General features: G+C 43.1%; 3 protein-coding genes across 4 annotated transcripts in view; 2 read left to right on the forward strand and 1 right to left on the reverse strand.

The window, feature by feature from the left end:
• The first annotated feature begins 12,246 nt into the window (after window positions 1–12,246).
• Window positions 12,247–47,232, forward strand: klf7a (Kruppel like factor 7a). The gene is made up of 4 exons (XM_079667850.1): window positions 12,247–12,578; window positions 31,916–32,555; window positions 39,358–39,481; window positions 43,445–47,232. Exons 1-4 carry the CDS (start codon window positions 12,399–12,401, stop codon window positions 43,494–43,496), a joined length of 996 nt encoding a protein of 331 aa, XP_079523976.1. The 5' UTR covers window positions 12,247–12,398; the 3' UTR covers window positions 43,497–47,232.
• Window positions 47,233–54,930: 7,698 nt separating this feature from the next.
• On the reverse strand, window positions 54,931–65,321 carry LOC307032377 (receptor activity-modifying protein 1-like). The gene is made up of 3 exons (XM_079670296.1): window positions 65,014–65,321; window positions 59,415–59,553; window positions 54,931–56,885 (listed from the first exon to the last, which is right to left on the reverse strand). Exons 1-3 carry the CDS (start codon window positions 65,066–65,068, stop codon window positions 56,630–56,632), a joined length of 450 nt encoding a protein of 149 aa, XP_079526422.1. The 5' UTR covers window positions 65,069–65,321; the 3' UTR covers window positions 54,931–56,629.
• Window positions 61,933–72,089, forward strand: part of LOC307032375 (receptor tyrosine-protein kinase erbB-4) — a 237,893-nt gene continuing 227,736 nt past the window's right edge. The window contains exons 1-3 of one of the 2 annotated variants that reach the window (XM_079670293.1): window positions 61,933–62,253; window positions 67,719–67,828; window positions 68,211–68,354. In XM_079670293.1, coding sequence (XP_079526419.1) covers window positions 68,291–68,354 — 64 coding nt within the window. In that variant the 5' untranslated portion in view covers window positions 61,933–62,253; window positions 67,719–67,828; window positions 68,211–68,290. Of the gene's footprint in view, window positions 62,254–67,718; window positions 67,829–68,003; window positions 68,116–68,210; window positions 68,355–72,089 lie in introns of those variants that run through there. The other variant, XM_079670292.1, reaches the window with a different exon arrangement.

Consider the following 72,089-nt stretch of genomic DNA (forward strand, 5'->3'; position numbering starts at 1 on the left):
TCGGTAGGAGCATGCTCAGATGAATACATGTTTGCCACCGCGCACACACACACACACACACACTCACAAGCCCAAAGAGAAGCTATTACTACCAGGGATGGGCTATTACTCTCTGTCCAGTATGTCAGCATGGGTGTGTGTGTGTGTGTGTGTGTGTGTGTGTGTGTGTGTGTGTGTGTGTGTGTGTGTGTGTGTGTGTGTGTGTGTGTGTGTGTGTGTGTGTGTGTGTGTGTGTGTGTGTGTGTGTGTGGTTGTCAGCCATAATGTATCCAGTCCCAGGGGGGTCTGAGTACAGTACGACCCTCCTAAATAATTACCACAGCTCTTTATATAAGAACAGGGGAAGGCAATAAAGAGACCTGCGATATTGCATTGTGCATACTACACCGTGTAAAGAGTTTAAGGAGGAGTGCTTGGAAATATGCCAGCTGGTCATTTCATAGACATGCAATGAAAACATTTTGGCAATTTTGAGAGCGGCTGCTGCTTTATCATACACTCAGTCTGTCATTAGATGAATATGTGAGGCTCTTATTCCCCAAATGTAAAGTAAAAGTTGATTCCATTTTCTCATTAGTTAAGTTACATGAGTGTGTGCTGTTTTAAGCTTTATGTTTTATATTATAAATGTAAGTCAACATGAAGCCCAAGTGGAAATTAAAACAGTTCATTAGCATGTATGCAATTTGTATAAATTAAGGGTTTCAATCCAAATTATACAAATACCATGCTAACGTTACAGCTAACGTGTTAAAGAAAAGTCAACTAAAGATGTTAAATGAAAATGAATAAACTGAAAACGTTATTCATCCCATATGGATGCCTATATATTAGATTAAAACAAAGTACTAGCCAGCACGTTCACGTGACAGCAAAATATAAGGCAATATTGTTTATGTGAAGACTGTTATTACTGGGCATCCTGTCCTTAATGCCCTTCATTAATATTCATTTCCACAACTTAAAAGACTCACTCTGAGTCTTTAACGACAACAATACTAATAATAAGTACAGTGATAAAAAGTATAATAATAACAAGTGTCCCGTGGAGGCATGCACAATGAACAATAATAAATGTTGAAATGATATGCTGCTTAATTTGATCTAACTTTAGCATGTATTGGATGCTCGTATACATGCGACCACAACAGCTAAAATGAAACAATCATTGTTTTGTTTCCCTCCAGAGGGGCATCTCCCCCAAAGAGGTCACAAGGGCTGTTCCTCCAGCAACTTTGGCCCGGTCTTGTGCAGATGAGGTCATTTATGTTATTTTGTACACTCACTCTTTTCCTAGTCCGACATGTCAACATCTCTCTTAACTTCAACAATTGCAGAGGTTTAATAAACCAGAATAACGAAAAGCGTTGGACACTAAATGAATTCATCCTCAAATCCGAGCCTCTCCTCTCACCTGATGATGGTCTTAAGGAAAATTCACATTTTGAAAGAACATGAATCTGCCTTTAAGGAATAACTGTACTTTTATAGGCTACTTAAAAACATTGACATGAACAGGATGTCTTAGTAACTTCTAATCATTGTTATAACTGCATTTGAATAACTATATTTCAAAGTGGACTGTAGTTTGGAGCAGCATGTTTTCATTCAGTTTTTATTCCACTCTGAAAGAACCGAATGATTGCTACAACCAACTTCAACATTTGAATTTTCTGACAAAATTGTTCAGCTGTCATCTACTCATCTTTCCCAATCTCCCCACAAGCGTGTCAATCTTCATCCTTTCTGTCATTCAGAACGGGGGATATTAAATATAACTGCTTCAAATCACGTTTTATGGTAATTACCTGCTTCTTTTTCACATAAAAGACAAGCGTTATATTTCATTTCTAACAAGTAAAATAAAGTTTTTTCAGGAGTGTGTGGATGTTTTTCAAGAAAACCCATCCTAAAATATGATTTAAACACATTTCTCTAAGCCCGGTCCCCAGGCCGCTTTAGGAAGAGGGATACGTGCCTGCCGACATGGCACATAGGCCGGCGTCTGCTGCCTCCGATTCCCCCCCCCCACCACTCATAATCTGCGTAAGTCATCCTTGATTAACCCCTCCTGAATGACTCTAATTAGAGCCAATTAGCCCGGGCAGAATGATACGCTCTCCTACAGATGAACGCAGTGGAGAGGTGGAAGGATGGATGGAGCGGGGTCGAAGTGGAGGTGTGGAGAGCCGGGGACGTGCAGCATGAGTGAGGGATGGAGGGGCTCGGGGCGTGGAAGAGAGCCGAGATGTGGTGGGAGGCGGGATGGTTGAGAGAGAAATAATGAGGAGATGAAAGAGGGGAAGGGTGGCAGGATCTGAAGAAGCCATGGCTGCTGGATGGCTATCCATGCAGTCAAGCAGTCATCAAAAACTTAGGGGCGGGATGTGTTGGAACTTTCTAATGGGAACAACAAAAGATGCAGTTGAGCTGCTTTGTGGGCCTTGTAACATGTATTTCACTTTACAAGTACAACTTATATGACTTTGTATACCTAAAAGGAAAATATAATACAATTTCAGCTGCAAAAGATAATCAAAAACATCCATAGAGCAATGGAAATAGCCTTGATTCCAAATCTGTCCCTTTTAAACAAGTCGTAGGTCTTTCTGTACGGTTGTGATGTCACAACAATATAACATATTGGTAGAAAGTGCCACTTCAGTTATTCCCTGCTACCATGGTGAGACGACTAAAATGCACATTAGTCGCAATAACCCAGAAACGCTGACCAATCGGTGCAGGCTTGGCTTTTCGGATCTTTAAAATAATTGTGACTACTTTGGGAGAAAACGAGAATCTGTCTCTTTAAATGATAAACATCCATCCCCTAGCACAGACTACTTTTTCTTGTTTTTAATTAGTGTTTTTTGCCATCTCCGTACCTTTAACCTCCTCTTGCGTCCATCCCGTCTGCCAGGCAGCCCAGGTTGCTCGGAGGCCTACCCCCCATGGTACTGGTGCCAGCCCCCGCCCTCCGCCCCCCCGTTATCAACCAGCAGCAGGGGTGGAGAGGCCAGACTGAAGAGCCCACTCAGCCTGCCCAGTGATTGCCTCAGTCTATCATCAGCCAGAAGATTTCTATTATTGCAGATGGATGATTGGTCTGGCTAGCTGCCGGCCTGGCAAAGCAAGCTCATTTTAGAGCGTTCTGAAGTGCGAGCGCCACTGTACTGAGGCAAACGGGAGGGGGACAACAAATCGAAAAAAAAGGGGGATTCGTTGTTGAAATAATGGAGCAGAAATGGTCGTAATGACAAGGCACGCTGAGGCCGGAAGCATTATGCACAGAGGACGAGGTTGTTAATGTGGACTGCCTGTATTTCCGACAGCAATTTAACCGCTAATGGGGAGCGCTTTTCTGCTAAACAAATAGACGCCCCGCTCTTAGAACAAGGAGTTTGTTTACTGTTTGCACGCCGATGCCGGATCAACCCAAAACACCATGGCGGATTCATTGCGTCTGTGTAAGCGTCATGCTTTCCTCATCACTCAGTGACAGAGATGGGATGAAGGCTGCTTTCACGAAATCAGTTTATGCATTCGAAAGAAGCCTTGACCTGCTTTAAAAAAAATTCAATAAATTTGGACTCTGTGTGTGTGTGTCTTCCTTTTCTTCCCTCCTCTGCAAAGATGTTGTCGGAGCAGTAAAAACCCTCTCTTTGCTTCATCGAACAAAAGACCCAGTGTGTTTAAAGCACAGGGTTACCATCATATGACTGTCATATGGCTTTCGCTCCTTTAATGTTGTTCTTCTGCAGCAAATCAAATTACCGCCACACATTTCATCTATGAATATGGGCTATTTAAAGAACTTCATGGTGTAACTTCGCAGCATTGGCTTTACTTTGCCGCCTGACCCGAGGTCAGTCTGCTCGGTTGTCGAAGCTCCGGACTCTGCGACCTGCGACTCGAATCGATAGTCTTAAGGGAATTTACAGTATCTGACTACATGGCCTCTGCACTTGGGGGATTGGAGAAGTACAGAGGAAATGCAACCCTACATGTTTTTTATACAGTATTGATCCTCGCATCTAGAGCTTTAAAATGGTGTATTACAAAACAGAGGTAAATGTACGATGCTCTTCTATTACCGGTACTCCTGATGTAAAAAGCCCCTTCCTTTACAGGCAGCATATGGATGGGCTAAACACTACCATATAAGCAGTATGGGAGCAAAAACTGTTTTTTCATGCCAAAACTTTTTTTAAATCTTGGTCTATTTTGCTTTCATAACTTGTCTTCTTTTACACTGAAAGAACATCCAAAAAACACAATTAGGTACTTATAAAACACCTGAACAGTTGAAGCAAAATCTGTTAAACACCTGAACAGTTGAAACAGCATCCCTAATATTCATCTGGCTGCTATTTAAAAATTATTTTAAAAATATTGTATGTATTTAACTATATATCCTATTTCAATAACTTGCATATAGACTCTTATTGCACTATTTGACTATTTCACTTTTTTAAAACTATTTTTCTTTTTGTATTACTTTTTAATATTTACTTGCACTATATTTTTTCTGTTTATCTGTGTTTTGTGTTGCTCTGTTGGAGAAGCCTGTGACACAAGATTTTCACCGGCGTGACTACTCAGAAAGATTGTGGAGACATCTATCAATTATAATCAAACTGATTTACCTGTATTATCTTGCAACATGTATGGAATGCATGTAGGCAAAAATGTGTTTGTTAGATTCGCCAAACTTTCCAGTTCATTTGAAACCTGATTTTTAGAACATTCACATCTGAAATCATTGTGAAATAAATGTGTTATGGCTGTTGTGTGAGTGATACAAAGAGGTTTCCCTAATTCCCTCAGAAGAAACACTTTAATATGTCAGAATTCTGAACCTGTCTTCATCCAGTGTACCGATTTCTGTCCAGAAGCATTAACAAATCAATGACTAAGATTTCAGAAAATTCTGCTTCGTTTTTTAACACAATTCCGGACATGTATGATCTTCTTTGAGCGGAGCTACTTTACTCTTTGCTCCCTTTCCCTCTCCCTGACTTTCTTTTCCTCTCATCTATTCGCATAGCAGAGGCTCTTTGAACCTGGAACGCGTCGGTGGCTCTGCGGCTGTCACCTGCTAGTGTCACCGGCGAAGATGTGAAGCTGCTTTCCCCTGAAACGCCGTCACAGGGCCACGACTCAATCATTGCATTTAAGCAAAACAAAGAGCGACAGCAGCAACTGCGAACGAGCCCAGAGAGAGAGAGAGGAGCGGCGGCGCTTTCGTCTGCAAATCATTTTGCTAACACCTTTGAAGTGGTGACACAGCTCTGGAAAATGTAACGACGAGCCCCCGATTCACGGGATGAAAGTGGAGTCGGCTTTTTGTCAACTTTTGACCTCCATACGGGCGGGGTCACTCGGGGTTCGGGCCAGCTGCTGCTCCAGATGCTGCTGCGCTGTTTGATAAACGACAGTGAGAGTTCTCTCCTGCGTTTATCGAGTTGAGCTGAGAAAAGGAATCGGAAATGAACTGAACTGAAAGAGAACTGAATCACAGAAATCCATTTACCCGGGAATGAGTTGTTTGTTTCTTCTGGGTCGCGGGGGTTAGCTACAGGGCAGCAACCAGGCAAGGTTTGTCTTGCTTAAGGACACTTAACAGAGAGGATTATGGGTATACAGACCCATCTCGTGCATGAAAGAGACTGTTATCCTCAGTGTGACCTTACTACAGGACTTTGGTATCCATCTCTATAATTAAAAAGACATAAATATTTGAAATGTGTTCCTTAAAAACACTTGACCTTACCTAATCTGAGGTGACCCCTCCCTGGTTGACCTCTCACAGCTGTCAGTATTGGTCACTATAGACTGCTGCTCATGTGAAGTAGGCCTTATTGAATTGAGAGAGGTTAAGACATGCAAAGCGCTAAGCTGCAGATCTTTGGCAGATGTTATCAACCAATCAGCAACCACCTTAAAAAGACAACCCCCTTTCCTTTTTTGGAATAATGCTAATAAAGGTTCCTGTTCTTAGCAACTTAACCACTACTTAGCAGGAAATAATCCATATTGCGTGACTTAACATCTGCTAGGAACTCACTGCCCAACAGTGCCATCATTTAGAATAATTTTAAATAATGTTGGGATCAATTGGAGACTAGACCCTTCCACTTGGGTTAAAAAAAAAAGGAAGGCAAATTTAGAAAGTAGTTTAAATATGATCATTTTCCTTTAACATACAATCATTTTAACATGTCCCATTTGGCATTGCTGCATGTAAATACATCACAAATTAGCCTTTTATTTTAACTTTATGAATGATAACATTGTAGTATAACAGTTTGTTGAAGTATAGCTAAGACAGTCACTGATTCATGCTCACCTTGGCTGAAAATCAACTCTATTTAGCAGCACTGGTTCAGTTTAGGGCTATTGGCAGGACCTGGACGCAGACTGCTGTGCTTGAGCTGATTCTGGGGCGCCGGGCATAAATAGGCTTCAGTAGTTCTATTCTTGTATCTCGGTATTGCATTTAGGTGACTTTCACGTAATCTACATTTCCGAATGTAGCTTTTCTGACATGCAAATAGGCCAACACACTGTGCATTACCAGCAGCAGGATAGGGACATCACATAAATCATCACACGTCCTCACCGACAAGAGTACACTTAGCGTTTGCATTGATTCCCCGTGATCATTGTTTTCCAACGCTCCAGCCTCCTCATTGAATTCAGCTCGGAACCTGTGAATCTAGTGCTCGCTAAGCCCTTACACTGATCGCTGATGCGGTGGGCGTGCTGTCAATATTGGCCCATTCGCTGTGAGTGAGCAAATCTCCCCTTGACATGGCCAGCCATGCGAGTAATAGCTAGGATTAAGATAGGAAGGTACACACATGAATATACAAAACGCAGTATGGCGCGGGCGGATCTGAGGTGGCAGCCGGGGGAAATTACAGAGGCCTCAGATGTGCGGCGTGCATAGAAACAAGATTGACTGGGAGCTCGGACATGAAAAGACTCATTCATCGCCGGTGACCCTGATGACGAATGATGCTTTCACGTTCAGAGCCATTACAAATATATCAAGGTAATTTGGAGCGTTGTACAGATCGGTGAGAACAAAGGATAGAAAATCATATATGTTTCTGTGACTCAGTGCACCTGCGACTGCTTGATTCAGATAATGTAAATGTCATCTTTTGCTGCAAACAAGGTCAGACGCCTGGCTATAGCTGCCGTTGCCATAGCTCCCTGTAGAACAAGTGTGTTATTCCTGACCTCACTACTCTTGTTTATGCTAAGTCACCACTTGAAGCATACATTCTTCCAAAGGTGGAATAGACATGCACAGATATGCAGACACCAACAGATGAAGTCAAGACTGATTAGCGCATTTAGCTTGTCCCAATCAGAGTGGGTTTCACAGTGTGCTAATTCAAGCGGACTAATACCAAAGTTAATTTGCTAAGGGGTGTGTTCTAAGGGGCTTTCGTTTCAAGACTATGAATCGCGGACTTTGAAGAATTGCTTTTGAAGTTGTTTCACTTTGATAAGACCCTGATCTAGTGTGCGCACAAATCTCGTCTCCTCAAGTTTATCTCAACAGACTTTTTTAAATGTCACTAGTCTCTGGTACTTTATTTGGATTTTTTCGTATCTGTAAAGCACATATCAGACTTCTGCAGAAGAAGAGCTCATCCACGTCAGTCCATTCCAAAGATTCCTGGTCAGGAAGCCATTAATTGTGAATTTTGGGTAGCTTTTCTGAGATTGGGTTGGATGATGTTGCAATAACATAAGTGCCCAACCACAATGTCTTGTGCCATTAGTGGCTCCATTTCGCTCATCCTACCTTATCATTTTGTCTGTCATGGACTTTAAAACGTGAATGAATCCGCTCACTAATTGGTAGCCTGACACGAGGCATTGTCCTTTGCCATAATGTGACAAGCTCTTACAAAACGTTCCTTTCATTGGCGTTCAAGAGAGGGCCGAGGAACAGACAGAGACGCGACTAAATGGAACAGCGGATCATCGTGCACATTTTCAGCCGACACTGATGTGACGTTACCTAACAGGCAGGAGGGGAGATAGAGGGGTGAGTGGGGGTGGGGGGAGACTCTGGGAAAACTGACAGGGATTAGGCCCTATTTGTTTCACTTTTTGCCTGCTCCTCCCTGCCTTGTTGCAGGAAAGAGAGTGTGCAAATGGGTATTTCCGTCTCCCACTCACCGTCGCCTAATTGGCACTTAACAGCTGCCCCTCATGGCCTCCTCGCTGGCTGTGTTTCCGCTCGTTCTTCCCAGCGTAGGAAGCAGCAGCACCGCATCAAACATCACCCAGCTGAGAGGGCACTTTCCCCTGCCCCCTTTACTCTCTTCCCCCCCCCCCCCCCCCTTCCACATTCCCTTCCACATTCCCTTCCCTTGCAGCTATCTCGTGCGGGAAGCAGTTCGCACCCCAGACAGCCCCAAGCGCTCATTATCGCTTTTTCTCAGTCGGCCTGTCGCTCTGAAATCCACCCCTCGTCGCCCACCTCCACCTCAACCTCCATATTTCTCCCCCTTCCCCCTGGCTCTTACCCCCCGATGGAAGAGCAGCGTGAGGCATGAAGACGTCAGGGTATTGAAGATGTTCAGCATCCGGGCTCCGAGCCAAAAGGCACGGTGCATACGGCAGACATATGGCCACGCTTTTCTAAATCTTATCTTTGTTTAACCAGACCCATCAATCACAAGGAAATTCACTTTTCCTCGCTGATGGCCGGGCAAAAGCCAGGCTCGAGGACAGATGTTGGAGGAACATTTGAATATCCGTATTTCCTCTAAGCATAAAGGTTATCATAACACTCTGCCGGAGCCATTTGAACTGGAAGAAAGTGCACCGGAACTGTTATGTTGAAACACATCGGAAACACATATTACGCCAAATGAGGCAAAGTGAAGTAAAGCAAAGCCCTGACACTTAAGATCCCTGTGTTGCAGGAACACAATGGATAGACAGGCGAGCTGGGGATTGTCTTGCTGCGAACATCCGGTGCTATTTCCAATGTTTATTGACTTTTTCTACTTTAACTGTGTTAGAATAAAACAGCCTCGGAAACAAGTTTTGGTTTATGTTTTGACGTCACGTCCAGCAAACGTTCCAAAAAAAGCTCAGGAAAGTTACTTTAAAGTGAACATTTCCGATAGAATGCCGTTATGAAGTTTTAACCCTGCCAATGTCAGCTAGCCATATTAGCATTCCCACATGGGGGACGGCTGTGCGTTGGAATAGAAATGGGCTGGTTCAGTAAGCAGGGGGAGTGGAGGTCCCATTCGTCTTGTCCTGTTTAAATACACTGGTTAACTCCTGCCAACAGGGAAGCCATTCAGCAAAAGGCCAAGGGCATCTGTCATGTGTTCAGCACATTGATATTGTCCCCTTCCATCTCCCTCTCTCTTCCCCTCTTTCTCCCTATCATTTCCCCCTCTCTTTGTTTATCTCACCACCACTACTCCTCTCCGTCTGCCTCTCCCCCCTACTACCTCCCCTCCTCTTTTGATGAAGGGAGTGAATATGCAGGGAACTGACATGATTAGCAGCCTCATATCCCCATGATGGATGGCGCCTGCTCCATTATTAATATAGTAAAAGCACCAACTGCCAGGTAAGAGCAATGTCAGCATCCACAATATAACGCTGTGTGCCCACGGATAATGGTGAGCACTTATTTTTTATCTATGATATGCATGGGCTTAGGCCGAGGAAGACGGAAAAGCAGGAGGAGGAGGAAGAGGAGGCGGGGTACACAGCTGAAAACGAGGCTTTCAGTTTGGGTAATTCCCAGTGATGGCTGCATGGGTGGTACACAGCAGCAAAACAAACAATTCAATAAATATCTGTCTTTCTTTCAATGCACGAACTTGCTTCAAACAAGTGCAGTCCTAAAGATCAGATCGAATAAAAAGGAAGACTCATTTCAATGGAAAAGTAAAGTACCCATAACGTTGCTACATATAAATCAAGTCAGCTCATATTGTCCGTAATAACATGCACAGTTGTATAGGTATGCTTTATAGTTGATTTTGTATCTCTTATAGGATTATTCGGATAGATGGAGTATAATTTATAGTTTTAGTTTGACATGTGTAACCCTGCCACAGACATAAAAACTGTCAGTTACAATTGTAGGCTCTTAAGTTTTATTATACACATGAAGAAGATATTACAGCCTCATATGTTGAGGATTTTACTACTCTGCGAGACTTTTTAAACGGCTAGACACAAATTCCATTGAGGGTTTAGAGATTGTACTGGGGTTATTTGGAATCTTTATCTTGGGTTTAACGACCCTGTTTTCCATCAATTATGCTTTAGTTTGAATGCTTTAAGTACTTTGCATTGCAGCCGTGTGTTATCGAGTATTAATAACCTTTGAAATGTCAAAATTGACCAATCAGAATCAAGTATTCGACTAAGCCGTGTCATTTATATTGATAATGCTCATTTATTCAACTAATAACATTAAAGAAGTGTGCCCTGGTGTTTTGTAATGATGTTAACATGGTGCTTGGATAACTCAGTTCAGTATTGCTAACAAAGATTGACTCACTTTTATTGTTAAATCTATTTGTTTGAACTGTTTTTGTGGCTTGGCTAGTCCGAAGAGCCACATAAAATATGCACTAAAATAACAGGATTTATCTGTTTAATATTTTACACTCCAGTCAGCCGTGTGGAAATCGGCTAAACAGGACAAAGAAGTGCCAGACACTCTTTTTGTTGTTTTATAGTCAGCTGACCGACCTCAACCCCTTGTCTGTCATGTGTTTTCAATCTGTCTAACTGTAAGCTTTTCATTCCTGAGTACAGCACAGGAAAATGGGGATAAATGGAGCACTAAAAGAGGGAAATGGTATTCGAGGAACTAGAAATATAAGGGGCAGACGTGAGGAGCAAGAGGAAAGTGAAAAAAGGGTGAATGAGAGGAAGGAGAAGGAAAGAGAGATGGAGTGAGTTGTGTCAAATGGATAAATGTCAGCGGGAGCTCCATCGTGCGTCTGAGCTCGGCTCCCCCTCCCAAAATGCCATGTGTAAATCGTGTAGCCGGGGCCCTCGGCCAGCCTTCCCCTAGTACTGTAATGAGATTACAGACCTCTGCAACACTGTGTGTGTGTGTGTGTGTGTGTGTGTGTGTGTGTGTGTGTGTGTGTGTGTGTGTGTGTGTGTGTGTGTGTGTGTGTGTGTGTGTGTGTGTGTGTGTGTGTGTGTGTGTGTGTGTGTGTGTGTGTGTGTGTGTGTGTGTGCGAGTGTGTGTGTGACACAGAGAAAATACTATTGAGCCTGCGTGGAAGTGAACCATTTTCTAAAGGCTTACACGGCGGCGAGCGAATAAGCGGCATTACTCGCACCACCAAACAAGACGTATCGAGGAAGATTTGGCTACTTATCTATCATTCCTCACACACACACACACACACACACACACACACACACACACACACACACACACACACACACACACACACACACACACACACACACACACACACACACACACACACACACACACACACACACTCGGGGGTATTTGTTTCCCCTCTTCTTTAACTTGCGCTGCTTAAAAGAAGTGCAGATGCTGATTCACTTTATAAATGTGTGTGAGTATGATAAGACATTTTATTTGACCTTTAACCTCTGTGTGGAGGTTTCTTTTGTAATATAGTGCTAATATGATTAAAAATATAAAATAAACACCCATAATCCTAATTAAAGGTACAAACAATATTTAATAAAACACTCCACAGAAACACAGCAACTGCATATTATAGGAGATTAAAATATTGTTAAGCTTACTCATTATTTAAGCGTTTAGCCCCTATACAGCGATATGTCATCTACATTCTAACGCATCTTATTTGAATAACTGTTTACACCATATAGCACCCTATTAACACGGTGTCCAGCTCCTGTTAGTGAGCACATGATGTTTACTCCACGGCTTCTCTTCTCAGACTAGCCTTTTAGACCTTCTTCCAAATCTAATATACCCATCCATAAATAGCTCACCTATCGAGCACATACTCGGCTTGAGTGACGTGGCAACGTAGCCAATCCTGCTCGCTAAATCTGCCTAACCCCGCCTCTCCTCGCTCCACCGCGGCTCAAACAACTCCTCCACCTCCCATTCGCCTTAAATGGACACGCAGGGGAGTTGATTGACAAACTAAACGACGCCCCTTCGTTTACCAAGCCCCTCCCCTTGCCCTGGCTCCCTATCAGTGTCTAGTTTGGCAACACGGATACGCATGGAGCCTCCATCACCCCCTGTCTCTTTTACGCACCGAGTCCGATGATGCGCGCAGGTACAGGGACCCTAACCGCCACGTTTCCAGCGACACTCACCGATGAATCTCCTCTTACATGGACTAATATGAAAGAAGTGGATGCAGAGGTCTGACAAAGCCGAGAAAGGAGGCACGTTTCTTGTGGAGCATTCTGGTTTTCCATCCCCGAGCGTCAGCATGGATGTCTTAGCGAACCACAGTATCTTTCAGGAACTTCAGATCGTGCACGACACCGGCTACTTCTCCGCCATGCCTTCGCTGGAGGAGAACTGGCAGCAGGTAGGTGTCAACTTTCGATCCCTAGCCGGTGTGCACCATCTCCATCACGGGGCTCACTGACATGCGCTCGAGATGCAACTTTTCCACCTAAAAGCAGCGTGCATGTGTGAGATGAAATGTCCCCATCACTCATATGTGATCATTATCCCAGAGATGGAAAAGTAGATAAGATGCGAGCGCACCCCGGCGCGTAATAAAGCTGTCAAATGTGATTTGGGAAGATGAAGACCCGAATGCCATATTAGGGACTGAATTGGTCGTGAATAATACATCTGCATCCCTAAGATTACTGAGTTGTAAACCCCCCCTTTGCATGGAGGGAGAAGTCCCCTCACTTATTCATTATAGATAACCTAACATGTCTGGCTTTGAAGCATATTTAAATGCAGTGGTGGCCAAAACGTGTGAAGGCAGCGCAGCCAAAATAATAACTGTCACTGGCATGTACGGGTGCACATTTTTTTTTAAAACCCATCTCATACTCACACTTCCTCCATCCAAGTTCAGAGGGGTGAATTTGGAGAGATAAGCACGCGGCCACATGGTGATAGATGCGTGGGGAGGCGCACCGGCACTTCGCAAGGCCATTATTGCCCTCAAACTCCACACTTTTGTGTTAAAGTCAGCCCAAAATTCCATCGTGGGAAGTTTATTATCATACCTAACTGTGTATTCATACAATATAAGTCTTAAAAATGTAATTTATACTCATATATAGGCTTTCTTTTTGCATTTTCTTGCGAAAAAATCGTAAAGATCTGCACTTTCTCAAAAGTAATCTACATTTTTCAGCTTTATCTTTAATCGTTTACAATATTAATGAATTACATGCTTAAATATGAGCACCTCCTTTCATTTATAACAATAAATGTCACATCTAAGTCATAATAATGGCCATGCATCATCAGTATGCCCACCTGCATTGCTGCTACTGCTGCTGGTGATGATGCTTTCCATGCTGCACTTGACTGACCGAGCAAAAGAAAAAAAATCATTGCATGGAAATTCGATGCCTGTATTGTTCATGCAATAGGAGCTGGAGCTTTTCCCCACTTCTCTGCTCCACGCGTATGAGGAAGGGAGGGAGGGGGGAGTGACAGGGGGGAGAAGGAGAGAGAGAAACCGGTGCGTGACCGCGGATCCATTCGTTGTGGCCAAGCAGCCTAATTGGCATCCTACTGTTAGCATCTTTTTATAACAAGTCTCCAACTCCCAGCTACACTGTCAGTGGATTCTGAATTGTATGGGGCCATGTGTGCAGTCCTCTCCCTGTTTCTCACCCACAGCCTGCATATCAAAAAATCGATCCCTAATGCAAATGGAAGAGAGACAGCTGCGTGTGTAGGCAGGGGAAGCTGTGAGGACTGGAAATGTCTCTCCCTGGCCATTTCTGCAGCTTATGCTCCCCTCAGACAACGTCCATTTTGTAATTTGGCAAGTTTTGCAGTCATTATCTGTAGAAAATGTAATTTAATATTTTTAATCTATCATTCATCTACTCCTTTTTAGAAGCTGTGGTCTGCTTTCATCGTGTTTGGTCAAAAAGGTCACTTTAACACGTGATATCGGAGATAAACTCTTCTCTTGAACATGGATTCAGTGTGGGATTGACTTTAAAATGTCACAGCTTGATAGCATCTATAATCCTGCATTACATTTCTCTCACCTTTAGCCACTTTTGCTACCTAAATGTGCCGATTTTAAAGCATAAATATGTATTTCCATCATGATCCTGATTCAAAGTATAACACAATTAAAGAAAACACACAAAAAAGGGGGGGAATGTGTCTTTCCTAGAGGTTAAATAACAGTTTCTCTCCGATTTGCAGCCTTTGACTCAAACCCCTTGTGCCTCGATAGGAATAATTGGGGTAAATATCAAAGTTTTTGGGAAAACAACCCATATTTGGGCTAAGAAGATTGCACAGTGTCCTTGTGAGCATGAGGATTACGACTCGCCCCACACTTTGAAACCCCCTCTCCCCCGCGCAGCAGAGAGATGTTCTTGGCAGAGCGGTCCCTGCGTTCATTGTCGCCACACGAAGATGCCAGCGAGCCCTCCTGAATACATGAATTATGAGTTGTGGCTAGCCTTAAAAGCTCCACGCGACTGGAGCAATCCCCCTCTGTATTTCAGGCACAATTTAGAATTTGATGCTTTTATGGCGCCTGATGCTGAGATAGGAGGCCGTTGTAGTCAGACCCTAAATGGCTCCCTGAGATGCGATGGCAAGAATGATGACTGTGTCCCCTGTTGGTGTCTGTGAGGCATGATTCAGGCACTTATAGGGGGATGGGGAGCAGAAAGAAACAAGGAAAGTGTTTTGGAGGTCTGCAGATGGTACATTTGAGGCTGCTATTTGTTCCATTATTGAACCAAATAGAGCCAAACTCGACTGTGCTGTCTCGCTTCCAAATCCCAGTACAGTCAGTTGCTCAGAGTTGGAACAAACAGAAGGGCTGAGCTGGATTTGGAACAAGCATAACCTTATACGTGGAACTAGAGAAAAGTGTTATGCATCTTCGTAGGGACAGAAATTGCTGTTTATGTCGGCTTCCTTTAACGTCCTCTGTAACGTTCAGGTGCTGAAAATATGAACGACAAAAACATCTTGATTGACATCTCATCCAAAGCACTTGACCCTGATGGATAGGACGTAACGGGACACTGCAAATGGCTGTCTGTCATTGACCCCAGGACACACTCCATACTCCTCCAACACATATATTATCCCTGAGGGGCTCGACACACACATGTAGACTGATTGCGTGATGCCTACCTAAGCGAAAACTCTGTCTGTACGTCGCCGCACGGTGCACTATGGGCTTCCATACTGACTGCACGTGGCTTTTCCAAATGTGGAAGGAGCGGGACCTCCATATGCAAGCTCACATGCATCCACTCTGGCTCACAACACGCACTTTTCCCAGGCAGGCCGCTCCAGCCTCAGCGTCTGGGGGTGGCGAAAAAACGTAGAGGTGGAGGAAGTTGCAGAGCACGCACATTCTCCCCGCTGCAGGGTTTCGCATTTCACAGACCGGTGGGCTCGAAAACCCCCCCCAGGAGCGCACTCTGGGAGACAGTCGGAGAAGAAGAAGAAGAGAGGAGTCCTTAGGAAACAGGGGGGGGGGAAAGAAGTAGGGATGGGGGAAGAATTTAGTAAAGAAGGCCCAGAGACATGACCCATGTCCCGGACTCTAGAGAGATCAGAAAGGAGATAGAATGTGCATTGAAACATTAAACATCCATATGCATCCATACACTGCCGTGTGCACATCTGCGTACATGCACGCCGGCCCGTATGTGTCTCAGTGTGTTATGTAATCCTCAGTAGACCACAGCTGCTTTCTCACACACAGCAAGCATGCCGGGGAGCGCAGCCAAGCGGCCCCCTCCATCCTGTCTGCGTCTTCCTCCATCCATTCTCCCCCCCCCCCCTCTTATAGAATAAGCAGTGTATGGATTTTTGGAATCTCTGCAGGGCTGTTGTGTAAACTTCTGCATTTCTTTCCCAGTCACACTCCAACTCACTTTATTGTTTGGCAGAGCATTAGCTATAGGAATTAGCGAGTTCTGATTCATGTATTTCCTGTCCATGTAGGAAGCTAAAGTTAACCAACCAGCTAAAAAAAACACCCCCCCCCCCCCCTCTGTCTTCTCCGTGACCTTTTACTCGCTGCTGTTTGATGTAATTTTATGCAAATTCAAATTAAATCAATCCTGTAACGGGCACAGTTCAGTATTCTGCAGGGCAGGAGGAGGAAGGACAAACTGGGATTTAATCAGATTTGTCTCAAAAGAGCTCCTGGTGGTGTCTTCAGTCTGTGCCTCTGGCTTTATTAAAAATGTCAACTGGAAGTATGAGATTTCCCGAAATCAAGTTTGGACGCTCTCCAAAGAAGAAGCGTAGTTAATTCCCTTTTAGTTTAACTGACATGTGGTTTAGTTTGTGTTATTCACATGAGGCCTGTATTCATTTACAGACATCCCTCCCAGCATTCCATCCAACCTCGTGACGCTCAATATGAAATTGATTTCTCACAGCGTTGTTTTTGCTCGCATCTCTGTCAGAAGATCTCGAGGATGGACACCGCGTACCGTACAATCTATTTGACATGGCTGGGACATGAAAGGGCGCCTTTGTAGCATCTCTGCTGGACGCCTGTGAGTGTTCCCAGGCACAAGGTTATTACTTTATGCATCGATTCTGAGAGAAGATCAGTCTGCCCGTTGGAATAGAGGCTGTAATAAAAGCAGCTATGAGTTCATCTAATTGGTATAAACAAATAAATGAGCTAGAACGGCAAAAAAGCAATTTGGCTCCTGAGCAGCAGCCGTTATGCTAACAAGACAGGGCTGGCTGTTTTCTAGGAAGTGTAGACGCTCAGTATAAGCTTGCATGTATTCACAACATCCTCTTATCTGTGCTAAATGCATGCATCCTTAGAATTCTTCTGCAGGATTCTCCGTGCATCGCCTCACACAGGTTTGTTGTGTAATGGGATGTGCGAGCGACCCCCTGACCCAGTAACATCCATCCTGCAATAAAGCGCTTACTGAACTCTGCCACCTCTGTCTCATCACTCAGGCGTCTGAGAGGCCATTGCCGTTGACGGGTGCCTTCCATTATTTTATGGGCGTTGATGAAAAGGTTGGAAGCGCTGATGAAAGAGAGGACGCGTTCATTTGTCTGATGCTCTGGTGACTGGCATCAGAGGGAGAGGAGGTGGTGTAGATGGAGGAAAGGGAAGAAGAAGAAGAAAAAAAGGCAGTGGTGTTGAACAAGCACATCTTTATGTATGGCTTCCGTCCGCAAAACGCTCTGCCACCCCAGGTTTGATTAACAGTGAGAAGAGGAGCCAGTCATTTTTTTCGCCTCACACCAGCACACATGGCTTGGCAATGACTTTCACATCATTTGAGGCGAAATCGGGAAGCCGTTACAGCACCTTACAGTGATCCGACATGCTTCGCTGCTGCCATCCGGCTTGCCATCCACAGGCAGAGAAGAGAAAGGAAGAGAAGTCTCAGGCGCTTGTTTTATGCTCTGAAACCACTAGCAACTCTTTCTCTCTTCTTTTTTTCTTTATCTCATGACTCTCTCTGCTCTGTGTCTCTTCCTTAAATGCTGAGAAGTCACAGCTGCCTTGTTTGATTTGCCCTGCTCTAACCCCTATTTAAAGTCTTCTTCTTCTGCCAAAAAGTTGGAGAGTTATGCAATCCAAATTTGGCAGAATGCTGAATAATTGCTCGTTCAAACAGCGCGTGTCATAAATAAGGGCATCAGTTCATGAAAGATATTCTAAGAAGAGCCATACTGATATCAGCTCTGCATGATACTCATTTTCAGAATATGCTATGTATGCTGAGACTGTGGCAAACTGCTTTGACTTTTGATCAGGTAAAAAATAGTTTTAGAGAGGCCCTTTTGTGCCTTTTTGGGTTTCCATTTCCTGTGGTGTGTTCTATAGGTTTTCAACTATAAACGCTGGTGATTTACAGAGTGCCAATTCAGAATCTCAACATTTCTTTATTGGCTTTTTTAAAGAGCATCGGCCACTTCATGTCCATTTAGCCGGTGGCACGATTGACATAGCTTGTTGTAATGGCTGTAATGATACGTATCTCAAATGAATTAATATCCATGAATCACGACAAGTATGTAAAGGCTTCAGATGATAGCTGGTTGCCGTGGTTACCTCCTATCTTCCAACTTGGACTGCAGTGTGTTTAATCTTCCATACTGCTCACATATTTGGAAACCATTGGCTTTGAGACTTTCAAATCATGTCCGGGCATTTTATTGCCATTGCTGGCTGTGACATACCAAGCGGCACATCTTACTGCCTACCTGTTGCTAGGCAGCCTTGGCAAAGAGGAAGACCAGCTTTGGCCTATTTGTTTGTTTAGCTGTCATTCTGGGAGGCTAATCCCACCCCGAGGGACTCATATCCTTCCAGAAACCAGAGATCCAGCCATGTGGACCATCCCTCTCCAAAGATTGAGCAAGGGAAAGGGGGGAGAAAGAGATGGAAGGTGGGGAGAGAGACAAGGGCAATTTGCCCTGAGTAAACACCACTGCTTGTTGTTGTCATCCGAAGCCAGTCATCAATCACGGCCCTAAGCTCTTGGTGGTGACAGCCGCAAGGACGCGACGCGCTCTGAAACCGCTCGGATAGTTTATAAAGCAAGACAGTCATTGGTCAAGATCACAGCTGCCCAATGCAGGCCTTGATCCTTTAGGAGTGTGTGCTATTGTAAAGGTATTTTAGGAGAATGTTATCTTTGCTTGGAGTTCCATTCAGGGTGTCTACAACAATATCAGTTGGCCTAGAGACGGCGGTATGAGTTCAAGCTGTATTATGTAAGCTACACCAAGTTTGTGTGTTTTAATAAGTCACATGGGCGCGTGCTTTGCATGCCAGACGCAACTCTCAGCTGCAGTTGTCCAACATGCAAAGCAAGTGGTGTTTTTCCACCTGGTATTGCTCTCTGCTACAAAGCACTCCGCCTGTATGGCAGATGTGTCAGGACCTTTTCCCCCTTTCGATGTCGCCTTCCTTCCTATCTGTTGTCCAAAAATGACTTCTTTACCCTTTCCTACCCTAACCCTACTCCATTCCCTCTTTGAGTTTCTGTCTACTTCTTTTTGTAAGCCTCTGTGCCTGCAAAAGCCACTGCCAAAGGAGTTGTGTTTTCGGGTGATGTGATATTTCAAAAACCACGTGGAGTAGGAAGGACATTTGGTAGAAGTGTCCAGTTGGACTGAATGATCAATTGATAGATAAAGAGTTGGGTGGTCAAATGTCAAAGGTCTAGGTCACTGTGACCTTACGTCCGGTCCCATTTTCTCGAACAGATCCTAGGAATCTCTTGAGTGTTATTCTTCAAATTTGGCTAAACGTGAACTTGGACTTGACTGCTTAGCAGAAGGGTTAATTGAGGTTTTATGTATACAAAAGCAAGCTTTTAAGTTGATATCAAAGTACATTTATTAGAGATCAGGGGTGAGGACATTGAAGGGCGGTTGAATGCGGGTGAAGGGTGTGTTCCATTGTCAGCGGCGGCTGCTAAATGTACTGGAAGATCAAACTAGGCCCCATATTACCCTAAAGACACTGGTATCTCCGGCCAACTGGGCACGTCATGTAGCTTCAGTCATTCCAACCTCCTGCGGGGCTGAGTTGTCTGAATAAGATACGGCTTGTATCCTCAAAACCAGGGGGATTCAGCTTGAATTGGTATTAGCCTATATGTCAAAGCCTGAAAGCGCAATTTTTCACTAAGAAAAATATTATTTTGACGTGCAGCCTTGCTAAAAAAAAAGGGCGATATAAGTGTCAAAGTAGACAGAGAAGGAGAGAGGGTTGGATGATTTTGCACCCTGCTTAACTCTCCGAACAACCTGGGAAGTGCCCTTCTGTGATTTAATGAGACCTGTGGGAAGAGCCATTCATCAGCATGACAGCCTACCTCTGTTTCCCATTGTTCTGTTCTGGTATGTGAGGGGAGCAGTGTGTGTTTTAGCCTTAATGATGGGCTGGCAACCCTTTGATTAGATGAATCTCCCGGTGCTAATTAAGATTTGGGCTGCCAAAAGACATTGACGTTTATGCCTTCCTCCCTCCATCGCTCTCCTTGCATGGCCAGCATGTGAGTGTGTGTGTGAGAAGTTTACAGTGTTGGTGTTCCTTCTGGGCTTCAGTGGGAGGTTTGGTGTAATTTTGTGGGCTAACATAATTGCAGGCCCTAGGCAAAAACATCTGGCCATTTCAAGGAATTCACGATGCAAAAATAGTTTTTTTTGGTTCCTGAAAGGTAAACATTGGTCAATTGGGCATAAATTGTCCTAAACAAGCTTTTAACATTTATCCAGGAAATAGCTCATACACAATTGACAGTAAAGTACATGTGCTTATTTCCTTATAAATCTGTCTTACCAAACTTGAGCCTTGGAAGATGTGGATTTTTATTGGAAAGGTATTACGGTACTTAAATAGACACTTGTATTGTGTCTATCATTTCTGTTTTTGCATTTTTGCGCTCATTCTTGGCCGAATGTGTGTAAATACGCTGGATTCCTTGCAATGAATTCCCTGATTTATTGCTAAATCAATAAAAATCATAGCATCCATTTGGGGATATGTGCTACAAATACCAGTTTATGACTTAAAACATGTAAGAACCCCTGCTGTAGATGTTTTCCCCCATCTTTTAACTAAACTGATGGTGTCACATAAATGTTTCACTACCCAATTCCCCCTTGTGTATTTTCCGAGAATTTGATAACTTATGCTAACAAGAACGAAGGCATCCCAGACCCTCCCTTCCCTTTAATCACCCCCTCCTCTCTTCTCTGGGAGTATTTGTGTGGCTAGACAGCACATCCTCCTGCTCTCCAGTTTATTGCTATGTGTTATCCCGTCTTTTGCCCCAGATATTATTTCATTGTAAAATGCGACCAATTAGTAAAGCCAGTCGCCGGTGGCTGTGGTCTGGCTCCGTCTTTCGTTCCGGCGGGGAAAGTTATTTGGGTCGGCTTCTATTTTCAGCCTGTGATGTTGCCAGGAATACTTCAGGGAGCAGCCACTGTTTTATAAGAGAGCACATCAATAATTTTCATTGGTGTGTGTAAGCAAAGGAAGAGACGGAGAGAGCCTCACAGACGGAGTTCATTGGGTTTATGTGTTTGTACCTGCATCAGAAAGTAAAGTGGCTGTTGTCTCTTGAACAATGTGTAATTGTAACTGTCACGACCGCCCGTTCGTTTGAAATTAATTTGCCAGCCGTTGAACTTTAACTCGGAGTCTTAACACGGCTTTTATTCGGGGCTTTAAATTTGAATGTTGGACTTGTGAGCCACACACACACTCTCACACACACACAGCTAAAGGCCAAAGTCAATGAGTTCCTAACACCTTTCTCAGTGCGTCTAACTGCTCTCTCCCCTCTCCGCCGGGCAGACGTACATTGCCAGGATGAGATTGGGGTGAAAAGTCCTCGCACTGCGCTGATGCTCCCCGCTCAGAAGGGTGAACAGGTTCATCTCCAACTCTCTCTCTCTCTCCTCAATCTCTTGGCGGAGAGCCCACAGCAGCGGCGAGGACACGTCTTTCAATATTTTAAGCGGCTCGGGCTAATCTTGGTCGCTCAGGTTTGTTTTGAAAGTGCTGCCGTGGAAATAAAGACGCAACGACAGTTCCCCCACCTCTTGTTTTTTTGTGCACATCGACGCTCTTGCGTAACCGCGCAGACAATTCCGACCTAATCCAACGTGGCCTTGCGAGGATGTGCCACTGACCTGCTTTTAGCTGCTTGTTCCCGCACAAACAGCCGTAACTAACCCTGTGGTTTGTTGTTGGAATAAAGAGCCTGAAACTGTGGCCCTGACAAACACTCAACACCTGCGTGGCAAAAGCAGGGGTGGCTTGCCTTTTAGTTGAACAGAAGCTTGTAAGAATGAACCATTTGGGCTCTTATCAGTGCACACACGGCGCCACAGTCGCACTTAACGGTTTGCGGACGTGATCGGGGTGTCGAGCGGCCCTCTCCGACTGCCACTGTATGAGGAGGAAGCGGAGTTTTTCCGCTTCACTGTCCCCTTTATCTCCCCCTCTCCCCTCTGTTATTTTCGGCCCTCCTCCCCTCTCTCTTTCTCCTCTCGCCGCTCTTTTGTTTCTCCGTGCCATTTCCAGCCAAGGCCCCCATTCTCTCGCCCCGTCATTGTGTGCGGTAATGAAGATTAGCCAGCCTGCCGCACACAATGGGGTCCCCACATCCGGAGCGCAGACTCCCCAAATCCTGCTGCAAGCTGCTAACGTCGGGTGTAAAACCACTGTTGTCGCCGAACCCCCCCCCCCCCCCCCCCCCCACATACATACACTGGTTCCATCACACACACATGCAAACATGTCCGATATACACTCTAAACTCTGCCGTGTTGAAAGCAAATGGCTGAAATGTCTCCTGATTAGATTAGGGAGCTTTTGACAGCTGAGAGGGAGCGCTTGGCGACTCATTCACCGATAAACAGCAGCTCACCCAAATCCAGTTAAAGAGAGACAGAGTTCCCCTCCCCGGCGAGTGCAACACGGCTCCACTCGTTGGGATTATACCCCCAATCCTCCCCCCCCCACAATCCTCCCCCCCCCAATCCTCCATACCCCTGCTATGCTGCTCTCCGCTCTGATTTCATCCCCCATCTTCTCCAGTCTCAAGATGCTTCTTCTCTTCTGTTCCCTTTCTATCCTATTTCACCCTCACCTCTCCGATCCCCGACTTAATACCAGAACAAAGACATTTTGCACACTTTGTCACAAGCTATTTGGATGGAACCGCAGAGGTCTTTATATGCCGTGCACTTGTTGTACCCTGAGCCTAAGACCTCTTCATAATGTCTGTATCGCGCTCAAGGTCGGCAGATCTTCAGTCTGTTTGCTTGTCAGGTCTCTTTCAGCATTTAAAGGATACAGGTCCTTGTGGAAGGATGGATTTTAATTCAGATGTGACAGTTTTTTAGTGTGGCACACAATAAAACTGAAGGAGAAAGAAGCAGCATTTCCACTCATTTGAGAAAATGGAATTAGTGATTTGTGCATTTTAGTCCATCATTTTATGAATTAATATATCTTCATCAGAAACCCAAGTGCTTTTAACTCTCATTCTGTTGTATTGGCCAGGGGATTGCAGAATATATCGGATTGTATAAAAGTCTATGAAAAAATGACCTTACATCCGAATCGATTTTTTACCTCAGTTAACATTTAACTAATGTATCGAATCGCCCAATAGCTAGTTTTTTGGGGCTTCTTTAATGCAGCTAGTAATACATGTAATACATGAGGCTAGTTTTTTTGTTTACGGACTAATGTCCAGTACAACTGTCAATAAAGTTTGTTGTTTTTGTAACTCTTTATTGAAAGATTAAAACCCTTACTCTAATAGATTGTGCTTTCAATTCTTTAAAGTTATTTGAAACAATTTACTGGCCTTACTTGTTCAGCATTGTCACTTCGGATTCAAAAGAAACCAAGATGGAAGCTGTGACCTGTCCTTGTAATAAATCTGGTCAACGGAACATATGTTTACATAACACCTGATCTCCAACACTTTCTTTACATTTTACAGAGGGTTCTCCATACTGTATGTAGGTCCATGTTGCGCTATGGGAAGACAGCGGTGAGGTCCCTGGTGTCATGGATGATGCGGATGTGTGGTTTCTGTTGTGTCTGCTCGGAGAAAGCGATGGGAAATGTCTTTCTGCTCCATTAAGCAGAGGTCACAGGTTTTTGCGCTCTGAGTGCTCCATCACTGTTGCTTTCCTGCTAGATGAAAGGTGCTTTGAAGATCCCCCATCACGCACAAACACACATACAAGTGTCGCGTAAATCGGCAGATACGGAGGGCTTAGTGGGGAGATGTCTTACCTCAAAAAGAGCAAAAGTGATACTCGTGAAAGAAACCGGTGCATGTCCGAGCGAACAATACTCTGAAGACGGAACCTTAAATTAAAGTGTCAGGTTAAGTGCGTGAAATGAAATCTAGGCATTTAGAATTGAAATTGCTGCCTTTAAAGTGTATTTTAGCGCATCCATCCACACGGTGTGCAAAGGAGGTGTCTGGTTTACAACCATATGTGCATTATTCCCTCAAACTCTGTCAGCAAATTGTGATTTAACAACTGACGGTGTCTGTTATCAGCCCGCAGCCCGCACTGTGTAAAAGCGCCTCAAGGTGCTGCGTTGCCAAGCTTTGACGAAGAGGCTGACGGCGGCCCTGATTATTACTGTGAGGCTAATGTCGCCTGATAAGGCTGTGTGTGTAATTAAGCTGTTTCCGCACCGCGTTATCTGCAGCTAGGTGAGGCTCGGCTGCCTGGAGAGATGGAGCTGTTAGTCAGTGAGGAGGAGGAGGAGGAGGAGGAGGAGGAGGAGGAGGAGGAGGAGGATTCCTGTCTCCTGTCTGTGGTGTTTCAGTCTTCCACTATCTACAAAGTAAAAAATGTGCACCTGTAAGTGTGGAAGATGCCACTACTTTCACCCCCTTGGAACTTTCTACTCCTAATCTTTCGCATATAGAGACCTGTTTCTCCGTCCCTCACCTGTCCCGCTATCTCAGATGAATTAGCTCCCCTCTAGCTCTGTCTCTTTGTGTCTCCACTCCCTCTGTCTCTCCTTTGCTTCGTTGTTCCGGAGCCCCGTTGGGGAATCAGGAGCTCTAAGTTCCCCCAAGCCAAACACCGCACCCCCTGCCGCTTTCTCCGTAGAGAATAAGGGTGAAGCAAGGGCGCCCTGCTATTCAGATCAGTGTCGGGGGGGGAAATGAAGCATTATCTCCCCACCCCGCCACCCCACCCTTCCCTTCCGCCTGGCCCCCCGAAGGCAGGTTCCCCGCGCAACTGGGATCCACCGGTGACGCCATGCTGCTCTCCAATGAGTCTGGGGTCGGAGCTCTTGGTGAGTTTAAGTAAAAAACCTTAAGGGCAGCTTAGAAGAGAGGGGTGCTTTCTGAGATTTTGTGTGTATACGTGTGGCGGGGGGGGGGGGGGGGGAGTTGTGTAAGTATTGCTCAGTGAAGCTATAGATTACGTCCCTGTCAGCTGCGACGGCCACCGCTGATGAGCTCCTGCGCAGTATCATTTGGTATCGATTAGGCACTGCGACGCAAACACACAAAGGCTGCTGGCGAGATGGCCACTGCCTCGGGCTACTGGTCATTTAGCTGTCACCTCAAAGTGATGGCTTGGCCTGGCTCACCAAATCAATGGGAGACATAGGCCCTATAACACCCCATGGCAGGATAAGACACACACATGTGCATAGACACACTCGCATGGTACACACATGCACACTCGGTGACAGAGAATTAAGTGCCTGGCCAAACTTTTCCTTCGATAAAAGTGCCAAGGGTGGTGCTGAATTACAAATAGTGATGGCCGTAAACAAAGTCAGTACAGACAAAGAGTGAGTTATAAAACTCAAATCAAAAGAATGAGATAAAAGGAGATAAGACAATTTGGTGACCTGGTTCAATGAAGGTTAGATTTCCCATTGATCGCGTCATTCTTTAAAGCAGACAGCATGAGACTGGATATGGCATCTTTTCCATTTCTCCCACATGTTGGTTTTTATATAGATAGAAGCATGCTGATAATGATGGTTATTTTAGAGAATATATGATTGGTATAGCCTAAAAGCATTTTGAAATGACTTATGTGCCATGTCACCAAACCCTAGGTACAGCCTTATGTTAAAGATAAAACTGTGATTCATTTTTCAGAAGGATTTTAATCAAAGCAGCGATATTGCATTCACACCCCGTGAATCAGACAAAGCCCTTCTCATTTTCTGTGACCAATGACATTGTGTGATTTAAATGAAATCATGAAGCGAGCAATAAACAGTTGAATGTGAAACAACAGAAGAAGAGAAGCGAAGCTGCGGAGAAGCCGCTGTTAATTCATCCGTGACGTGAATGTTACTTACTTTTCAAAATGAATAATCAAACCTCTGCTAGATATAGACATGGCCGAACCAAGCAATCAAAATGTCATATTGTTGCTGAAAACAAATCTTTTTGCAATTTGTGCAAAGTGATGACGGCAATCAAAAGCTCATTCTGTGAAAACACTGTTTTGTGGCCAAAGCATCAAAAGTCAACAACAAAATATCACAAGAAAATACAATATTAGGAAGATACAAGTGAAAAAACCTCATTCATTTTCTTTTAGACACATTGTATAGTCTGTGCAAATGAAATATGAATCTGCAGCTAGTTAGCTTAGCATAAAGAATGAAAACCTTGCATAATGAATAAAATGTCAAACCCTGCAAGGAAAGTGCTGTAGGGAATCATTGGTCATCTTTGAGAAGATGTGACAACACCCCCCCCCCCTCCCCCCTCTAAACAATAGTGCTGCATCACCCCCTCCTGCTCAGGGCCCCCCCACACTCCTGCCCTTTTCAACCCTGCTAGCATCAGCGCTGGATATTATTCATAGCACCTTGTCTCTATCACGGCATCTAAAAACTAAACACGATTATCCTAAAATTAATGAGCCGTATCCACCCCATTACGTCTATCTGTTAAGTGGTGTTTTGGGCCTTCCTTTAGGGCATTATGCATGCTCTTCTGTTCATATTTATAACCCAGGCTTTTTATTAGCAACGTAGCGGGGTGCTAACAGTTGGGAGGCATCCTCTGCTTTGATGCTGATGGCAGGCGGTTCTGTGCAGGCCAAATGTGAAGGGGAGGAGAGGGGATCAGCTGCCAGGCCAAGGGCCCTGTGGAAGAGTGGAGGAGAGGGTGAGGCAGAGGGGAGGAGGAGGAGAGAGAAATTAGAAGTTAGTGAATCAGGACTGGTTCGCAGCTCTCTCAGCCGGAGAAGTGTGTCTCGTGATCAGCGTATTTTTGTCACACCTGCCGTATTTGAAGCCTTGCTAACCTGAGGTGTTTTATGCATGTGTTATTCAGAGTGCATGTGTACGAAACATAATCTACGAGTGACTTTTCTTCCTTTTTATTGGCTTTTGTTTCAGCTCGTTTTGTTGAATTATTTATAGAACAATTGAGGCGTAAAGAGGACAATATGTACTGTTAGTGGCATGACCTTAACCCTAACCCTAACATATGTTTTTCCTATCTGTGTGAATACACTAGTGTTTTCAAACTTTGCTAAACAACGCTGAATTGTGCCCTCTGACAAACATGTTAATGACAAAAAAAGGTTATAATGAGCCTTGCTTATCATTCACCTATCAGTTATGACTGACAGCTCTATTTCCTTGATACAAAGCTGCTAACAGCATGCCATTTTTAACATGCTTGAAGGCTAACAGTCACTGAAGCCGCAGCTGAAAATCGTCACGCTAATTAGCATTGCAATTAATTGCTGCTGTGCTCAACTCATTACCCTTTCCTGGAAGTGACATTGTTAATGGCTACAAAACAAGAACAAATGACAAAGTAAGTTAAGACTTGCCTCAACTACAGTAAGCAAGAAAAAGTATGTGAACCCTTTGGAACTACCTGGATTTCTGCATAAATTGGTCATAAAATGTGTTCATCTAATTAATCTTCATCTAATTCACAACAATAGACAAACACAGTCTGCTTAAGCTAAAACCACACAAACAATTATATGTTTTTATTGAACACACCATGTAAACATTCCCATTGCAGGGTGGAAAAAGTATGTGAACCCTTGGATTGAATAACTGGTTGACCCTCCTTTGGCAGCAATAACCTCAACCAAACGTTTCCTATAGTCGCATATCAGACCTGCGCAACGGTCAGGAGGAATTTTGGACCATTCCTCTTAACAAAACTGTTTCAGTTCAGCAATACTCTTGGGATGTCTGGTGTGAATCGCTCTCTTGAGGTCAGGCCACAGCATCTCAATTGGGTTGAGGTCAGGACTCTGACTGAGCCACTCCAGAAGGCCTATTTTCTTCTGTTGAAGCCATTCTGTTGTTGATTTACTTCTGTGCTTTGGGTCGTTGTCCTGTTGCATCACCCATCTTCTGTTGAGCTTCAATTGGTGGACAGATGGCCTTAAGTTCTCCAGAAAAATGTCTTGATAAACTTTAGAATTCATTTTTCTGTCGATGATGGCAATCTGTCCAGGCCCTGAGGCAGCAAAGCAGCCCCAAACCATAATGCTCCCTCCACCATACTTCACAGTTGGGATGAGGTTTTGATGTTGGTGTGCTGTGCCTTTTTTTCTCCACACATAGCGTTGTGTGTTCCTTCCAAACAACTCAACTTTGGTTTCATCTGTCCACAGAATATTTTACCAGTAGTGCTGTGGAACATCCAGGTGCTCTTTTGCAAACTTCAAACGTGCAGATCAGAACACATTTTATGACCAACTTATGCAGAAATCCAGGTAATTCCAAAGGGTTCACATACTTTTTCTTGCAACTGTATATCGATTAATGACTAATCATTTCAATTGATATTATTTTCTAGTTACTTTTAGTCAAACAAATCAGGCAATTTGAACATGAGTAATCAAGCTCAAAGATACAGCACATCTAGCAGGCTCGCACTCATCTTAATCTTAGTGACAACATCACCTTGCAGTAGCGCTGCTGTTTTGGATTTAATGCCTGAACGCTCAAACCTCAATCAGTGTCAACATTGACCTTAGTTAGGTGCCGCGTTTCACCTCGCAGCCACTCAGAAGAGACACTACCTGACATAACCTGAACGTGATTTGTGATGAAATAACTTGTTGTGATGGATCTTGATTGGCCTTTTCATGGAAAACATTTTGGCACGGGTGTAAATAACATTATAATGATAACTGCTTTAGTGTAGGGTTCATAGAATAGTGAAACAAATGAAGGAAGGAATTCTCTTTATTTATATTGCACAGAAAATAAGGGTCTCTATTATCTAAGAATGACATGAAAGCATTAGGAATAAAAACAGACAGCTTGACAATACTCTTCATATGATATTAAATAGAAAACGATATGAAAAGATGTGTTTTGTAAGAGCAGCCGGAGGACCTAAGGGTTTGTGGAGGATCATAAAATAATAGGAGGTCTTGAATAGGGAATGTTTTGCTTTAAAAACGAAGGAAAAGACTTTAGAATACATTCTTAAAATACAGAGCGACAGTCAAGGTTGTGTAAAACTTCGCTTATATCATCTCATTTAGGTTTTTTCAAACCTTAAAGCGTTTAAAAAGCTTTTATTGTTCTCGGTCAAAGCCTCACCTTCCCTTGAGCCAGGCCTAGTCAATGGTCATTAGATTGCAGTAATGTAAAATGTTTGAGAACAGACCCGAAGATGATGACTATCTTGTTCAAAGGAAATGCTTAACAATACTAAAACGTGAATTTGTTGAAAGTCATCCCACTGCCCTGCTCCCCCTACCCAATTCCTCCAGTTTTAGGTAGAGGTGGATCAGCTATTGGATTGTCTCAGCTTATCCTGGCTCGCATGAGGGAATCATCCCGAAAGCCCTTTAGGAAACCAACCTTGGCTTTATGCAGCGCCAATTGATATTGGCCGTCCAGATCGGCGTTTGTCCAAACCGAGCCATGAGCGCTCCTCTATCTTGGCCATGCTTTTGGCTCCTGATTCCTTATGCCTACACACACACACACACACACACACACTCAGGAAATAGACGCTGCTGTACTCGGTGTGTAGGTGTTCCGGCAAACATGCGGACACAAGAGCAGCATAATTACGCACGGGGTAGCATAATTATGCTTCTCACACAGCACACTAGCATAAATTACATACAGAACATACACCCACACCGTTCCACACACAAGATCCGCTGATCAACTGCATGACCTTCTCTCTTACAATGTTAATGTCACCACCTGGGGGAGGAGGGAGGAGGGGGAGAAGGGCTTTGATGGAATGATGGGTGGAAAGAAGGATGGGAAGAATTGGCCACGCGCTTAAGCCTGCCGTACCTGCCGCCCCCCCTTACCTACAGCCTCTTTTATCCCTCTTACCTTGTCAAACATCATGTATGCGTATAAGTACAGTATGCACACTCCCCCCCCCCCCCCCTCCGCTGTCACAGCCGTCACCCCGGCACATCCTCGGGTCGTAACCCATGATTCATTGCGCATGAAACCTCTTTTCTCCGCGGCCTGTGGCTTGCCCGCTGACAGGATCCTGTTATGCCAAATGTCACACTTCCAAAAAGGATTCACCCCCCATGGAGAAAATGAAGTCAACACCTTCCTCGCGTACTTCGCCCCGTCCCTCTATCACTCTCCTCCTCCCCCCCACTCTCACTTATCCGTTTCTATCCCCTTTTCCGCTCTCTTGAACTATCTCTACCTCACACTCACCTTGGTTTGCAGTCCTCAGCGTTTTGCTGAATAAAGTCCCTTTAACGGGCTGGTTTTTGCGGATAATTAGCCCTCACCTTGGAAAAGGAGAGGACGACAAAGAGAAGAAAGGATGGGAGGAAAGGAAGATTTGGGGGAATCGATAGGGGGGAGGCAGGTGATGGTAAGACTGAGTGAGAAGGGGGGTTGAAAGATAGTGCTGGCCTATACATGTACCTCTAACCGTCGCATGCTATCCCCTTCATCATCTTGTCTCAATGCCTTCAATATTTAATTGAAAAAAAGAATAAAGGAAAAAAGAACATCACGACTCACCGGCCTCAGCCATCATGGCCTCACACAGTGCATGAAAATAAGTTCTTTTTTAAAGCCATTACAGGAAATAAATAAATATAAACATGTAGGCGTGCAGTGGAGGAAGGAGGCATTATCTCCACCTCTCGCTGTAGATGTGGAAGCAGCTTTTTAATTTGATGTCAGTAAATGCAAATACTGTAAACAGTCAGAAAACAACTCCAAATCCCTTTTTTGTTCCTGGAAGAAAACGACTTGGAGGAGAAATTACACTCCCTTAGCAACAGACACCCCCCCCTCCTAAAAAGAAAAAACGTGAAGTTTTATTTTTAGAAGGTGCAAACAAGGAAGCGAAGGGGGGGTGTAAGATTGTAAATGTCTCTGATGTGTTCAGTCTGCACAACCTTATTCCTGATAATGGAACTAGCTACTCTGTCTGTCAGTGCCTATTTACACACAAATGAAGTGGCAAGTAACACGCGCCCATTGGAGCTGCTAGCCTCCATCTCAGCTGTCAAAATGTGTTAGTGGCTACAAGCGCAACACAACGATCCCTGGGATCAAACTGGTGGCGTCCATTCAAACATAATAGCTTCATCTTTGGACACGAGGCGTCTCTTCCCCCTCGCCGGCTCTCCTCTCAGAGCCTTGCCAGCTTGTTGTGAAGTAATAGACTTCTCGGGATGCCAGTTCGCACAAATCGGGGATGTAGCCTTTTATTTGCCCTCCGAGGGGAGAGGTGTTTGGAGTAATAGGGATGAAGCAGACCATAACTACAGCTGAATAAATCTTCCTATCTTGGCTCAGTGGAAGCCGCTGCACACATGGCTTGTCAAAGCTCTATAAAATGTTGTTTGATAGGAGTTCTGTTCAGTTTAGGACTTCTCCGCCTGCTATCCACTCGGCTCGCTTTCGTTCCGCGCTACAGTGGTTGCAATCAATCAGTGTGTAATCAGCCGTCGAGCTGTGGCTGCCAGGTAATCCTGGCTGTCTTGGTGGCTATCTGTGCGTGTGCGCATGTGACAGCTGGCAGAGCTGCTAAGTTGCCTGTCTGGTTGAGTGGATGGCACCATGCAGATTTCCTCTCCGCGCTGTGTGAAAGGCGTATCGAACAATCTGATGGCTGTTGAAATTGTCAAGTGGGATTTGAGAGTGGGCATTTTCAGTGCAGATGGACCTGAATTGGGTCTAATTGAAGTCTTTTTTCTGTCTTGTAGACCTGCCTAGAATTGGAGCGTTATCTGCAGACGGAGCCCAAGCGCCTGTCAGAACTCTTCGACCAAGACCTGGACGGCCTACTAACTCCCGCCTACCTGAAGGAGGACGGCGAGGAGGACGGCGAGGAGGAGCTGACGGACGCCCTGCTGCCAGACCTGCCCAGCCTTCCGGAGCCCCCGAGCCCCCCTCCGGTCATCCTCTGCCCAACCCGGAAGAATATCCCCTCCTCCGGTGCAATGAAAAGAGACCTCAAACCTAAGGGCCAAGGCCTGGAAAACGTAGAAGCGATGGAAGGGGTCCACCAGGCGCAGCTGAGCGCCGTCACCTCCCTGACGCCCCCCTCGTCGCCAGAACTGGGCCGACACCTCTTCAAACCCAGCCAGACTCTGACAGCCTCCGCCGACGGGACGCTGACCCTAAAGCTCGTCGCCAGGAAGGCGGGGCTCAGCGCGGCTCGGCTGGTGGCGGCGCACTCGCTCCCGGTTCGGATGAAGGACGAAGAGGAGGGGGCGGCGTGTGTTATCGGGGTGGGGGAGCTACCGGAGAACAAGAAGAGGATCCATCGCTGTCAATTCAACGGCTGCAGGAAGGTGTACACCAAGAGCTCCCACCTAAAGGCCCACCAGAGGACACACACAGGTGAGAGTCTAAAGGGTCTTTCAGATTGTATTATCCTGCACAATACTGTTAGAGATGGAATATTAAGCAGATTTTAGGGCTTTGCCAACACCATTGTTTGTTCATTAAAATACTAAAAACGTTTCAGCTTGCTTGCTCAGCACAAGATAGCAAAATACTCTTTTTTGCAAGGACTCTTTAATGTGCATTCAGCTTCAGGATTGGTGCTATATAATTATTCAGAATTGCCCACACAGCTCACATTAATATACAACATTGTGTGTATGCTTATAGGAGTCGTACAGAGACACAAGGTTTCCTAATCTCGTGTGTGTGAGAATATTAGTGCTTTTCCAGCTATATTATCAGTAAGTGGCCCTATGGGACTTTCAGCCAGGCAGCTCTGAGGACACCTCTCCTACCAGAGCTGGCCACTTGATACACCTGCAGGTGATAAAATTGATTGACACTCATTGTTGGTGACAGGCTAAAAAGGCTCAATCCTGAAGCTAAATGACTGCTGCACACTGGAGGAGACACCGCTGGAGAGTGTGCACTGAAAATAGAAACTGAAAGCAGTCTATCAGAATTAAATGTATCTTGGTGTTGCTTTAAAATCTCAGACAGTAAATCAGAGATGTATATTATATGGGAAAAAGCATTTTATAGTTTATTATCCAAGTCTTTGAGGGTATATTAACACATGTAGACAGTGTTGTCACTGTTTAATCAGCCTACTTTGTTTATGTCTCAATCTATGCCTCTATTTGTATTTTTATATATACTTTTAAACACATTTGATGGTTCATTATTTAGGTTTCTGAGTGGAGATAAACTTTAAGAATTATCGTGTGTCCATAAATCCTTTTCTAGATAACCTGAAGTGAGATAATTGAGGGAAATCCCCCTGCTTCCCATTCTTGGAACAAGTACAAAACCACATAAAGTGATAAGAAATCAGCCAAGTAATCACAGCGAAGGCTTAAGGCTGAGTCCCCTTGTTGCCCTATGAAAATATCACCATGTACGATAAAAATGTGATGATTTAAGAAAACCCACATTTCTTATCCCGCTGTTTCTACCTAAAACCAGGACGGGTCCTTCCTGTCAAGGTTCTTCTGGAGACGGAAGGGGGGAGGGTTCAGTAGCTATAACTCCTTCGCTCTTCCATCTCAATCCCAAACCACTCAGACCCCTGTCGAGGAGCTGTCCTCTGTCTGAGTAACTGCGCAGTGATGGATGGATTGACCTGGATAGGCTTCCATTTCCCCGGTTTATTTCAGGCGCTCCCGTCCTCTGTGCGTTCTGTACTGTAAGTCTAGGTCAGTGGTTCTCCATCTGAGGTTGGATATAATGGTGTCGTAGGAGGCGGGTCACCAGGGGTGCCATCTGTGTGCTTATTCCAACAATTAAAGGGGAAGGGAAAACAGGAATAGCTGTGCCTGTGTTTGCAATATTAATTAGCAGGGTTAGGGTTCAGCCGCCATTGGGTTTCATCACACCTCACACATGGGGAGGGTTTGTTTGAACTCTAGAGCGATTTGTGTGGAAAGGTTAGAAGATCCAAATCTGTTGGAGATAAGAAGTACATTTACTCAAGTATTGTACTTTAGTGTACTTTATATAATCATCTTTTCTTACAACTTTTTTCCTGACACTGTGTTTATGTTTGCCCCACCATACACCAAAGAGAACTACCTGATTCTAACTTTTACTGTTAACAAAGCAGTTTTACAGTGTGGTATTATTACTTAAGTAAAGCATCTGAATACTTCCTCCGACTGTGGTACCTACCTCTTTGAATATGACACCTGAACGATAGCCAATCGCTCAAGCCTGGAGAAACAAATGAAATGCTTGGTGGCCTGCAGTCTTTGCTAATATATAGCTTTTTCTTCATGTGTTTGGAGGTACAGCAAAGAGCGTCCATCAGGCTAAATGAAGTTACAAGGACTCTAATTAAATGTCCTCGCCACCCTCCATGTAAATCCCTACACTTAATGGTTGACGGATCACCAAGGCTGTCCAATTCAGAAGCCACACACACACACACATGACTAGTTTCCAAGCTCTGGCTCCGAGCCAACTTGTCAACAACTATATGTTGAGAATCAAGCAAACACGCTGTATGTGTGATCCCACCCGCGGTGATGCACACCACAGGTTTAGGCGTGAGCCCGACTGGAACAAAGGGCACAGACACGCGATCATTGATTTCCCCGGTGGTGCTGAAACTCCATGCCAACTGGGCAAACCCCGGGAGACCAGCCCGCTGATGCTGTGCGCTACCAATGTCAATACAAGCCAAGGGAGAAGGGATGAAACAAGATAATCATTTATTCTGACATCTCAATAATCCGATAAGTCCTCAAATTGGACTCCTTTGTTTACTTCTGTAACATAGCAACACCACTGTAAGAGATTGGCTAAGAGGAGGGACATCTCGGCGCGGTTTACAGATCACAACAGATTCGGCCAGCTAACCAATCAGCGCAGACTGGGCCCTGGTTTCAGACAGAGGGTGAAAAGAGGTGCCGCAGCAAAGGCAGTATGAAAAAAAGAAAGAGCTTTTTGAACATTAAAGCATGGAGACACGTCACAGTAGAGGCACGACCTACAAATTATACCTTTAATGGCTTAATATGTCATCTTTAAGCTGTTGAGTTGAGTTTCCCTTTCACAGATTTGGCACACAACAGGAGATGGTCCGTGTCAAGCGCGTTCTCACTTGGTTTTGGCGCCTGGGGGGAGCGTGCAGGGGGCAGGACATGACGTGGATCACACCAACCATGTCAGAGTGGTGGTGTCTTTTCTTATTTCCATTTGGTTTGCTTTTCTTTTGTTGCTGGAGGTTGTGACTCCTATTGTTTCCTACTACGAAAAGAGTGGTTGTGTTCATACTGGAAACATGAAGTAAATGTATTTAAACTATTCCATTCCCCAATGTACATTTATAATATGAACCATTTCTCTGAATGATAAACTAATAAACTACTGCACTTTAAATACAATGGCCAATCTGAAAAATAACAAGTGAAGAATATCCTTTTGGATCAAAATATCACCTTTACTGTAAGCCTTTTTCATTCTCTATGTGAATTGTTCAAAAACATATATGATTGCGATTTAATGACACACACTGTTTCATATGGTACCATAAAAGGGCTCAGTTTCCAGAGGAACCCCTCCCCCCAAGCGTATCTTTCAGGTGCTTTGGATAAAAGCAACATCTGTCTTGTTATTCACACCAGGAAAGTGGAATGATAAAGGGGGGGGGAAATGTCGACACGAGATGTCACAAAGAAAAACACGAAAGGCAGAAGAAGAGGAGATAGTGAGTGAAACAAAGAGTAGATGAAGACAGGAATGGCGGAGGTACAGTAGCGCGACCCTCTTCAGCAGAAAGACAGCGGTGCCACAGGCTCCCCCATTCTCTGAGCCATTATCCTGACAAGTTTAAAGATGTCATTACTCAAATCCTCTTTTTCTTAGTTGTTATTTCCATAAATTACCCACGGAGAAAAGGCTACGATTTAATCTGGAATTAGACGGGCTGAGTTGAAATGACAGTGCCCTGTAGAGCTTTTTGTGAATAGGCTTATGGCAGATAAGGAATGGTACAATTAGATTTTGGGTAGAGTGAGGGAACAAGTAAAACTGTTCTCTCCCTCTGTTCCCTCTTTGGCTCTTTCTAATCTTCCGCACTCTGTGTATCAGTCTTCTCGGAGCATGTCTGTCTCTGCGTACGCTTCTGCCTCCCACTCTTATGTTGTTGCTTCGCTCTTTTGCCACTTTCTGCTTCTCTTTTTTTGGACCCAGGCCAGCCATTTGAGGATTTGACTAAAGAAAATGGATGGACTAATGAGAATGGCCAAATTTGTTTTTAGCAAACAAACTTTCATCCAACAATGGAAGAACATGACGTTTTTTGCATTTCCTCTCTGTTTTATATCATATTGAAGTGCTTTATTTGTGGGTTTTGGGCTCGCAGTACCGGAATTTAAAGACTATTTTTAAGAAACTGATTCATTGTCAATAACACAAATCATTAGCTCTATATCTTACTGCAATATGATGTCCAGGTGTCTTTATACTTCAGGTCCAGAATGCATGATGTTTCTACATAAATAATTATCCAACAAATGTACCTTTTGCCTGTTTAATACAAAAAATTCAACCCACATTTATAAAGATTCTGTCTTTTTTTCATAGGCTACTTAATTATTGGTCTAATTCACATCATGACATCCATTGGTCGAAATATGTCTTCATGGATGTTAACAAATTCATCTTTTAGTTTTACATACCCCGCTCCAACATTTCTCCATCCACCCATCCGTCTGTTATCTTACCTTTTTCTCTAGTCTACCTCCCCCCCGCCCCCCCCTCTCATCTCCAGCCCTGCGGTGGTAGTTGTGGGCAGGAGCCTGTAAAGTGTTCTCCGAGACCCCCCTCTAATGACCTCTGAGGCCCCGCTGCCCTGCTACAGCTCCGGCTAATGGAGGGAATGCAATTAACTTCAACACTGGCACCTGAGAGGCTGGACTGAGAGTGTGTGTGCGTGTGTGTGTGAGAGCATTCGGAAGTAACAGATTACACATAATGGGATTACAGTGACTCAGGAAACACCCAGTTATCAGATTACGGAAGACAAATATTGCCTATTTGATTACTTTAGAAAACAAACTCTGAAAGGAAAAAGGATTTCTGCTTTGAATGAGATGATTGGGATTTTATTAAATAATAAACAAAGCTTTTTAACAACGGCATCCGACCACAATCCTGATGCTTTAAATGAGGAGACATAATCCCCTTAGCTCCATAATCTACATCGTATGTTTTACTGGCAAAGTAATCCAAAAGTAACAGAGCATAATCAGATTATGTTGCAGAGTTGGGGCTAATCCAGTGGATTAGCATACTGATTGGCATTTTAAACTGCCAATCAAACTCTGTGTAACATTTCTTTTTTAAAGAGTGTGTAAATGTGAGTTTGAGAACACCTGCCTGTTTGTACGAGGGCATCTTAAGGGAAAGGAGCGATGAGGAGGAGGAGGAAGAGAGGGGGGGGGGGTCTGTTGCTAGGCAACGTGGGCAGCGTATCGTTGGAGGAGTCGGTAGCTGAGTGGTTATGTACTGCTGCAGGCTCTGGTCTCTTAGTGCCCCCCCCCCCTCCCACTTCCCTCTCCTCCTCCTGCACCTCCACCACTACTACCACCACCACCATCACTTTCACCCCCCGCTCCTCCCTCCCCCATCTTGCCCTGTACAGCTCCACGGTTGTCGTCGCTAGGCAACTGCCTCCGTGCTCTGCCAGCGTGCTCGGTAATTGGCCGGTGGCATGGCGGCGTGCCGTTGCCAGATCCAGCCAGCTGCACTGACTACTGCCTCCTCATGTTTCAGCACTCCCCCCCCCCCCACCCTCTTCTCTCACACACACACACACACACACACACGCATGCTCCCAGCCCCCCTCGCTCCCGTTGCCAGGCAACACATTCAGGCATCCCTGCCTCGCGGGAATTTCATTGGCCGGAGTGGGATGGCCCAGACCTGCTGCTCCGGGTGTTTCTGGGAAGTGAGGCAGTATGGAGGTGGCCACAATGGGGACATGGCTAATTGGATAGGGCTAATTCCTGGGTCTCTAAACCAAGAAGTGCTTAAATTCAGCACAACAAATTAGTTTAGTGCCAACAATGGTTTTTGTTTTACTTTCAAATTGACATAACATGATGTAGTTAAGAGGGAAGAGTGTAAACATGAATCACAATTGATTAAGCGTTTCAATCTGTATTCATTGGAGGTATTTCTTGGCATTTCATAATTGCTAATGGAGGCCATCCCTTTCACACTTTATCACCTCAACACAGCTGTGACCTATGCACCTCTGTTTCTCACCATCTAACTGTACATGATTCCTGTTAATAGCCCGCTCACTGACTCTGACACAAAGTGCGTGAGTGGGTCATAGTTCGGCAATTTAGTACAGCACACCAGAAATGTACCTTTAATTGGAACAAAGGCATACAGTGTACAGCATTGATTTTGTACCTCCTGCCTTATGAACAGACCGGTGACTTTCCTGAACAGCTGGTGCAGATAATGACACCAAACAAACACTGTCTCTCAATCTTGGATCCATTGATCCCTTTTTGATAATCGCATTCAACAAATTAAGTCTTGGTTTTTTGTGCCGAGGCAGCTCAAGCGAATCTGGTCAGTGTGTCAGTGTGTTTGGTCCAGATGGCATGTGACTGATCCAGGTGACATCTTTTGGACGCAGCTGGCTGGATTGTGTCTTCCTTGCCATTACGCTGTGTGACTGGCCTAATTATCAACCCCCCCCCCTCTCTCCCTCCACCTCCTCCCTCTATCTGCAGCCTCTTCTGCCTTAATCCACTTCTGCAGCACTTCTCTTCGACTCCTTCTCAATCTCACCTCCTCTCACCCACCTTGCCTCTAATCCCCCCCCTCCTCCTTCATCCTCTCCCTCTCTCCACTTCTTCTCTCGCCCCACTTGTCTCTAGCCTCTTCCTCTTCTGCGTGTTCAGCAAGATTGAAGACCAGTGGGAGCTTCTCCATCTCCTTTTTAAACGGCTCTCTTTCCAGCCTCTGAAAAAAGGGGAAAAAGTTAAAGTGATATCAGTGAAGCAGAATACAAACCCTAAAATATGTTTTAAATAGAATCTCTGCACGTAGACTTGAAATCTGGAAATATATCACGTTGGAGGCATATTTGGAGGTGACCACAGTAGACAAACAGGCGTGTGATTGGTGGAGCGGCGATGAAACAGGTGCTTATGCGTGTTTTTTCATCCCCCAGGTGAGAAGCCGTACAAGTGCTCGTGGGAGGGCTGCGAGTGGCGATTCGCCCGGAGCGACGAGCTGACGAGGCACTACCGCAAACACACCGGCGCCAAGCCTTTTAAGTGCAACCACTGTGACAGGTCTGTCAAAACACACCTCTTCCTCTTTTCCTCTCCCTTGTATGTTTGTCTTCCATTTTCCCAATGCTTATTTTGAAGTACTTCCACTCGCACAGCGGGCTCCCATTGTGTTCAGTTTGGTTTAGCAGAGCACTGCTACAAGATACCGATAACACACCCAAATGTGTTTGGTACTGACCCAGTTTAAAAGTGTGCTGGCAGGATTACTAATGTGTGCTCCTCAGCAACATACGCAAAACACAACCTGCTCCGTGTTTCAATGGGGAGGTTGCTTATTCTGCTCTATCCCCACATTAGGCCCTGTGCAGCATATTAATAGTGCACCTACTCACATGATGCTACATGGCCTTGATTTGGAGGCTGCTTTCACACTGGGACCGAGGTGTAAAATGGCTGTAGAACCCATTATAACACATCACTGAATAGAATATTAATTTAATATCACTTTGAAATGAACCATAGTAACATTTTTTAATTCTTTACAGATCAGCCACTATGACAGACTTTTCATTTAGGGTTAACAGGTCGTGAAAATCACTGCGATGGACCATCATCAACCATTAACACAGCTTATAAAACATTTAGGTATTCCTTCTTTGAAAAGGCAATTATGTGTTGGACATTTATTTGGGGAATTAACAAAGCTACCATAAGCCAACATACATGTGTGTGTGTTGCTGTAAATCAAATCCAAGGTTGGCAAAGTGATTGGAGAGACTATCCTGTAAGCCGAATGATTCCTGGTCTGATCCGCCAGATCAAGATGATATCAGACCATTTAAGAGCCCTTATCAGCGGTGATCAGCGTCCTAGAAAGTGCCTGCTACACCCCGAGTAGGTTCAGAATGGCGTCATCATCTATTCACATGGTTACTGAGGAAGAAGTAGTTATTACGGACGCTAAGTAGGAAGCCCGTTAACGTAGTATGACTGGCAAGGTCCTCTTATGTTAGTTGGGATAAGTGAATGGATGGACAGGACTTTCACCTAGGAGACGGTAGTTGTTTCCTGTGTCCCAAGGTTTGGTTATTTAGCTAGCCTAACTGAGCAAAGTTTCCCAGAATACGTAATCTAGGTTACGGTGCTTATTTTAAACCAAAACACAACTTTTTTCCTTGACCTAACCACGTAGTTGTGGCGCCTAAACCACTATGTTAATTAATTTTAAAAAAGCATGGTGTTTTTGCGCCGTAAATTGAACTTAAGAGTCAAATGTAAGGAAGCTGTAACCCTCCCTTACAGTATGTTGGATATGCACCATTAAACCTACCAGGCATTTTATAGCCTTATAACAGGAAATGTTATGGGATGATGGTTTAATGTATGGCTCTCCCTAACTGTCTAATGCCACGTCTTGTTTACACAGTCACAGAACGAGCACATTTCCTCCCTTAATCTTTACCGGGGTGAAAAGGTGCTCGGCTTTGTCACTTTGAAGAGTGTTTCCGATTGTAATTTGCCTGAGACTTTGCATCTTAATCAGTCGCCCTGGCTCCTATTTAATTATGAACCACAGCAAAATGTTAATTTGTCGAGCTCCGGTGGCAAAATCATCAAACATTCAGTGGCCATTATGAGAAGATCAGCCTGACTCAGACACAAAAATCTTTACTCCTTTTTTAATTACAACCCTCCTGTCTGTGATCCGGCCCACGCTGACACCTCTGGGGTCTCTGAGCAATATTGTCTGTGGGAGCCATCGTAGTATAACAATGTGCAAGAGACTCCGGGGTAAAAATGTGGGTGAAATGCCTCCTAACCCAAACACCTCAGACATACAAATTATTATCGTATTTCTTTGTCTTAATTTGTTATTTTTTTCTATTATTTTCTGCCACATACACACAATTTTGCTAATACTTTAAGTCAAATGTATCGGTTGAATAAAACAGGATTTAGTTATTTATGAATCTGAAATATGAGCGAAGATCCAATGTCACATTTCTTTATAAGTGATACGGTGTGTGTGTGTGTGTGTGTGTGTGTGTGTGTGTGTGTGTGTGTGTTTGTGTGTGTGTGCGTGCGTGCGTGCGTGCGTGTGTGTGTGTGTGTGTGTGTGTGTGTGTGTGTGTGTGTGTGTGTGTGTGTGTGTCCGTGAACAGAGGGCGAGGCAGTGTCAACTTAATCAGGTCTCAGCTGGACAGACTGTAAATACAGTATCCCTCCCTCCTCATCCCTTATCTCCCAACCCCCCCACCCCCCCCCCCTAACACAGGCGCCCCCCCCCCCCCCCCCCCCCTGCAGGCACATCCCTAATTTGGGCCCACCTCTGTCATGTGTCACATGCAGCCAACCCCTCCAGCCCTCACACACACACGCACAAACACACACACACACACACACACACACACACACACACACACACACACACACACACACACACACACACACACACACACACACACACACACACACACACACACACACACACACACACACACATGTGCACCCTGCTGAGATGAAGAAAGAGGGGAAACAGGGGAGACAGGGAGAAGACGGGGTGGAAGATTGAGCACGGGGGGTGAGTCGGGGGAGGAGGAGGATACAGACCCACGGTGTGCCAGCTGGTGTCGTGCCCCCGAGTCGTGACTCATACTTTACCATCTGTCTCCACCAACACACACACACACACACACACACACACACACACACACACACACACACACACACACACACACACTCACACACAAAAACCCTGCATGTCTCCTGAGCCGTTCATTCATCTCTCATGTGTGTGTGTGTGTGTGTGTGTGTGTGTGTGTGTGTGTGTGTGTGTGTGTGTGTGTGTGTGTGTGTGTGTGTGTGTGTGTGTGTGTGTGTGTGTGTGTGTGTGTGTGTGTGTGTGTGTGTGTGTGTGTGTGAGCGTGCACACACTCATATACACTAGCAGGTGTGACAGTAAGACAGATGACTGGTGGCTCATCACAGTGTAACTCCCCCTCTTGGCCAAACACTGATTCATCTAGACATCTCATACACTTGCCCCTGTCTCAGTGGAGAGAAACTGAAACTGGAGTACAAAAAAAAATCAACAGTTGCAGGAATGTGAAAAGGAATCCGACTCCCAAGCCTTCTATTTAAATGCTTAATTAAAAATGTTATATTATTTGAGGTATCATTACCAAATTGCTAGCTTGAAATATTAACACATTTCCAATTTCAGACAGTTTTGGCAACCTGACACAATCCAGTTCCAAAGCATTTCCTGGCGTGCTATCTGAAAATCCAGGAGAACATTAATAAAAATGTGTCAAATTAGCAGCATTGCTGCATGTAGTGTCTTGTTTTTCTCCCAAACATTATTAAATAGAACCACTTTAATAGGCTCTAAAACAAGTCTCCATCTCCAATATTTCCAAACACACTAATCACCAGAACATTCAGCTCCCAATTACCTAACAGAAAGCAACACTTGCCTTTTGAATATCGCTCTTCTGGGGAATGGAGCTGCAGTTAGTTCAGCGAGCAGGTGGGAGAAAAACTGTTCTAGCATGTATCCTGTGATAGAAGCATCTTTTTGTAAGCCTGCATGGAAGAGACAGAGCATTTATTATGTCAATTTGTTGCAACAGGTTGAAAAATAATCAAGTATACTTTAATAAAATGTCCAATGCAATTCCATGTTACACTATTGCTATGCCTTAACATATGAGTGGCTTCTATTCATCTAATTTAGTGAACATCTTAGAGCACATGTTTAGTTTCTCTCCTCAACACTGTTTCAACAGATCCATCTGCAGGCTCTCTAGTTATTCATGGCACAGCTGAAGTCATTAGCAGTGCCGCTGAAAATGCTGATTATGAATTAGTTACACATATACTAATTGCGTGTGCATTAGTGGCTCGGCGCTCACTAGCTAACAGCAACATTTAGCTCCATCGACAAAACAAACTTCTTTTTCCCCGCGTCGGTAACAAGCTAACAAGCTGCTCTCTGTTTCCCCCCTCTCTTTTGGTTTGCAGGTGTTTCTCGCGGTCGGATCACTTGGCGCTACACATGAAGAGGCACATCTGAGGAATCCGAGAGAGGTCAGCGGGAGTGGAAGAGAAGGGAAGGGGGATGGAGGCGGAGTGGAAGAAGGAGAGGGAGCTTCATCTGCAGAGAAATAACACCATGGATTTAAGAGAGAGAGAAAAACTCTAAATTTGGCCGTTCTGGACCGGATGGAAAAGCACCGCACAGGGACGCCAGCTACGGAAACGCAGAAGCCGGACATATCCCAAGTGTCAATCTGTGCTCTACTAGTTGGTCCATGATTCCACGGTGACATTCCGTAACCTCACAAATGTCTCCCGGTGTTGTGGCGTGGACGATACAGGGCGCTCCGTCCCACCCCTCATGTGTGTCTCGATGGATGGTGGACCGCGTGCCTGCAGTTGGCAGCTCTTTGTCGTCCGGCGCAACCGTCCCTCGGCTTCCAAAATGTTCACCCAGCGAGCTCACCAACGCCAAACTGGACCAGTTGTACAGCGATTTCTGCTCTTTGTATATTCGAGATTTCCTTTTTCTTCAAAAGTACCTTGAGTTGAGAACAGTTATTTCCTGACAGTAGCTCAACAGAATCTTCTCGCAGGGTAAGCAAGCGGGATTTCTCTCCTTCAAACCTGCCACAGCCTTTACAAATCACCAAAGGGTTTATCATCTGATATATAGTATAGATACTTTATCAATCTTCCAACTGGATACATGTATAAATCCTTCTGGTTCTTTGGCATCGGAGCACTTGTTTGAACGGAGCGTTTGATTGGATTTGAGGATTGGATTGTTGCACTTAGGTGCTGTTAAGACAGAGGGAGGTCATCCCGAGGACTGGCTTGCTTCACGGATATCATCCATTGAGGGTTAACACTGGATGAGGCTAACTGATCCACTCTGGGAAAGACTGTTCATCTCCTAGAATGTCTTCAGGAACAGATCGTCTCATGAGAGGATAGACCATCCATCAATTTGTCCCTCTCCAGGATCTTACGAGTTGTTGTCAGGAACGGTTGCACAATTGACAAACTTTTTGTAAAAATTCCCCCCCCCCCCAAGCGCTGGCTGGCTTCCACATGCCGTCCGTGTGCGGGAAGCCACATGCACAAGTCGAAGCAGCTAGTGGACTGCAATAGCACACTGTACAAGATTACCATGTATAATGAAGGCTACACTGAAGAAAAGATTATCCTATTTGTTGAAAACTGACATTAAAGAGACCATTTTGAAGGAAACATTGTAAAAGGAGGCAGCCAAAAAAGTGTCTACTGTAATGCCTGAAATGATCTCTTTGGCCTTTTAAGAGTGATTGGCAGCTACAGTCACTGGGTTGAGGATTTTGACCTGTTCACACCACCCATTCAGAACTCCTAAAAGCCGCATTCAACAGCTCTCCTAATCGGGCCCTATGCATATCCAAGAACATTCCTGCAGACTTCCTGACCTCACATGCATGTCTGAACGCAGATTGCTGGACACGGAAGGACTTGTCGGACAAATTCAATCAATTGGGTGGCTCTTCTTGGAGCGAATCAATTTGAATGTATCTGTTGTAAGTCTGTACATGTTGCTAGGCCCATGAAAACACACATGTGAGTTTGTAGTTTCACTGTTGAACTGAATGGCCTCGGAACAACTAGCTAGTCATGGCTGTTAGCTTTTTACTGGTCGTTCTGGACCAGCGGGGAGTGTGGATTTCAAGTGGGTGGCAGGAACGGGTTAGGGGAGGAACACATCTGCTCCGTCAGCACATGATAACAGCCCCATCAGCTCTTGAAAGTGCAGAGGAGTGAAACCCACACACACGACACACGCATACACTCCGAGAGAACTGGAATTGCCATTTGTCCTTGGTGATCTGATTCTTGTCCAACAGAACAAAGATCTTGCTTTTTGCTCTTGCCATCTTTAATCCACAGATAGAAATACATTTTCAATGAGCATCGATTCAACTCAAGCGCACATAAAACAAACAGGCAGCTTGGACAAAAAGTAGATTGTCAGGATTCCTACGAACAGGATTTGAAACTACTATGTCAATGTGTTTATTTCTTTATTTTACAAGACTTGTAATACTTTGAGGCAAAGTGAGGCACACAGCAGCCTGCTTTTTTTGGCAGGGGAAGCAGTAAATTGATTTCACTCTGTATACCAGCGGCGCATTTCAATTTCGGGTATGAATGCAGCCCCGCTCAATCATATCTGCACATGATCTGTCCGCGGCTCTGGAAGTAGAAGCTGTGTGCTGCTTCGCATAAATATTGAACTCCTTCTGTCTAAACGTGCAAATATACCAGGCTCACTTTTTATATTGAACATCTCGGTGGCAGGCGTTTATTTGCAAAGACAACATGGAGGGACCACAATAGAAACCACGTTTTTTTCTCCTGGTTTATTTTCAAAAAAGACCAAAAATTCTCAATAACCATTCAGGTTGCAACGCTTTCAATGCTACCATCCACACTTGGAATAAGCGAAAAATCGTAGCAACGTTTGTAGAAAATGTAAAAATGTCCAATTCAGATGGGAAAGTCGGAGCAGGTTTGTGGTTTTCCTACTCATGGATTAAATGAAGAATAGCAGTTTAACTCATGGGTTAAAATGGTATCATCAATGGCAGCTCTACTCGTGTGTTTCAGTATTTCAATGGGGCACCCTCTTGTTGCGAATGTGTGGGAATGTGCAGATCTGAAGTGTTTTTTTGTCCTGTACCAATCACAGAAACACTGAATGTGTTTCATTTTCCGGAGCGGAGACATGGGAATATTCAAAAAATACTGAACAATTTTAACAAATGTCAAAGACTGAAGGATTTCAAAATGTGAATGTGTTTTCCGGAAAGGTTGTTTCATGTTGTCAGAGGAAGCGGTTGAGTTCGGTGTCATCTTAATGAATGATTGTCAATTCTGCCGTGCCTGTGTGTTCTTCGTCTGTTTGTATTTGCACTCTGAATATTTTTGGGGGAGAAATCACTCGCATATCTGATGTTTTCTGTCCGCTCGACACTTCACACGACGACCCCCCCGGGTGATAAAACACTGATCACAAAGTCTGTATAGTAGCTGTTTTTTAGCACAAATGTACACACGCTCACACACATGCATGCAAACACCCCCTAAACAGACATACACATACATGCACATTCAAAATCACACACACACACACACACACACACACACACACACACACACACACACACACACACACACACACACACACACACTCCGTTCTCCTTGTGTGTTTTTCACAGTTTCTTCATGCCACCTTGTGGGAGTCAGAGATCCATACTGCAGCTTTTGCTCTGCTGGGGGGGGGGGACATTACAATGTGTGACACCACCTCTGTTTCCACTAGGTCTGAATTTCAAATCAAACGCACCCCCCTTTTCTACCAGCATTCCCTCATCGGCCCCCCTTTCTCCCTCTTCCATTTTCTCAGATATGATCCCTTTCAACTCCTCTCCTCTGTCCAACTCCCCCCCCTCCCCCCCCACCTCCCTCCCTCCCCCGCCCTCTCCGCCACCTTTTTCCTCCGTTGTCTTTCTCCTTTTCTTTCTTCGCTGTACAAAGTGTTTCAAATTTATCATTTGTATATTATGATGTATGGGTACGATAATGTTCTTTATTATGGAAAAATGAGAAAGATTTATTTTTGTTACCGGTTTGTTTCATAATTCCTTTTTTAAATTGGTATTGTAATATCTCTATGCAAGGAACTGTTCGGTGAATCGTTTTTATTTAAGAATGTAATTACGTGTAATAAATGGTAGAAGCAGTTGGTGTATTCACAGTCTGTTCGTCCGGCAACAATATGCGCCTTATCGTCCATCTTCTCAAAGAATATCTTTTTTTTATCCACTCTCAATCACAGGGCTATTCAGTGTGCTAACAAAGAGCGCCCAGAGTACATTCGCTTTTTATATCCCACTGACCAGACAACTCCTCAGGCTGGGCTGCTTCTGGTTTGCTGCATTTTTCCGAGCTAAATCAGTACACTAAGTGGGTTAAAGTGAGTAGGAAAATTAATTTACAACCTCCTTTTTCTGCAATTTGCAGCAACGCACTCCTCGATGGATCGAAAGACCCTCTGATTTATCGTTCCTTTTGATCAGACGCAGGAAATGGGCCAGAATGCCTTCCCTTAGCCTGAATGCGCTCCCTCCGAGGGAGTTACCGCATGTTAATTACATCTGTTACCAACCAAGGTGATGACTTATCCGCTATTCCTGCCTTTTTGACCATGACTAGCTGATAAAAGGGTAATCGAATAACTAATGGCTAATTAGGGAGTAATTACTCCTTGGTAAATGGCCCTATGCAGTGTATTAATTCTCCTTGGGTCTGGCAGTGAGAAACTCCCATAAGGTTTTTTGTTTCATGTAATGCTCCCTAATTGAAATGGGCACCCTCATCAAGAAGCTTACGCGTATCTGTCGAACCTAATGTTCTTTTATCGGTAATTACAGACAGCCCCACATTATCTACCTAACTACAGCTACTACGTCAATCCCACAGACGCGTTATGAAATTAGAAGCGATGGAGTCATTTTTCAATAAAGGTCGCACGTCCCATGATCGCTTTCCGATCGTCATTTCCCATTCCATGTGATGGAAATGAGGCTGCATGTGAGTTCACAGCAGCACCACACGGTTCTTAATGTGTTTCAGCAGAGCAAGGACCACATTTTCATCAACACACATTCCAAAAGGTTAATGCACTTATTCGAAAAAGTATGTCTGCAGGCAATCCTTTTTTCTTTGATATGTATGAAACAGCTCCAGTACCAATAAGACTACTCTGAAGACATCTTAGCATCTGGGAAATTTGCAATTGTATGTGTTTGCACAACAAAGAAGCAAGATGAGAAAAGAAACAGGATATGCAGTTGAAGAAAATAACTTAAATCTAATCAAATCTTATGGAGAATTGCCAGCTCAGTACAAACATTGTGAGGTGTTGCATTAGGCATGTCTTGTTTTAAGGCAATTTGGCGGGAAAAATACCGTACAAAGAATAGGAAATATTATACAAATATGTGTAAATGGCAATGATTAAAAAGAAGGGCTGAATGTTCTTTGGCAATTCAGCAAAAACGTTTTCTTCTAAAATACAAAGAGTGGGATAAGTAGCTTGTCAAATTATACTTCAGTGTCCGAGGTAAGGATTCATTAGGCTATAACAAAGAGCTAATAATCACTTGAAATGGACCAAAAAGTGAATTTTGCTAATTATGCCAATTTATATTTTACTGCAAACTAGACAAATATGAGTCTTGCAGCTTATAGTTTATCCCTCAGAACTACGAGGAAAGGAGACACATGCTAATGCTAATGCTAATGTTAATGCTATCATGGCAACATAACCTACAATGTAACAAGTGCCTGAACCAACTTGAAATCCTCACTGACAATTGAAAGAACTAACATTTAAACATGCAACCCTTCCACACATTGTTTTCTACATCTGAAAATGATGAAATCAACGCACGGACACACTGCGGGAAGAGGTGGATTTGTTATCCGGGTAATTACACCGGGGGAACCCAAGCAGAATAATCTGAATAATGAAAAAACTGAGTTGATAAACACGGCTGTTGAATGCTTGGTTACATGTGCTCAGTCACCCTGTCCTCCTCTCCACTTATCTGCATCAAGCGATAGCATCAACGTAAATCTTGTAGGAAAATAGGATTAAAACATCTCCTGATGTTATCTTGTTATGTTATTCTAAACATGCATCGCCTTCAGATCGAGCCGCTTATTCAAAGTACTTGACCTTAAAATATGTATATACCTTTTATGCCATGCATGGCAGCATCTTACTTTATATGCACAGAAGTGGAAATAAAAAAGAAATGGAATCGAAATGGGAAAAAATGGACCCTAGGTGATTATGTTGGCGCCGTATATACGTCAAATTAAGGCCTGGACAGCTGTCTATTACTTAAATGGAGATCAAACATTTAAAAGCAAAATGTAAGAACAAAAATTAAGACCTAAGGACCGTTTTTTTTATCCCCAGAGTTTTCAAATATACTCTCATTGTTCAGCATCCTGCAGGCTTATCAGCTTGCCCTTGAAGTCCTCCTGTCTCTGCTCAGCTATTCATCGTCGCAACACCTGAGCACATTTCAGAAATGTTGTCTTTGTTTCATATACAATGATTCTGACGCCATTGAAGGAAGGCATAAAAGGTGTGACGGCTCTGAATCGAAGCGCCTTTAATGAAATAAAGAAGCCATTCTTCCTGCAAGGAAGTGATTCACTTAACCGGCGCAAACATAAGGCTCCTTTTTTCGTGTGGTTGTGCAACACAAGATTTAACCAAGGCCGCTGCCAATGCCTGTGGGTGTCTTGTAGGCGTTTGGCAGCCATTTAGGGATGTTATTGTCACATCTGGTACTGTTGAGATGCCAGCATACTGGGATGCAGAGCTACAAGTCTCACCATATCTTATTCCAGGCTTATCTTCAGTGGAAAGTCTCAAAATCTCCGTTTGCTGGAGAATCAAGCGTGTCCTACGAAGGGTTGCGAACCGTGGATTCTCTGGTTTCGTGCCACAAGCAGCCAAGTGCTTAGGTATTTCCAATTATAGGGAATATGTCGAGGTGGCCCTCAGTAATTAAAGCCTAATCATGCTGCTGGATTCAGAGAAGCATCCTCATCAAGCTTTCATTAGTCTGCCTCCTTGTGATGCCCAGCAGCAACCCAGCCCCCTGTAGGATTGCTCAGATATGTTCCCAATCAGAAATTCTGTAATTTAGTGGTGTATTCCGTGAAGGTACTTTTCAAATTCAACACCAAAAAAAAAAGAAGAAATACCTGCTTAGTGTTGAGCTAGTTAATTTCCACCAAAAAGTGTATAGACAAGCGTGAACAAATTGATTGTGATGGTAACATTTTGAAAATGTTTACTTGATTTCTGCAAATAAAGAAAAATGTTGCACTGGCCAAGCTTGTTTTAAGAAAATGGGACTTAATAATAGACAAAATGAAACTTTGACTGTTATTTAGCTTATTTTGTTTATCCCGAAGCCTATATACAGTATAGTGGTTGCATGTCAGTTGCTACTCAGTTTTGCTAAAGAACAAAAAGTAGTTCTCCATTCCAGCTGGGGCGATGAATCTGTTCTTGTTTCCCTGCAGCTCCTGGATGCTGTTACTCTTCAGAGCTAGGTTTGAGTGAGAGTACAGGCAGGGATCTTCGTGTTAGGGGGGCAGGCGAGCAGCTGGAGAGGCTGGTGGTCTTGTGCTCTGACAAAGATCAACAGGAGCGCCGTGTGCGAGCACCTGGCTCTCCTATATTCTGCCTGTTTGACAGACAGCGTAGACACCTGGAAGCCCGGTGAGAGATGGCAGTGTAAAAGCCACTGCTGCTCTACAGAGCCATGCATTATGCAGGAAGCTTTCTCTCTTCCTCTCCCTCCCTCTGCCCCCTGCTCTGCGGTAAAAATAGATCAACAGACCTGAGCTCTTTTTTTTTTTTTTTCTGCTTCTCACTTTCACTTGCATCTCACCAGGTGCAGCCGCTGTTGGCTCCTCGTTTGTGTTTGTGTACCTGATTTACACACACGTGCGTTTGCATACACACACACACTTTTGAGAGCATGTGCTGAAGCATGTGTGCGTGTCAACCAGGGTTAGACTGTATGCCGCTGCACTCAGATCTCTAATAAAAGCGGCATGTTGTTGTTGCAGATCTTTTATTCCTAGGAAGGAGGATATGATTGGATCACACAAGGTCATTTTTGGCTTGAAATTTGTTTGAAAACCTGGAGAATGTACTACAGCAAAAGGCCAAATGTTTGTGGACACATTGGTTAACACTAAAATGGAGACATTTGAGTAAAGAAATCAGAAATCAGGCCCAAAATAATAATATTTTTTGACAAACTGCACATTTCTCAGTGGAAGAAATATCAGAAATAAGGATAATATTGTACTTTCCTGGTTAAACCCATCTTTTAAGCAGCCATTTTGAAAAACTAACACTCAGTGCTCAGGCTGTCATAAAATCCTTGTTGCACAAACAAATAGAAGATATTAGACGTTAAATATCCACATAGGGGTGTCATCTTTCAAATATTTGAACAGAGTTTGACCTGCATTATACATATATCCGTCCATTGACGAAACAACCACAAGAAAAGATGCCAAATCCTGAATGTTTAGTAAACTGTATAATTACAGGCCTAAAGGTCCCTGTTGCGCAGTGCGAAGGCTCCCTGAAGACCATTGATCCGTGTGTGTGACCACAGAGGGCTCCGGCCCCTCCCTGATTGCCTTTCCTCTGCTAATTAAACAGCCATGCTTAACGAGTTCACGTCGGTAACAAGGTTGGAAGGAAAGGTCACCCTATCACACTCGCTTCAAGTGGACACCGTCAATAACCATCCAGCGCTAGAGGGACAGGTACACACACACACACACACACACACACACACACACACACACACACACACACACACACACACACACACACACACACACACATAATCACCCTAAAGGAAAGATTGTCCATCCATTTAGCCAATTCAAGTTTTCTGTCTTTCATCTTGCCTTTTAGCAGCACTTCAAGGGTACTGGTGGTTTTGCATGTTTCAGCCCATTAAGTATACATTTACATTACCCATAACCAAGCACATTTTTAGAATCCATTTGAATCATTAAACAACTTGCAAAGGCCTGCTAGAGATGGACATCAATGTGGAAATGTCCTTACTAAAAGTTACAGGGGACACACAGACAGACAGACTGGTAACATACTTTTGGAATAGCAACTTTAAACAACATTTAAAAAGGTTAAGAAACCCAAGTAAAGAGAGACATAATAAAAAGAGTAGAGAGGATTTCAGACATGTCTTCCAAGGTTTCATAGCTGACAGGATCAAACAGTGTCATGCTAATTGAATTGGTTTTAAATGGACACAATACAGACCCTGTGTCTGATATGAAGCACTGGCAGCTTGGGTGTGTGTTAATGGGCTGCTGACACAGGGGGGTTTGTCGGCCTGTCAGCGGCAGCAAATAAGAGCGTGCTTTATTATTCTATTTGGCAATGATGACAGAAAGAAAAGACCGCCTACCTGATGTTTAACACAGGGACATGTTGTGAGTTGGAAGCGTTGTGTGCCAATGTGACATTTAGTTTTATCGTAGATGAGACATATCTGTTGATTAATAAAGAATTGACTTAAAAAAGCACAAGAGGGCTTCTTTTATGTTCAAAACATTCAATATTCTTTCCTCAAAGCCAACAGACTCCATTGACAGAAACATTAGTTATACCTTACTGATCAATGTAAAAAAGAAATCTAAACCGTCGTAGTTTTTCTGTCCAAATCACACAATTCTGGCTAGAGAGTTTGAAAGTTAGACGAATATTAAAAACACAAAAGGCTTCTTTTTTCATTGAGAAAGGAGTTTATTGCATATTTTAGCAGTTGTTTTGCATTTAAAGACCTGCATACACGTGCTAATTTGAGTGGAAAGGGGTATCTGTGATCATGTTCCTTGGCAGAAATGACATATCACAGTCCGGAAATAAGCAGAAGTAGCAGTTCTATGAATGTAGCTCATGTTTGCTCCATCTTTAAATGAACCTGCGTCCCTAGGAGGAAAGTGCATGCAGTATTTTTCCAGCCGGCCTGTAAATGTCCACAGACAAACCTCGAGCCAGACACACACACTCACGACCTATATATACTATCTGGCCTCCTCATCATTTATCTTACAGCAGCAGAATCAGGATAGATTGGTTCAATTAGACTGGCCTTTAATGTAATCTGTTTAATCCATTTCTATCATCAAAGCCAATACCTACCTCTTCCCTTGGAGAGTGGGATTAGAGTGTATCTCAGAGAGAGCATCTCGGCTATAAAAACCAGCCTCCGAGTCACTCACATCCCCTCCATATTTGTTTTTTTACAACTGGCTGTGGAGCAAAAGCAGAGGGTCTCAAGTGAAGTTTTAATGGGTAAAGATTTAAGATCTTCATAACCTAGCAGAGATTGCAAACGCTGTTTGGCACAATGCACAGTGCCACAATAAAAAAAAAAAGGCGAGAGGATTTGTCCTTTCCCTTTTTCTACAAAGATTGCAGCATTGGACGGAAAAACCCCAGGATTAGGTTGCACCAGCTATTTGTAATTCCCTCACTAAGTTCGTACAGTAATTACTGATTTCAAGCCATCCATATACACAGTCAAATTCCAGCAGCTGCCTCTTTCTCATTTAAAGGTGTTTTTTTTCCTGTTCTTCCGCATTGCATCCAACAGCTGCAATCTGCTTCTTACCTGCTGAGATTTTTGCAGGGAAGTGGGATTTTAGTCTCAATAGCCATCTATCCATCCCTCTTACCCAGCATGTGTCTGCACACTCTGAAATAGGAAGGAAGCACATATTTACTACTGCAGGTCTATTTCAGGCTTCATCCCCTATTCCCCAATCCCAGGCTCAGTTCCGTACAAATTCAACCAGTTTGGAAGATATTAAGATTCCCCTGCACCAGTTCAGATTCTCCTCTCCTACATTGTGGATTACCTGTGTGATTGCCTTTCAGGAGAAGACCCCACGCGGTTATTTGCTCGCCACAGTCGATGAAAGCATTTTTTTACTGTTTCGGAAACTCTTGCTTTTCTGAACCCTGATTTTGTGTTTTTTAAATGGCTTCTTTAGAAACAACAGTATGAGTATTTATCATTGCAGTGGATGTTGTAGGAGTGCAGCTGGCAGTTTTGATTAAAGCCGATTGATTGGATGACACCAGGCAGGGCGGCACATAGTAACACGGTGGGGTTAAGGGTTAGGGCTCTCGAGGTGTCCGGAAAAAAAACCTGCGCCCCCCCCCCACCCTCGTTTGTTAACACAAACCATGCAAACCATATCTGACAATAGCTATTGATCAGGTTAGCGGGGAGGATCAATACTTGTTGATTGGGCAGAAAATACAAGTCAGGCCATACAGGTTTAGGGTTTTCCAACTTAAATCATCTGTAAATATTCTAATATAGCTTTTGACTTTAAAAGTATAATTGTTCATACAAACAGACACGTTTCTGGTACACAACAACTGCTACTGTTCTTGTTTAAAGCTTTTTTGATCAGATTTTTGGACACATATTTCTTTAGATACTTCATATTTTAGCCTGAAATATATATATTATTAGTGTGCTAGAGCAACAAGGCTGTGGGAGACGAAATAAGGGAATGCATTAATGATATTGGTGCAAATATGTACTGACTGAGGAATTACAAGAACACCTGACTCCCAAGCACTCAGCAGCTATTTCCTATACTGTATCATTCATGTGCGTCTACTGCCATCTGCTGCTTTTTGCAAGCATGTGCATGGGCAAAAATCGGAATAAATGCTTTTACCAACATACAGGAGAAGCATGCCATTTCTCAAGGGTTACACATATCTCACATTTTGTGTGCTATTCTTGAATTGAATACCTTAAATATCTAAAAAAAAAAAAAGATATTGGCATGTGTATGTCCATGTTAATGTACCTAATGTTACTTCAACCTTGCAAATCTCCTTATGTATATTTATTTAGGCAAAGTATCATGTTCCAACATTTAAAAAAATTATATATTTAAAGATTACTCACTTCACAAATTGTATTGCGTTAATATTGGGGGTACACAAAAAGCCTTTAAAATAATCACATCTCCTAATGTGCGACATCAACAATACATTTAACCATACATGTAATTTGTGACATCTAATTTGTGACATCTAAAGCACTTACAATGGCAGTGAAAGTGACAACAGTTATTGTTTAAGCTATTTAGAAAATAACATTTGGCTCTACAGACTTTGTTGGTAACAAAATACATTTTATTTATCTTTTTTTGATAGTTTTACTCTGATCTGAAACCCCTTATGTAGGAACATGCACCAAGAAGATGTACTCAGACACGTCTGCCCCCCCGGAAAAAGAGAGGTCAGTGTTTCAGATTAAACCTGAATTCCGATCTAGAAGAAGTTTTTGTTAATTAGGAGCGTTAATTCTATGATTACCTTCATTGTAGCTGTCATTGTGGAGTTAAGAGAAATATTCATCTCCAACTCATGCAAAAGTGTAATCTTTGACTTCTAGCCTTGACCTCTCACCTTCACTGTCCTGCAGTTTAATTTCGATCTGTTAATTCCCACCTAAATGAATTTATCATTATCAGAAACTGCTGAAATGTGTCTTTGAATGCTGTCAGAGTCCTGGGCATTAATCAGAAAAGCCAAACATTGCTTGGCTAAGCTTAACCGTTGAAAGCTTTCACTGGTTTGATAATATAGCCACCATTAATTCCCCTGCCACTGACAAGCAAGAACAGCGCAGCAAGCTAAATATATGGAGGGGAAGTGCTGAGCCGTAACTTTTACATGGATAAAAAGAAGTATGACATTGTATTTAATTACTATCACACTTTGGGAAGATTTAAACACAGTTCTGCTCTCTGTCTACAGAAAAAAATGGACCTGCGATTTGTCTTGTAGGGAGGACTGAGGTTTAACTCAAGTAAACAATATATTTCCTCAGCTACATTAAACTCCATTCAACCATTAATTCATTTCAGATCCATTTTGTTTTGTTTTCCATCCCAGGTTGGTGTCTTCTCCGCATACTTAGCACTTATGATAATTTCTCTTGGCTGGTATCCAAAACCTTTTAACTCTGAATCCTGTGTTTCTTATTTGATGAAAAAAACAGATTTGGACACTGCGTCAAACCTCCAAAACCACTTATTTGTTTCTCTTCTTGAGTCATATTTCTACATTTTCTTCTTTACTTCCCTCTTTTCCAACTGCTAACAATCATGTATCCACGTGATAATGAGTGTCCTCATCTTTACGCTTTATTTACGTGTTCTTGGATTGTGTAGGGCTATGAGAACAGATGGTAATTAACATGCATGGCTTCCAAATCCCCTGAATCTCAAAGAGCTTTATTCATTCCCCCCGCCAAACCTTGACACTACCATATTGCAGATGTGACCTCCAGATAAATTCTATTTTCATACCTTTTTATTACATATTAAAGTCAACCTGCTGCTCTTCATGAGCAACCAACAATGCAAGATAAAAATGATAAGTGCATCAGCTTAATATATGAAGAAAAATCACATGCTACGCTTCACATCAGAAGTCCATATGTATTTACAAGACCCCTATAAAACCCCCTCTGTGCGTTTGCTCCTCCACACCACTAGTGCAGTCATAAGCAGGGTGATCAGCACCGGCACGGCGATGAACGGGGCCAGGACGCTGATGGGGGGGTCGTGGAGGAGCCGGCCTGTCAGAGCGCAGTCGTGGAAGTAGATCCGGTGAATCTGCATGAAGAAGCGGTCCACTATCTGATTGGGCCAGAAGCAGTCCATCTTCAAGGCCACCTGGTAGGTGCAGTTGGTAGTTCCCTCGTAGATCCTGCAGAGGGCGACAACACATATATGATTGAATGAAACATTTTACAACTGCAACATCTCCTAGCCACATTTCATGATGAATTTAGAAATAAACCTGTAGAACTCTTCAGATTGTCTTTCAAACGTCCCGTCAGAGTGTAACCAAAGTCAGGACCCCAGTTGGTAGGAAAATAGGCAAAGGAGTGTATAGAATTACCAGTGGGCTCAACAAAGCTAAATATATCTGCTAGGCGGTCGCAGGCAGGGGAAATGGAGACGCATGCCAGCAGAGTAGCACCCTCTGTCCAGCATTGCACCATTCCAACAGAGATTCACTGTGATGATGGTTCATGGGCCAAGTGGGGAAGTGGAAAGACAAGTCCACTCAACTTCATTGTCCTTAAAAGGCTTTTTCTATTGGAGGCGTGTATTATTAAATGTCTAATTTCCCCTTATTATTATTATTGATGCATCATGAGGTATTTTCTGTAGGGACACCAAGCCGTATTTCCATGCCTGTGGGCCCCTAATGATTGGATTATAAATGCATTAGTGTGAGTTTGTGTGATTATTAAAGCTATTAAATCTAGATTTTGACACAAATAAAAGAAGCAGGAGTGTCTTTCATTACAGTTCACATAAATAGTTCACTACAATTAACACAATTTGGAGGGTCTTTGGTGCAGGAGGCTTTTTCTTTTTACTGTATTGCAAGTACTGTATATATCTCTCTGAGCAAAACAGTGCAGTTCTATTTTGTTCTTATTTGCTTTAAGAAAATCTTAAAACTAACAACTATTGGAGTGAAGCACATTCAGTATCTGACGGAGACTCACATGTAAGTGTGTGCGTGTCAGACAAAGGTCACTTGAGACCTAATAAAGAAAAACTGTGATCATCATGGTTCACTTTAACACAGCAAAGATAAAATAACCCCTGTCTTGGAGTTTTCCCTCCCCACAGGGATTGTTTATTTGCTCGGGGAGAAAGAAGAACATGATCAGCAAAACATGAGGAGTGTTCAGACTGAGAGAGATGACATCTAGAGATGACTTCAGCTGAGACTCTGAGGGTGTTTTCAGTTGAAATACAGTTGAAAATAAAACTGAAGATGGATCTCAGTCTGCCACTCTTCAAGCTTTGCCATAGTAGAAAAAACGCCTAGCTGATCCATGCCTCCACCAACCAGTCAAATTGCAGTTTACACATGTCATCATCACCCTTCACATAATAATTAACAAAGAATGTAATGGCTTAAAATAAACACACTTAGCTAACAGATGCTGACACAAGACGTTGAATTGACAAAGGATGCATTTCGTTGCTTGTGAATTCAGCTTTTCATTTTACTTTTTTTTTTTTCTAAATTGGTCTGCATTCACACAAAAGCTTAATTTGTGTGTTGCTAATTTATTTTCATTATTTATCCGTCGCACAGGCAGCTCTCCAAAGGACCTCGATGATGGTGTCAAACATTGCTGCGAGGAGGCGCGTTGCGAACTCTCTAGGTGCCTGTAGGAGTCTTTTATGATGAGTTACAACTGCACACACACACACACACACACACACACACACACACACACACACACACACACACACACACACACACACACACACACACACACACACACACACACACACACACACACACACACACACACACACACACACACACACACACACACACACACACACACGAACACACACACACACACACACACACACACACACACACACACACACACACACACACACACATACACACAGAGCACTATTCCTAATTATGTGCTGGACCAAGAGAGGACAGCGAGCCAGGAGGGAAATCACAGTTATGACAGTAGCTTCTCCTGTGGGCCTCGAAGCTCCTTTCACCCTCCTGTCTGACTCACCCTCTGACTGTCAGTGTTTGGAAAGGGACACACCGACAATATCAAGTGCGACAGATACAGTAAAAGGCTACAAGCCAGCGATGTGATGATGGATGTAAACACAGGCTGGAGTTGAGGACCTATTATGCTAATTTTCAGGTTCATATCAGTATCAGTCTCTACTGGGACATGTCTCCATGCTCTAATGTTCAAAAAGCTCTTTATTTTTCTCACACTGCCTGTGCTGCAGCACCTCTTTTCACCCTCTGTCTGAAACCAGAGCCCAGTCTGCTCTGATTGGTTAGTTGACCGGCTCTGTTGTTATTGGTCAACCGCGCCGAGATGTCCCGCCCCTTACCCTATAACGTATGATGTGTTGGAGCGCTAGCCAATAGAAGTGTCACCTAGTGATGTTACCTGCTATTAAGAATGATCTGGCGTGACCTTCCTTCTTTACTAAGACACCTTATGTATAGTTTTTGGTATTCAATGTTGCTCTTATTAAAAGAAGAGTTGTTTTTTTTAACAAAATCCTCATTATTTCAGAGCACCCTCGAGGAAAAGAGGCTTTTCCACCAAATATGACTTGATCCTCTTGTCATAATTTAATTCTGTGGAGCAAGCATATCTGACTAAACTGTTTCCTTTCCTTGCCAACTCTTTTTGTACTTAGGTGAACTCACTCCATGGTATCCTTCCAGCTGCACCACAGCCCTCGGTCCAGCCCCGCCATGTCCACTTGGAACTCAGTTAGGCAGAAATCGTTGATCGCCATCTCGTAATAACCTGTGTGGCAGCCGGACACTGATGGCAGGACGTGAGCTAAAGCACAAAAGAGGAGGAGAGACAAAAAACAAAATAAATGCATTAATAAATGATACAATAAGAAGGAATTTGGGTTGGACTAAGAGATCAATTTAATCAGCTAATGATAATTTGTTTGTGCAACAAGGTTGTGTCCTGGCAATGGCTATTGGACAATTTGTTCCCTAGGCGGTTACTTTCACTACGAAAGATTTTAATTTGGAGGCACAGTCCCAGTCCAATTTGTTTATTTCAGAGATTTGTGTAAACTGGAGGCAGGCTGCTGCTGTCCCGCAGGACTCGAGGCTGAATGTACCAACACTGAGCAGTGCAGTCGGAGAGGGAACTTAAGCTGGCGGAAAGAGACCCGTGTGGAACGAACAGGTTGTTGTCACGATGGGGAAACATGGTGGATCTCAGTCTGCGGCGGCCTGATAAGGACCGACTGTGTGCCCATTATGTTTGCTCTGTCTCAGCTGGCTCTGGGGGCTCCGAAACACTCAAAGGGAGCTTGAATGTATTGACACGGGGATTTTTTGAAAGAGATGCTACTGAAAGAAAATTGTGAAAATGGTCGGGATGCTAGTGCTCTGCACATTTTCACAGGAACAGAGGCTAAAACAGAACATATAAATGCAACATTTTGCGTCTTTTAAGTCTCTTTTGCACAAGCAATCCCTTAAATGTGCAGAAAAAAATCCTGCATGATGTTATGGGTGAACGGGAGAAAGGATCCACCTAATTTCCCAGACTTAGTAACATTTCAGGTGATAAAAAGCGGTAGCCTACTAATGTTAGCACGTAGATGACACATGGTTTGTTTTTATATTCAAGGTGCCAAATGCTTATTAATGACATGTTGAACAGTGAGTATACATTACAAGAAACTTGGCACTAGACCAAGAAAGCTCTTCGCATTTTCCAGAAACAAATAAGGGAAGTCCTTCACCTGGTCATCTTCTTATTTGGATGTTAATGGTTTTAAGCATCCATAACTGTTGTGTGTGAATTTTATCCTAGTAATGTGTGAGAGGCTTTAGTCATGCCTGTCTGTTTGTTGGCTACTGCTCATGAACACATCTGACAATCAAGCATTCAAAGATGCCTCCTCACTTGGCTCCTGCATTCATATTCCATTTCCCTGAAAAATCAAGGCCAACCGATGCTGATGCTGCTAACGGGAGGATTGCACTCTATCGACTCACTGCCGGTTTGTCCATATTTTAGTTGAAGGAAGCACCCGTCATCGCAGCAGGATTCTTGAATTCTGCCCACCATTCTACAACTCAATATTTATGGATTATTTTCAAAATTATGATGAAATGATCCATCCAGCTCAGATGTCACTCTTGTTTGGCCAGCTACTGCTCGGTGTGAGGAGAGAAACTTCATACTACAGCACTCATTAGACACATTAGCAGGAGTTATACTGGATTTGTAGCCATTCAAATAATTGCTTCTGATTAATGGATTAGTGAATAAGCCTACAGCATAGGCCAAGAGTGTAAGGGGCTCCCCTGGCCCTCTTAACCAATGCAATGGCACCCAAAATGACAAATACCAACAAAGACGAGACTCAAAATGAGCACTAAGGAACATAAGAACGACTAAAAGAGACACGGAACAACAATACAAAGAAGCTAAACATTAACAACTATATAAATATAGAGATATAAAGTTGGGACAAAACATTGGTCACAGCAGCAATTTGACAGTCAATATACAATTCCAAATGTCTTAAAAATGTAATATATAAGATAAACATAACAAATACTGAACACTATAAAATGTTCAGAATAAATAAAAATACTCTCTAGACAAATCAACTTAACATAGTGTACAATATACATCAAAAGGAATGTAAGTGGTCTGCAGTATGTACAATATATGTGTAGTAATATATGTAGTGGGTAATGCTCTCAAAAAAAGTGCAGTGCTCTTGAATGCACCTCAAGGTCATACTCCTCCCAACCACACCACTCATTAGGGTGATAATAAAAGCCACCTGTAGGCCTACCTGCTGTGCTGAGAAGGGAATGACATTTAAATGAACTGTTGGTATGCTGCATGGTGAGCCTTCTTTACCTACGTTTGACCCTTTTTGTAGGTTCACCTGCTTCTGTTTTTTGTGAGTAATTGTGGTTAGCTTTTACTTTGCTGTTTTGGTTAGCTTTAAGCTTTTGATTTCCTGTTTTGGTTAGCTTTAGCTTTGCTGTTTTAGTTAGCTTCTAGCTTTAGCTGTTTTGGTTAGCTTTAGCTTTGTTGTTTTGGTTAGCTTTAGCTTTGCTGTTTTGGTTAGCTTTAAGCTTTTGATTTCCTGTTTTGGTTAGCTTTAGCTTTGCTGTTTTAGTTAGCTTCTAGCTTTAGCTGTTTTGGTTAGCTTTAGCTTTGTTGTTTTGGTTAGCTTTAGCTTTGCTGTTTTGGTTAGCTTTAAGCTTTTGATTTCCTGTTTTGGTTAGCTTTAGCTTTGCTGTTTTAGTTAGCTTCTAGCTTTAGCTGTTTTGGTTAGCTTTAGCTTTGCTGTTTTGGTTAGCTTTAGCTTTGCTGTTTTGGTTAGCTTTAGCTTTGCTGTTTTGGTTAGCTTTTAGCTTTTGCTTTGCCCGTTTTGATAATAATTTAAGCCAACTGGGACCTTTTGTGTAACTTTTTCCAGTCATCGGGGATCGGGCTGGTCACCTTCACCTTTGCTGTATGAGTGTTTTTCTGCAACTGCACCTGGTGAGTATATAGGGCTGGGAGGGTTACTTTAAACATGCAATCACTTACAATAACTAGTTAGGGGAGAATGGGGTAAGTTGAGCCAGTGGGTAAGTTGAACCACCCCCTGTAACCAGGCAACGCCTTATAGTTGTAATCAAGTGACCAGAAATGATGCAAGCTCCACCCATTTATCATTGCCTGTGAAAGAGAGATACTCATTGTGGTCTGGTATGTAAAAACTTTTACAAAAACGTTTTTTGCTTGTCAAAGTAAATGTTCTAGATGTCAGCTATATCGGCTGTCATGTAAAAAAAAAAAAGTATCCAGGTTTAAACACATATGGTTGATGTGTTGGCAGTGTATTAAACCATGTGAATCATTAAGCTAAAGATGGCTCTGAATTTTAATGCTAGGCTATTTGTTCTAAAATGGTATATATCTATGGGGTAAGTGAACCATGGGCCTTGGGGTAAGTTGAGCCAGTTTTTCAATGGAGAAATGAAAGTAGGCCAAGTTGATAATAAGAGCTCATTGTAGGCTACATTTAAAGTTGAATGTGTTTGATTGGTAAGATGTATAAAATTGTATCACCATTTGTATGATTACTTTTCCTTTTAACATGTTAAAAAAATTCAATTGAAATTTATATTAAAAATATTTGAAAAACTAAGCTTGTATTTGGTTTGTTATTTATTGATTATAGTTACCTTTAAGATGTGTTGTAGGTATGCCCAGGTTTGAACAGGTATGCCTAGGTTTAAACAGTGGTTCAATTTACCCCCTGACCTGGATCAACTTACCCCTAACCCGGGGCAAGTTGAGCCACAAAACTTTTTTTTTAAAGAAGTAATATTTTCACTGCCCTTGATCAAATATGAATTATTACCATTGCCATTTGTAGGAGACATCCTTAATTATAGGTGTGTGTTTTCATTTAGACTATGTGTCATTTCTCCTTGCTTAGAGGACAGCATAACTAAAAAATGACTCAACTTACCCCACTCTCCCCTACATGTCAAAAAACGTAACCTAATCCTTATATCAAAATATAAAAGTAATGAAACCTGATTGCATTCCATTTTGGATTGCCTCTAACAAATGCAATGCAAATAAAAACATGAGAAAATAAATAACAATCAGATGAACCTTTCTTGTTTGATAACCAACAATGCGGTTCCTGAGCGTCATCTTCTTGATTGATTTAATAAAAATGAGTTTATTTACAGCGTCTCTTTCCCTACCTGGAACCTGTGTGTCTTGCTGACTTGTGAAATTAAATATAGATGTGTCATTAGTTTGTGGGGCCCTCTGCATGTATGTGGCCCATTGTCTCATAATGCAACACAAACCAAATCATGCCATTGTCCAGAAGTATTTTTTATTAGTCTGTGTAATAAAGTGCAATTCAGAGGTACTTGTGTAAAGACTGCAATTTAATGTTGGTCTTCCTTTCAACTGTACTTCCCAGCTAACTTCCTTTCCTCATCACTGATTGGCTCTTGTTTCCACCCTTATTAACCAGATTAAGTTCACCTGATCACTCCCAATTTAAAGTCTGCACTCTATGGCTGCAGTTCTGGTAAATTCTGACTCAGTTTAGTGTATATCCTGTACCCTTGTTAAATCAAGTGACAGTGTTATGTATCCTTGTTACTTTAAAATACACCTGAAACTAATTTCACATATTTCTAATCTTCTATTTGAAGAAAATAAACCTTTGCTATACCGGTGTGACAGTTGAAGGGATAACTATTTTCCACTAGTGTGTTGCTGCAATACTTTAGCATTTGTATACAGTGTGCTATTTCTTTAAGTTTACAACTTGAATAGCCTACATTATGCACCTCTGACCCATACTTGTCAACCCTCCCGATTTTCGCGGGAGACTCCCGATTTCATTGCCCTCTCCCGGTTTCCTACCGGGGTCATATTTCTCCCGCATTTCTCCCGATTTCTGACAAAAATCAGATTTACTCAGGACTGTTTCCACTCAGATTTTAATACAGCTACACCATTGTTTGGTTTCCATGGTAACGCCTCTCTTTAGTAGCGTTCAACTGAAAGTCTGAGAGGGCGAAGAAGATAATCACAGAAAACAGAACAAGAATCGACAACTACTCTACTCTCTGCTCACTCCTTTCCTGCCCACACATATGCTCCATCAAGGATGGTGCTACAGGCCGCAAGGCAGTGCACTTAGACTAACATGCTTATTGTAGTTCTAACAGCTCCGGCGATCCACTAGCACCCCCCCCCCCCCCCCCCCCATTTTGCTCCCGATGTCTGTGGTAAGTATGCTCTGACCTGACCTCAGACATAACATTATTTATTTATTTGGATCCCCATTAGCTTACACAAAGTAGTCATAGTTTTCCTGGGGTTCTTGTAATAAATGAATATCATTTGTAATCTTAATTTATGGCAATGAAATATATATTTTTAATTATTATTACAGAAATAAATGATTCAAATCATTAAAAAAATGATTGCAGATAATAAAGTAATTACATATAAAAAAGTAAATACATTATGAATATCTTTTTAATACCAGAAAAACAAATCTATAGCGAATCCTCATCATACTAATAATTGGTGAGGTGTGCACTGTGGCAACACCAGATGACCAGGTGAAGATTAATGATATGAATAAATTAAGAAGCTTTCCTGTGTGAGTACACACCCTATACAAGAACCAAAAAGTATTTCCCCGTGGGAATCAGATCAAACAAGTTACATTTGAGTCTCTTAAAAGTATGTATCAATCCCAGAAGCGCTCACCTGCCAGCAGCAACACAAGCCCTGCTTTCAGCAGCGACGCGCTCTCCAGAGCCATGGCCAATCCAACGCGTTTTAAGCACACTGCTCACTCCCTGGAGGTCAACTGCACATATTCTTCCACCAGTTTCGAGCCGAAAGCCACTGATTCGGGAACCACACAACAAAGTTACAGATAAATTACCCGCAGTCCGTGGTCAACAAGACGGCACCAACTGTGCGTAAAAGCCCCTTGACCTTCCCCAGTGGCAGCCCGCTTCCCTCACCGCAGTCCTAATCATAGCAGCCCGACATGACATCTGATCCTTCTGCACTGTTGAGTGGAGCTGCTCACAGGGGACAAAACAAAGTTACACTAAAACCAGTGCCATCTTTCCATTTTAAATATAGCCCTGATGTATGTTCTGTTATGCAAATATCAAAGCATGTGGGATGAAAAAAGTCACATTAAAAATGTGGGGTCTTAAAGTCGTTTAAGACCCCATAAAGTCACACCACGTGTTACATATTTTAAAAAAAAGAATCTTAAGGTTTTTAAAAGACACTATTAAAATAAGTAGTAGACGTTTACATAAGTAAAAGCAGTTATTACTGAAGTGGAAAAATGAAAAATAAAAAAGGAAGTAATTCAAGAGTCAAGTGTTAGCACTCAAATAAGATTTTGCATAAAGCAATTCTAGTGTTATACTGATGTTTGGCCACGTGAGGGCGCCATTTACCAATGTTTTCAATGGATTTCGCATTTTGTATATCAGTCTGAATCTGCAAAGCAACTAGTTACTGCAGTTATTACATAAAAGCAGTAGGGTAAAAAGTAAAATATTTGCTTTTATAAGGTACTTGAGTAGAAGCATAACGTGGACTGAAATGAAAATACACATCTCTTTGTATTTAAGTAACTTTAGTAAGCATTTTTGTAAATATACTTAGTTGCATTCCACCTGGATGAGATGGGAATTATATTGTATTAAGTATTTTTAAATCTGCCTCAAAAGCAGGGACAATGTACATAAACTCCATGTATTATACAGAATAGCCTTTTAAATACACAATTATCACAATTATCAGCCTAATATGTGATTGCTATTGTCTCTAAATTACACTATTACACGCCTGCTGTGAGACAGTCATTAGACTCATTATCCACTTTTAATTAAATGCATGAGTAAAGTGTTCCCTCTTACTTTTTTTTAATATGTAATGGATTACTGTGTAGGAATTCACCATTATCCTGCAGCCCCGCTCACACAGGGTCCCATTACTGCGCACAAAGGCACAATTCCCATTTCCATGTCACTCGTATATCAGTGTGGATCTCACGCGGCACAGTAATGTCCCTAATTGAATGTTTTATCTGCTGAGTTTTGTACAGGAACAGAGCGACGGCATTAGTATTCTCTAGGTGTCTCAGCGCTGTGCTGCCACCCAGTGTGTGTGTCTAATCCCATAGCTCAAATAAATACTTCCATGTGCCTCACACTGCAGACGCTTCATCTATTATGGGTGTGTATTTCTTTATTTGGGGCGTCACAAACCCAAAAGGAAATTGATAAAAAAAAGACTGGTCTATGTAATAATGTTTCATATTTAATCTTTCTGTATAATACTGTCTGTATTTCTTTCAGCTCTTTGGTGGTTTCAATATTTATACTTCTGTTCGTAGTGTTTATATCCTTAAATACAGTTTTTTTATTTTTATATCTGTCAGTTATCTTACATAGACTGCCATTTACTACTTCCCTTGCACTTTTGGTTAGATACTAACTAAACTCTTTTTTCTCCCAGGACTCAAAGATGATATTGAATCTGATATAAATCTGATCTAGTAATTTTTTGTTGACACACTTCTGGTTGAAATGTTTGCAAAAGGCAATCATCTCCATGCTGATGATACAAATGCATATCACAGTAGGAGTTGTAGTCTTTTCTCCAAAGATGATTTTGCTTCCTGCCTATGGTTCAGCTTTCTTTTTGACCAAAAATCAATAAAGAGCGGTACTCAAACTCATCATATAAGGTTAACATATTTTATCGACGTACAAAGTCTGATTGTGGAGGAGATCAAGTGGCATTTTGGTTTATTTTCCATGTTTTGAGCACAATATTTGTGAAAAGTACAAGCCAAGTGCTATGTCCAGAAACAAAGGCCTAATATCGAGCAATTCTCCATAGATTGTGCTAGATGGCAGCAGAGGACACTGAATGAAGCCTCTGTGTGGCACTGTGGGGATTTATGATGGATCATTTCCATCCTTGCTGCCTAAACTGTGGAGTAATCTGGTAATAGAGCCTGTTTACGCCTGAGTTCTCCCTTTACATGGATCACAAATCAATATCTATTGGTCCTCACTGATTTCCCTAGCAGTTTTCATACTTTCACACGAGCCCACTGGGTACACTGGATTGTGAAATGAGCATCCCTGAACATGGTATACTGCCTGTTCTCTGCAGCATCACACTTTATAGTCTGTGCCTTTCAAGAAGCTTGAACTTCCTGTAAGCTTACATTCAATATACCAGCACAAGTGAAGCAAAAGTAGTTGTAAATACTCTGAAAAATCACTCTCTATTATGGCATCTTTCTTTCTAAATTATGAACTAATGGTCCTGTCATGGCAGGAAACAGGCTATAAAGCAATTATTTTAATAGGTATTTAAATGATAATCATTATATGGTAATAAAAAGTCAATTTCTGCCTTTTTTCCAGCATCAGATGAGACCACCCCGGGGGAAAACCAAAAAAAGAACCTGCTCCTGACAGGTGTATTGACAGCAGTGATGGAGCCAAATAGCCAACCAGGAGAGGTGATAAGTGAGGTAGGCGTATTTCCCCTAAAAAAGAGACAAAACGCTTCTAATCTTTTAGATAGCTGCTTTAATTGGCTGAAGGAGGTGTCGATCTCAGTAAGGAGGCGTGTTTAGACCCCCCCCCCCCCCCCCACATCCCAGCACACACTCCACCCCCCCCCCCCCCCCCCCCCCCCCCCCCCCCCAGCCACCGGCGCTATGGCAGCGTGAGGAGTAAATGGCTCAGAGTATCCGCGGTGGAAAGCGACCTAAACACTGGACAGGGAACTGATAAACAAACAACAACAACTAACGCGGTGCGTAAAAGCTCTCCACGGCGCTGCTTCTGGGTGGAAACTGTGCCAACAGCAGAGAAGACTGACGTGATTTATTTTTTCCATTTCTCTCTCAGTGTGAGCAAACAAACGAGGATATCTTAATTGGACATGTGAGTTACGGGAGTTAACAAGACAAGCAGCCCCCTTTTCGAAGATGAAGTTCCCCGCTTGTGTCCTCGTCACTTTGCTGGTGATCGGAGCCGGTGCAGCACAGTCAGGTGAGTGCTCGGATGCGCGTCTCTGCACCTGGGGTGCCCAGGGAGGTCAGATCCCCCTAAAAAAATTTTTTTATTTCCTGACATACACCTGCACACTTTGGCTTGATATGCTGGCGAAATCACAGTTTGGTGAATGACAACGAGCGGATGTGACACCTCTGTTATTGCGAGCTTTGCATCACTGTCACAAACTTACACAACTTCATATCCAACAACGCTCATGCTGCTTTTGAGTCCGCGCACTGAGACTCTCACCTGCAGTAAACTGTGACATTCAGCAGCCTGTGGGAGCGTGCCAAGCTCTGCGTAAAAAAATCTCCAAACTCCCGTCCTTTTAACACCTTTTACGAGCTAATCTGATACAAACAAAGAGTAATTATTAGCAGAGATTGTGGTTCTTTGAATGGATACATATTATTGTTTGGGGTAAACTGATGTTTATGAATGAATGCGCCATCGTTGTAATCTAATTCCCATAAACGGACATTGATGCACCGCGGCTATTTGCGCTGATTTATATGAATTGAGCTCGTGGTAGCCCTTTTATTCATGCCTGTCTTTGAATAATTTAGATGTAGCAGATACACTGAGGGCTATATTGGGAAAAACATCTCGCTTTCATCATAAGGACCCCCGTGGTGTCAATCCCCGGACCAAAATCCCTTTAATGATCCTGCAATATTCCCATAAAGCATCAATGGCATGCTAGAGTCAACTCATAGTGAGGTTAATGATATCTGTGTGGTGTTGTAATCCCTTTGGCACCCCTGTGGGATATTTGCTGTGAGCTTTCTGCAGTTACATTGGTTGTGTATTTATCCGAGCAAATAATGAAACTTTTTTCCAGCATCAATAAAGGGTTTAACGTGCTCCAGTATTCTGTTTGAATTTGAGTGCCGTGGAATAATGTCAGACTGAGTGAAATCTGGTGTTTCATGTTTTTTGGGCAATAATCTGCTTTTTAAACTGATGAAATCAAGTTTTGGCAAGGGGGAAAAACACCCCAGGCAAACAGGAAGTGGAAACATAGGAGTGTTTTTATGTTTGGAGGGTGAATTTGGCTTTACTCCAACCTCTCAAATGGGATGCTTTTCTTCCCCGCCTCCAAGGACAGGTCGAGTTTTGGCTTGTGGTTCTCAAGAAACACACTGTGTGTGTGTGTGTGTGTGTGTGTGTGTGTGTGTGTGTGTGTGTGTGTGTGTGTGTGTGTGTGTGTGTGTGTGTGTGTGTGTGTGTGTGTGTGTGTGTGTGTGTGTGTGTGTGTGTGTGTGTGTGTGTGTGTGTGTGTGTGTGTGTGTGTGTGTGTGTGTGTGTGTGTGTCCTGCCTATTATTAACAGCAGTGGATGGATGGGTGTCAGGCAAGGGAAGAGAAGTGCCACCCTTTGCCTGGTTTATTTATTCACTACGCATACACTCCCATCCGAGATATTTGTGATGCAAATTCAGCCTCGAGAATCTCAGCTATGCCTCTTGGGAAGTTCTGTGTGTGTGTGTGTGTTTACTGAGCTGATATGTGTATGCTATCTGTCCACTCTTTCACTTAATCTCCCGCTCCTTATTGTGGCTTTTAAAAATGCATCCCCGGCACCATACATCAAGTCATATCAGGTTGTAGTAAGTCAAGGCTGGAGATGTTCACTTCAGCGGTGTTTAACATGGTGATTGAATCTGTTTGCTGCGAGACAAATGTCTGCAGCATTCCTGCCAGTCAGCTGGTCTGTGGAGCAGTAGAACTGTGCGTGTGTGTGTTAGCATGATGAGTGTGTGCCAAACATGGAGGTGTTCACACCACAAGGAACTTGATTGATGTCTTGTCTGTTGGCAGTGTGAGAGAATGGTCTTCTGTAAACTCACGGTTCACTTTTTGTCACAAGTATGCCTCGATTCCTGAATGAGAATGATTAATTTTTTTCAAAGCAATTTGTTGAAGCCTCGGAACAATTAGTTTGTTGTTCACAACAGATTTGATTCTCATTTATTCAAGCAAGCGTTTCCGCATGTGTGTGCATAAGAGTTATTGTCTACGGTTTGCACAACTCACACAAACAACTTCTGAAACGTCTTGCAACGCTTGAGCAATCACATGCTAAATCTGTCAGAGATACATCTACATTCCATTCATTTCTATGACATGGAATATTTCTGATGTGTGCTATCACATGGAAAACATCAGATTTAATGTTGAAGGAAATATAGTAGCAACAAGAAAATGAAATTGTGTAGTTTTAACTACTTTTTGAAGGTGCAATAAGTTGCTTCTTATTCGCTATTCCAATCATTTTTCTTGTTTTATTTCGGTTGACGTCATTTCGTGGCACATTTTCGATTCAATACACAAGACTTTACTGAAAAAAATCAAAGGTGAATGGTGTCAACAATGCCTTTCTTCTAGTGACCTTTGACCTAGTGTTGAAAAGGGAATCTAAACAGCTCAGACTTAAACTCAATAGCATTTAGTGTTATAAGGATTTATGAAACATTTCCCGAGTTAATGGCTATGATGAAAATCTTGTTGGTTTTGATGGACAATTTACTGACACAATAAGCAAGGATGTTCCATGAAAGAGTTGTGACAAAAGCCAATTGAGAAAAAGCTTAAATTTTAATTCATTATAAACATAAATGGAACTGATCCAGAGTTCAGGATTGACCTAGTGATGCGTTCAAGGGGTTCAATAAGAGTTACTCCAGAATGCTGATCAACTTTCTTCTCAATTTTGAGCCAGCTGTGCAAGTTTTGTTCATTAAAATCTCATACAAAATCTTAACAATGAAGCCAAATGATCCAGATTGCCATTTGTTGAAATGACTTCTGCAGGACAGTGGATATCGGGTTGCAACTAACTTCTTCTCATCCAAATATTGTGAGTAAATGGTTAAACATGCTTGTCAACCAAAGGGAGAATGGCTCCAGTGAATGTTTGGCATTTATACTTGAGCAAAATATCACTCAGTTATCAAAATATGTTACTATTTAATATCTGTTAATGGACAAATTGAAAAATAAGCTAATATTTGAAGCTGTATTGGTTACTCCCAAAATCCGGGTTATCTATTGGCTGCAAATGGCAGTTTTCAAAGTGAACATTCCTCTCAGTCTTAAAATCTCCAATTCTAGGCTGTGAGATTCCTCTGAAACATTTTTCAGTCAAATTACTGTTACCGAGGTCAAGCATACACTTTCTAGTCATATCCCCTTCTTTGTGGTAGTGAAAGACTTTGGCCATCTTTGATTAAATTCCATGTTTTCTTTGTGCAGCGTTCAGTTGTTTGGGAGTCAGCTGATATTGCTCTTCAGGGTCAAGGTGTGGAAGAACTCTGCAAAATGCCACGTCCAAACGGAATTATTTGCACAGCTTGATACGGAGAATCTTTAAATTGAGCGGATTCATGGTCTGTATTTCCAAAATACCTTTTTTAAAGAAGCTCCCAGCTGTTTTTCACATCCTTTATCAAGCTGTCTTCTTCCCCAAACAAATGGCTGAAACATTTTAATCGCCCTGGCTCTTGAGTGTGTGTGACAAATGCTGCATTCACACGTGTGCCGTGTGTGTGTTTGGGTGACATTTAAAGACGTGCTCTCCTGTGAAATGGCCGGGGGGGAGGAGAAATGAGGGAAGGGGGGGAATCTCGTGGAAGGGATCCCGCTGAATGCCAGTATCAAATTACCGGGCGTTCGTCAGCTGGCACGATGAGCTGGCCGAGGCTTTGTAGAAGACTGGGAGGAAATGAGA

The sequence above is a fragment of the Notothenia rossii genome, assembly GCF_949606895.1.
Source record: "Notothenia rossii genome assembly, chromosome: 3".
NCBI classification, from domain to species: domain Eukaryota; kingdom Metazoa; phylum Chordata; class Actinopteri; order Perciformes; family Nototheniidae; genus Notothenia; species Notothenia rossii.

What these genes read in the sequence shown, in the direction of transcription:
- klf7a (XM_079667850.1), top strand. Translation starts at nt 12,399, where the DNA reads ATGCAGAGGTCTGACAAAGCCGAGAAAGGAGGCACGTTTCTTGTGGAG. An exon ending in TGGAGGAGAACTGGCAGCAG is followed by an intron (nt 12,579 to 31,915) that starts GTAGGTGTCAAC and finishes TCTGTCTTGTAG; the next exon opens with ACCTGCCTAGAATTGGAGCG. An exon ending in CCACCAGAGGACACACACAG is followed by an intron (nt 32,556 to 39,357) that starts GTGAGAGTCTAA and finishes TTCATCCCCCAG; the next exon opens with GTGAGAAGCCGTACAAGTGC.
- LOC307032377 (XM_079670296.1), bottom strand. Translation starts at nt 65,068, where the DNA reads ATGGCTCTGGAGAGCGCGTCGCTGCTGAAAGCAGGGCTTGTGTTGCTG. An exon ending in GCTTGTGTTGCTGCTGGCAG is followed by an intron (nt 59,554 to 65,013) that starts GTGAGCGCTTCT and finishes TTTGTGCTTTAG; the next exon opens with CTCACGTCCTGCCATCAGTG. An exon ending in AGCTGGAAGGATACCATGGA is followed by an intron (nt 56,886 to 59,414) that starts GTGAGTTCACCT and finishes CGCCCTCTGCAG; the next exon opens with GATCTACGAGGGAACTACCA.